Here is a 71,681-nt window from a genome sequence, read left to right as displayed (position 1 = left end):
TCACTGTGGGGACAACGTCATCGATGCACTTATTGATGAAGCCAGTGACTGATGTGGTGTACTCCTCAATGCCATCGGAAGAATCCCGGAACATATACCAGTCTGCGCTAGCAAAACAGTCCTGTAGTTAGCATCTGCTTCATCTGACCACTTTTTTACAGACCGAGTCACAAGTGCTTCTTGCTTGTAAACAGAAATCAGTAGGATAGAATTATGGTCAGATTTGCCAAATGGAGGGCGAGGGAGAGCTTTGTACTCGTCTCTGTGTGTGGAGTAAAGGTGGTCTAGAGTTTTTTTTATCTCTGGTTGCACATTTAACATGCTGATAGAAATTAGGTAAAACTGATTTAAATTTCCCTGTATTAAAGTCCCGGGCTACTAGGAGCGCCACCTCTGGATGAGCATTGAGTAAGGTTTTAGTGCCAGCAATGGTCTGTGGTGGTATGTAACAGAGATAATGTTTGAATGTATGCCATCTGTGATGTTTATGTTGACATTCTACGTATCTCACCTGGGTTAGTTTATGGATTTAATTTCATCTGTTTTTTGGTCCTCCCCTTATCGAGCTGTGTTGTGTTTCACATACTGTAATGTGAACTCAACTTACTGAATGGTTGTTCATTTAGTCCTATGCTTTCTTGATTGGGACCATGCAAGTCTATAATTTGTGAAATTACTGAAAGAAAATAGTCAATTAAATTGTATCAATAGTTTTGCCTCAAAATAAGGGAGGCAAGTGGGCAAATGCTAGATTACAGAGTGTGGCAAAGGGAGATAGGTGGAGGTTAACTCAGGTAGTCACATGTAAAGCCAGACAAGACAAGTGCAGCTGCCATAGAAATAGAATCTCATTCCTGTTCTGTGGGTCCAGCCATGGTAGGTGTTGATGGAATGGTACAGCATAAAGAGATATTCTAGACTCGAGCCTGTAGGCCTACTGTACTGTAGTGATCAAAGTCTCAATCTGTTCTAAAATTAGACCAATAACAATTGCCAGAAACTGTAGACAGCTACGAAAAGTACAGATGAAAACACTCTGGGTAGATAGTGTGGTCTACAGTTTATCATGAAATACTCTACCTCAGGCGAGCAAAACCTCGAGACTTCCTTAGATATCGTTCACCAGCTGTTGTTTACAAATATGCATAGGCCCCTGCCCCGTTTCTTACCAGAGGCTGCTGTTCTGTCCTGCGATGGAGTGTATAACCCACCAGCTGTATGTTATTAATGTCGTCGTTCAGCCACGACTCGGTGAAACATAAGATATTACAGTTTTTAATGTCCCGTTGGTAGGATATTTGTTCCTTCAATTCGTCCCATTTATTTTCTAGCGATTTAACGTTAGCTATCAGTACGGAGGGCAAAGGCAGATTAGCCACTCGTCACCTGATCCTCACAAGGCACCCTGATCTCTTTCCGCTATATTTCAGTTTCCTTCTCCAGCGAATGACGGGGATGAGGGCATGTTCGGGTGTTTGGAGTATATCCTTCACGTCCGACTCATTAAAGAAAAACTCTTCATCCAATTCGAGGTGAGTAATCGCTGTTCTGATGTCCAGATGCTCTTTTCGGTCATTAAAGACAGTAGCAGCAACATTATGTACAAAACAAGTTACGAACAATGCGAAAAAACTATCAAAATAGCACGGTTGGTTAAGAGCCAATAAATACAAATACATCTAACATTGATAAAGTCAATCATGTGAAGAAAAAAAATACATTCTCTAACCAGGTCAACAAAATGGTCCCAGTGTCCAATGAGAATCATTGTAAATAGGGTCTCTGTCCCTTGGATCAAATGGGCAGGTTCTCAGCAGGCTATCAAGGTTGTTAACGTTGGCTGTAAACCAAACCTCCCCTGGGGGTCAAAGGTTGAAATGTTCGGGCTTCAGAGAGACGCCAATGGGTGAAGCATGGCCAGGATTTACAATGAATCCTGACACATAGTTACCGCCAATGACCTCTCCCCAGCCCCAACCTCGGCCATCAGGGAGTTCCATTCTCAGGAAACACACACACTACACACACACAAAGGCAAAAACTCATGCCCACACATAACAAACAGACACACACACGTACGGACACACACGACGTAACAGAAAGCGGAGAAAGCACAGAGATGATAAGGAATAATCTAAAGACTGATGTGGATTGTTGTTGTCAGACTAACTCAAATTTACAGTATGGAATGATAATAACAAAGTCATTTGGTCATGAAATTTAAAACCATGACCACTGAAAGGGCTGGAAGGAATACTAGTGCCCCGACTTCATAATGACACCCAATGATGTCATGCTGTTGGTGAGTTACAGTTGTCAGTTAGGATTCTTAGTTGTTTCATCTAACAGAGATGATGTTTGAATGTATGCCATCTGTGATGTTTATGTTGACATTCTACGTATCTCACCTGGGTTAGTTTATATGGATTTAATTTCATCTGTTTTTTGGTCCTCCCCTTATCGAGCTGTGTTGTGTTTCACATACTGTAATGTGAACTCAACTTACTGAATGGTTGTTCATTTAGTCCTATGCGTTCTTGGTTGGGACCATGCAAGTCTATAATTTGTGAAATTACTGAAAGAAAAGAGTCAATTAAATTGTATCAATAGTTTTGCCTCAAAATAAGGGAGGCAAGTGGGCAAATGCTAGATGACAGAGTGTGGCAAAGGGAGATAGGTGGAGGTTAACTCAGGTAGTCACATGTAAAGCCAGACAAAACAAGTGCAGCTGCCATAGAAATAGAATCTCATTCCTGTTCTGTGGGCCCAGCCATGGTAGGTGTTGATGGAATGGTACAGCATAAAGAGATATTCTAGACTCGAGCCTGTAGGCCTACTGTACTGTAGTGATCAAAGTCTCAATCTGTTCTAAAATTAGACCATTAACAATTGCCAGAAACTGTAGAACAAATAGAAAATAAATGGACATCAACAACATGCCAGTCCAAGTGTATGAATTGGAAACCACAAGATTTTAGTCTGAGACAGCAGTAGGCCATCATTGTAAAATAAGAATGAGTTCTTAACTGACTTGCCTAATTAAATAAAGGTTCAAATTAAAATTTAAAATAAAAAAATGATAGATGGTGAATGATCCCATCCATGTTATCCAAAATAGAAAAGCCAGAATGACTTCAACGGGAATTACGGCCGACAGGGGAATTTCAAATAATGGGAAGCACAATAGCCACTGTGTGTGTGTGTCTGAGATGCAGACTTGATAAGAGAAAATGCTTCATAAGAAAATGTGTTTAAATACCATTATAATAAAGTTCTACAGACTTTTTCAACAGAAAGGCTGCACTGATCAATGCCCAAATGAAGCAATACATTAATCTGACGTTCCCTATAACGTTTTATAAATGAAATTCCATGGACAGACGCATAGATAAGAAACTTAGCAAGCTTTCCCTCTCAACTTCCTTTTTAATCATTTGGCAAGCAGCAGACTCTGGCAAGCACCTCAGTGTGCCTCTCTCTCCAGTGTGGTCTGCAGGATAAGAGAGGGATGATGATGATCTAGCAGCAAAGTAAAAGAACATTAGGCCCAGACCTTGACTGCTAGAGTGACGTGAGAGAGGGGAGAGAGAGCGAGAGAAAGAGGGGAGAGAGAAAGAGAGGAGAAAGCGAGAGAAAGAGGGAGAGAGAGCGAGAAAAAGAGGGAGAGAGAGCGTGAGAGAAAGAGGGGAGAGAGAGTGAGAGAGAGTGAGAGAAAGAGAGCGAGAGAAAGAGGGGATAGAGAGAGGGAGAGGATGAGACAGCATCTTATCAGTGCATGGCAGGGAGCAGAGATTACATGAAACACACACCTGCTGGATCAGGGAGTTCTCATTGAACTGAACGGCTGCCCATCCAGGCACCTTGAATGGCAATAACACTAAGATTGAAAAGAGTGATTACAAATCACTCACCATGTAAATACATAATAAATACACAGAGAAGTTGGATTTAGTTCACATCATACAAGGGATTTGATTCCCCCATCTTCAATGGCGAGTCACCTATCATTCAGGTACACACTTAAAAAAAAAGGTGCTATCTAGAATCTAAAAGGGTTCTTCAGCTGTCCCAATAGGATAACCCTTTGAAGAACCCTTTTTGGTTCCAGGTAGAAACCTTTTGAGTTCCAGAGGGTTCTACATGGAACCCAAAATAGTTCTACCAGGAACCAAAAAGGGTTCTACGTGGAACCCTTATTTCTAAGAGTGTACTTCCGAATGCTCGTGTTATGGGACTCCTCAAAGACATTAACTCAAATGCTCTCACTGTGGTTCTATACTATTTAAACATAATTTACTGCTTGTGTGTATATTCATTGGTTTATTTCCCCCATGTGACAGCTTCATCACAAAATTGGTATGATCTATCATCTGTCTGACTTGTCTAAGTATTTCAGCACATATTGTAGCAAATGGCAAATATCTAGATGTCAAATTAGTCCACTAATTTGACATCTAGTAAGCTGGAACAGTTAACAAGTAAAACAAAAACACAGACTGTTATGTGAGCATAAATAGGGAATAGTCAATCATTTCTGCTTTAAGATTTAGTATCAAATAATGTTTCTGGAGGGAATGATTGCCCTCTCGTCCCAGTGAGCAATGCCAGCGGAGGGAGCCCCTAGATGAGAGCTATTGTAAGAGCTGCTAATACGAACCAGATGTTAAACTTGTGTCCTCAAAATGAATGGGCCTATTGGGAAACCAAAGCTGGGTCTCCGGGGACATTCCAGTGAAGGCTAAGCTGATTGGTTCGTATTGAAACAACATGGCAAAGATAAACGAAAGATTTTCAAGAAAGGGGGTCTCTGGACTCTGAGTCTAAAATAAATTGCTAGTGCTAAAGGAGGATCTTAGCTCATCCTCTAACGAAAAAAGAGAGTTTTGCAAGTGACTGACACACATGATGACTGTGGCGCCAGGGAACCTCGGTCTAGGGCCCAGTTGTGGGCTGCTGCCTGGGCTGCATGGGAAGTGGGGAGCATCGGGGGCCCAGGCCATGCTTCCTTTGTGCCGATGTCACATAGCATAGAGGCTACAAGGCATTACTTTTTCCAAATTGTGATATTTATTTTCCCCGCATGACTTGGACTGACTGTTTTTGGAAGAGAACAGAACTCAGCTCAACTCAAATGGTCTTGTAAAAAGAAAGAGTAGCAGCAGCATAATGCTTTTGCTAATTCAATCTGATAGAAAAGCTTTCTAAATCTGTAATGGAAAGCATAAGTACAACAGCTTCTCTGATGATACGTCTTCTCTTTGTTTATTTTCCAACCAAAATCCAGACAGTATGTGAACAATGGAAACAGTGTCATAGGGTAATAAATATATATAAAACCATAAAACATTCATTTTTAAAATAGTTTAAAACCCATTATTCCCAACATTTCATCATCTATTTGAATACTAATGTTGTGTATTGTCTTTAAAACAATAAGAATAAGAATAGAAAGTAAATACATTTGACAATAGCTATTTATTTTCTATGATTACGGGTAACAAACTTAGATTTTATCAGACCCTGATGACTGCAGAATGATTTTTATTAAGTCTGACTTTCCAAAAATCTATGTGTTTGTGGAGCCTCTCTTTACAGCCCGTTGGCAACAAGAGTTTGGAGGGGCTTTTTCAACACAGGAAACAGCTCTGTGGTCACAGTTTGCCCCCAAACTACCTCTAGCAGACAACAGTCCTCCCCATATTATACACATTGCAGTTGTTGACATAAGCGTAAATTAAATTTTAAACAGCCTATGAATGTGTTATGTATAGGTTATGAATGTGTTATGTATAGGTTATGAATGTGTTATGTATAGGTTATGAATGTGTTATGAAGTCCTATGTACCCTTCAAATGATCACTGATAATACAGCAAAGCTTTCTGTTCCAGTGAATTAGGGCAGTGATTTGACTGTACCATCTACAGCTAAAATGGTAAAAAAAATAAAAAATAAAGTCAAGGTCACAACAGTGACATGTTAATTAGCTTGAGGCAAGCATGTAGCTACAGTAGGTGACGTAGTTACCGCCGGTGCCATGTCTCTTCCGGCTCCCAGAGCTGTGTCGGTGCTTAACAGTACAAAGGCGAGGTTCTAAAAAGAGAAGCACACTTCTACACAATAGCTGGAAAGCAGGAGTGTGGCGGTGCTTTCCTCCGCCAGTGGGCCGCCCGTCTGTTTTGTAAGCACTTCCATCCTGTGAAAGCCCCTGGTAGACCTCCACCTGCTAGCTAGGCCCAGGGAGAGAGGGAAGGAGAGAGGGAGGGAGAGAGGGAAGGAGAGAGGGAGGGAGGCGCCTGCAAAGCCAGCCTCTCCCCCTCATTTCACTGGCGCCAGCGCTCAATGGGCCCTGCACTTTGATTATTTGTGTTAACAGTTAATGTAGCACCACAGACACATGTGCCAAAGCTGGCTTCACTTCCTCATGCATCACCAACAAATGTGACTTTTATGAGTTCCTTTACACAGGGCCACCCCCTCCACTCCTCTCGCCGTTCACTCTCTCTCTACCCCTCCACAGACACCCCTCTACCCCTAACTCCTTCTACCTCTCTCTACCCCTCCACAGACACCCCTCTACCCCTAACTCCTTCCACCTCTCTCTCTACCCCTCCACAGACGCCCCTCTACCCCTAACTCCTTCTACCTCTCTCTCTACCCCTCCACAGACACCCCTCTACCCCTAACTCCTTCCACCTCTCTCTCTACCCCTCCACAGACGCCCCTCTACCCCTAACTCCTTCCACCTCTCTCTCTACCCCTCCACAGACACCCCTCTACCCCTAACTCCTTCTTACCTCTCTCTCTACCCCTCCACAGACACCCCTCTACCCCTAACTCCTTCCACCTCTCTCTCTAACCCCCCGCCTCCACTTGCTTGCTGCTTGGTTCAGTCCCAATCTTTTACACATCTTACATGAGGGTTATTTCTGGCTCCTCTGTTCCCAATGTTTGCATTATTAGGAATACATTTCATGTCAATTTATGGTGGGTTAATACCACATACTTTTTTATTGAGATTTTCTCTCGATCCAGTTGAGAAGAAAAACCTTAAGCCCCCTGCCCCTGAAAAACAAAAGGTCACATTTTCAAACAACTTTTCCCCCATTTGGATCATGCAGGGCTCATGAAAAGAACTGCTGGAAGAATTAAAAGAATAAGTGTTTCATAGCCTACTTATTGTCAATTACAGGCAGTAAAAGTGCAGACAGTTTATTGAAACAGTAGACTCCAAGTTTTATATTATAATAACCATAAGGACTACTGAACCCTTGAGGATCACTGTACTCTGAGAACCAAAGTTTAGAAACCTCATTTTGAATGAATATCGAGATAAAGCTGATACTCTGGCTGCACATGTTCAGTTTCAGTGTAATGGAACAACTACTGTATATAGGCCCTCTCACTAAAAATCCCCACCCTCGGTTCTCAGTGGAACAACCCTCCCAAGGGTGTAGGGGAGAAAAGCATCTTGAATGACAATGTAAATGCCTAGTTGAACTCAGGCACTAGTACTTCAAGAGACTGGGAAGGGAACAGTGCTGAGAGTGCTCAAACTAGCCACAGCACACATGAGCTCATGCCAGAAATATGCTAGCAGAAGGCCACAGGAGCCATGGAAATATTTGGACATATTTTTTCGCTCCCTCTGCTCGTCTGCGATGATACCAACTGCATCATCTTTTATGGTTTAGAGGCGTTTTCATGTGGCTCGAGGGAGACAGAGCGTTCAGAAGTTTGGTCTCGTGTTTTTGTCTTATGATATTGCATTTGAACCACTAAAAATTTGACCCATTGTCCCATAAGGTCGACCCATATGTCTGTTTGATCACTCTCCAATCAACCATGATACCATGTCCTTTCATAACTGTCAATAATGAACATTGATTCAGCATATACCATAATGTTGCACAATGAAACAACAGTAAGTAGCTGCAAACTGTAAACATAGCGTCTGTTTGGCAGCTAGTTGTAAAAGGTCACCGTTTGACCTTGTTTGGTGTTTTCTAGTGTGTAGAGACTCCCGCTAGAAATGGTTATGAAAACATGAGAATTACATTGACATAATCCACTTTGCCCCCTTCTGTGGCAGATGGGGTTTAGTCTGGCCGGGCGCACCACTCCTCTGAGCACATGAGAGGTACCATTAAAATCAGTGCATCCATGTAGGTTTCATTTCCTTAGCAATGTGACTAATCAATGTGACAAACTAATGTGACTAAGGCTGCAGATAAAAATAAACTGGAAAAAGGCCCCGAAAACGGCCATTGCTGCCATGCTTCTAGCTCTTACGAAACTTTGCAGTATTTCTTTTCTGTCTGATTTCTTACATTATTAGCCAAGAAATTGTTTTGTGTTATTACATACAGCCGGGAAGAACTTTTGGATATCAGAGCGGCGGTAACTCACCAGCATTACGACCAGGAATACACCTTTCCCGAATCAGTTCCTTTGTTTGTACCCTCCTGGGCAATTTAACTGATTCCAGAGCATGTTCCAAAACACCGCAGGCAGACAAGAGGTACTCTTTGGCCTTTTAGTCTGACTCAGGAGGCGCGAACACCAACCACCGCTTCCGAGTATATTACTCGCTAATTTTCAGTGTCTGGATAATAAAGTTGACGAGCTCAGGGCAAGTGTAACGGCTGTCGTCGGTGGAAGAAGGTGAGGACCAAGGTGCAGCGTCGTAAGTGTTCATGATTTTTAATATAATCAAAACTGAACACTAAACAAAATAACAACTAGGAAGAACGAACAAACGAAACAGTCCTGTCTAGTGATGACACACAAAACAGAAAATAAACACCCACGAAACACAGGTGGAAAAAGGCTACCTAAGATGATTCTCAATCAGAGACAACTAACGACACCTGCCTCTGATTGAGAACCATACCAGGGCAAACTCAAAAACCAACATAGAAACACAAACATAGACTGCCCACCCCAACTCACGCCCTGACCATACTAAAACAAAGACAAAACAAAGAAACTAAGGTCAGAACGTGACAGAAAGGATTTCCTTCCAGAGAGACATCAGCAATTGTAACATACTCTGTTTCACTGAAACATGGCTCTCTCGGGATATACTGTCCGTACACTCAGTTGGGTTCTCAGTTCATCATGCAGACAGGAATAAATATCTCTCCGGGAAGAAGAAGGTCGGGAGTGTATGTTTCATGATTAACTACTCATGGTGTAATTGTGATAACATACAGGAACTCAAGTCCTTTTGTTCACCCAACCTAGAATACCTTACAATCAAATGCCGACCGTATTACCTCCCAAGAGAATTCTCTATGGTTAGTCACAGCTGTGTATATTCCCCTTCAAGCCGATACCGCGACAGCCCTCAAAGAACTTCACTGGACTTTATGCAAACTGTAAACCACATATCCTGAAGCCACATTTATTGTAGCTGGGGATTTGAACAAAGGAAATATGAGGAAAACGTTACCGAAGTTCTATCAACACATTGACTGTAGTACTCGTGCTGCTAAAACACTCGACCACTGCTACTCCAACTTCCAGGATGCCTACAAAGCACTCCCCCGCCCTCCCTTAGGAAAATCTGATCACGACTCCATTTAGATCCTCCCCTCCTATATGCAGAAACTCATACAGGAAGTACCTGTGCTAAGGACTATCCAACGCTGGTCTGACCAATCGGAATCCACGCTTCAAGATTATTTTGATCATGCGGTCTGGGATGTGTTCCAGGTGTTCCAGGCCTCTGAGAACAACATAGACAAATACACTGATACAGTGACTGAGTTTATCAGGAAGTGTATAGGAGATGTTGTACCCACAGAGACTATTAAAACCTACCCTACCTTAACCAGAAACCGTGGATAGATGGCAGCATTCGCGCAAACCTGAAAGCGTGAACCATCTCATTTAACCATGGCAAGGTGACTGGGAATATGGCCAAATACAATCAGTGTAGTTATTCCCGATGTAAGGCAATCAGACAGGCAAAACATCAGTATAGAGACAATATGAAGTCGCAATTCAATGGCTCAGACACGATACGTATGTGGCAGGGTCTACAGACAATCATGGACTACAAAGGGAAAACCAGCCACGTCGCGGATACCGATGTCTTGTCTCCGGACAAGCTAAACACCTTCTTCGCCCGCATTGAGGATAACACAGTGCCATCGACGCGGCCCGCTACCAAGGTCTGTGGGCTGTCCTTCTCCGTGGCCGACGTGTGTAAGACATTTAAGCGTGTTAACCCTCACAGGGCTGCCGGCTCAGACGGCATCCCTAGCCACATCTTCAGAGCATGCGCAGACCTGACCTCCAGCTGACTGGAGTGTTTACGGACATATTCAATCTCTCCCTATCCCAGTCTGTTGTCCCCACATGCTTCAAGAAGCCCACCATTGTTCCTGTACCCAAGAAAGCAAAGATAACTGAACTAAATGACTATCGCCCTGTAGCACTCACTTCTGTCATCATGAAGTGCTTTGACAGTCTAGTCAAGGATCATACCACCTCTATGTTACCTGACACCCTAGACCCACTTCAATTTGCTTACCGCCCAAATAGATCCACATACGATGCAATCGTCATCGCACTGCACACTGCCCAATCCTATCTGGGCAAGTGGAATACCTATGTAAGAATACTGTTAATTGACTATAGCTCATCATTCAACACCATTGTACCCTCCAAGTTCATCATTAAGCTCAAGGCCCTGGGTCTGAACCCCGCCCTGTGCAACTGGGTCCTGGACTTCCTGATGGGCCACCCCCAGGTGGTGAAGGTAGGAAACAACCTCCACTTTGCTTATCCTCAACACTGAGGCCCCACAAGGATGCATGCTCAGCCCCCTCCTGTACTCCCTGTTCACCCATGATTGCATGGCCACGCATGCCTCCAACTCAATCATCAAGTTTGCAGATGACACAACAGTAGTAGGCCTGATTACCAACAATGACGAGACAGCCTACAGGGAGGAGATGAGGGCCCTGGGAGTGTGTTGCCAGGAAAATAACCTCTCACCCAACGTCAACAAAACTAAGGAGCTGATAGTGGACTTCAGGAAACAGCAGAGTGAGCACCACCGTATCCACACCAACAGGACCACAATGGAGAAGTTAGAAAGTTTAAAGTTCCTCAGAATACACATCACTGACAAACTGAAATTATCCACCCACACAGACAGTTTGGTGAAGAAGGCGCAATAGCGCCTCTTAAACCTCAGGAGGCTGAAGAAATTTGTCTTGGCACCTATAACCCTCATAAACTTTTACAGATGCACAATTGAGAGCATCCTGTTGGGTTGTATCACCACCTGGTACGGCAACAGCTCCGCCCGCAACCGCAGGGCTCTCGAGAGGGTGGTGCGGTCTGCCTAACGCATCACCGGGGGAAAGTTACCTGCCCTACAGGACACCTACAGCACCCGATGTCATAGGAAGGCCAAAAAGAACATCAAGGACAACAACCACCCAAGCCACTGCCAGTTCACTCGACTATCATCCAGAAGGCGAGGTCAGTACCGGTGCATCTAAGCTGGGACCAAGAGACTGAAAAACAGCTTCGATCTCAAGGCCATCAGACTGTTAAATAGCCATCACTAGCACATTAGAGGCTGCTGCCCTATATACATAGACTTGAAATCACTGGCCACTTTAATAATGGAACTAACACTAACACTTTACATATTTGCATTACTCATCTCACTCTTAAAGTGGCTAACTGATAGAGACTTATATCCATCCTGCCCTGCCTTTCTAAAGTCTTCGAAAGCCAAGTGAACAAACAGATCACCTACTATTTCGAATACCACTGTATATTCTCCCCTACGCAATCTGGTTTCAGAGCTGGTCATGGGTGCACCTCAGCCACGCTCAAGATCCTAAAGAAAATCATAATCGCCATCGATAAAAGACAGTACTGTGCAGCCGTCTTCATCGACCTGGCCAGGGCTTTCGACTCACATTAAGCATCTCCAATCCATAATTAAATATAGAATCGGCTTCCGCCTTCGCAACAAAGGCTCCTTCACTCATGCTGCCAAACTTACCCTCGTAAAACTGACTATCCTACCGATCCTTGACTTTGGCGATGTCATTTACAAATTAGCCTCCAATACTCTACTCAGCAAATTGGATGCAGTCTATCACAGTGCCATCCGTTATGTCACCAAAGCCCCATATACTACCCACCACTGCGACCTGTATGCTCTCGTTGGCTGGTCCTCGCTACATATTCGTCGCCAAACCCACTGGTTCCAGGTCATCTATAAGTCTTTGCTAGATATAGCTCCGCCTTATCTCAGCTCACTGGTCACATTTACATTACATTTACATTTAAGTCATTTAGCAGACGCTCTTATCCAGAGCGACTTACAAATTGGTGCATTCACCTTATGACATCCAGTGGAACAGTAGTGCATCTAAATCTTTTAAGGGGGGGTGAGAGGGATTACTTTATCCTATCCTAGGTATTCCTTAAAGAGGTGGGGTTTCAGGTGTCTCCGGAAGGTGGTGATTGACTCCGCTGTCCTGGCGTCGTGAGGGAGTTTGTTCCACCATTGGGGGGCCAGAGCAGCGAACAGTTTTGACTGGGCTGAGCGGGAACTGTACTTCCTCAGTGGTAGGGAGGCGAGCAGGCCAGAGGTGGATGAACGCAGTGCCCTTGTTTGGGTGTAGGGCCTGATCAGAGCCTGGAGGTACTGAGGTGCCGTTCCCCTCGCAGCTCCGTAGGCAAGCACCATGGTCTTGTAGCGGATGCAAGCTTCAACTGGAAGCCAGTGGAGAGAGCGGAGGAGCGGGGTGACGTGAGAGAACTTGGGAAGGTTGAACACCAGACGGGCTGCGGCGTTCTGGATGAGTTGTAGGGGTTTAATGGCACAGGCAGGGAGCCCAGCCAACAGCGAGTTGCAGTAATCCAGACGGGAGATGACAAGTGCCTGGATTAGGACCTGCGCCGCTTCCTGTGTGAGGCAGGGTCGTACTCTGCGGATGTTGTAGAGCATGAACCTACAGGAACGGGCCACCGCCTTGATGTTAGTTGAGAACGACAGGGTGTTGTCCAGGATCACGCCAAGGTTCTTAGCGCTCTGGGAGGAGGACACAATGGAGTTGTCAACCGTGATGGCGAGATCATGGAACGGGCAGTCCTTCCCTGGGAGGAAGAGCAGCTCCGTCTTGCCGAGGTTCAGCTTGAGGTGGTGATCCGTCATCCACACTGATATGTCTGCCAGACATGCAGAGATGCGATTCGCCACCTGGTCATCAGAAGGGGGAAAGGAGAAGATTAATTGTGTGTCGTCTGCATAGCAATGATAGGAGAGACCATGTGAGGTTATGACAGAGCCAAGTGACTTGGTGTATAGCGAGAATAGGAGAGGGCCTAGAACAGAGCCCTGGGGGACACCAGTGGTGAGAGCACGTGGTGTGGAGACGGATTCTCGCCACGCCACCTGGTAGGAGCGACCTGTCAGGTAGGACGCAATCCAAGCGTGGGCCGCGCCGGAGATGCCCAACTCGGAGAGGGTGGAGAGGAGGATCTGATGGTTCACAGTATCGAAGGCAGCCGATAGGTCTAGAAGGATGAGAGCAGAGGAGAGAGAGTTAGCTTTAGCAGTGCGGAGCGCCTCCGTGATACAGAGAAGAGCAGTCTCAGTTGAATGACTAGTCTTGAAACCTGACTGATTTGGATCAAGAAGGTCATTCTGAGAGAGATAGCGGGAGAGCTGGCCAAGGACGGCACGTTCAAGAGTTTTGGAGAGAAAAGAAAGAAGGGATACTGGTCTGTAGTTGTTGACATCGGAGGGATCGAGTGTAGGTTTTTTCAGAAGGGGTGCAACTCTCGCTCTCTTGAAGACGGAAGGGACGTAGCCAGCGGTCAGGGATGAGTTGATGAGCGAGGTGAGGTAAGGGAGAAGGTCTCCGGAAATGGTCTGGAGAAGAGAGGAGGGGATAGGGTCAAGCGGGCAGGTTGTTGGGAGGCCGGCCGTCACAAGACGCGAGATTTCATCTGGAGAGAGAGGGGAGAAAGAGGTCAGAGCACAGGGTAGGGCAGTGTGAGCAGAACCAGCGGTGTCATTTGACTTAGCAAACGAGGATCGGATGTCGTCGACCTTCTTTTCAAAATGGTTGACGAAGTCATCTGCAGAGAGGGAGGAGGGGGAGGAGGATTCAGGAGGGAGGAGAAGGTTGCAAAGAGCTTCCTAGGGTTAGAGGCAGATGCTTGGAATTTAGAGTGGTAGAAAGTGGCTTTAGCAGCAGAGAGAGAAGAGGAAAATGTAGAGAGGAGGGAGTGAAAGGATGTCAGGTCCGCAGGGAGGCGAGTTTTCCTCCATTTCCGCTCGGCTGCCCGGAGCCCTGTTCTGTGAGCTCGCAATGAGTCGTCGAGCCACGGAGCGGGAGGGGAGGACCGAGCCGGCCTGGAGGATAGGGGACATAGAGAGTCAAAGGATGCAGAAAGGGAGGAGAGGAGGGTTGAGGAGGCAGAATCAGGAGATAGGTTGGAGAAGGTTTGAGCAGAGGGAAGAGATGATAGGATGGAAGAGGAGAGAGTAGCGGGGAGAGAGAGCGAAGGTTGGGACGGCGCGATACCATCCGAGTAGGGGCAGTGTGGGAAGTGTTGGATGAGAGCGAGAGGGAAAAGGATACAAGGTAGTGGTCGGAGACTTGGAGGGGAGTTGCAATGAGGTTAGTGGAAGAACAGCATCTAGTAAAGATGAGGTCGAGCGTATTTCCTGCCTTGTGAGTAGGGGGGAAGGTGAGAGGGTGAGGTCAAAAGAGGAGAGGAGTGGAAAGAAGGAGGCAGAGAGGAATGAGTCAAAGGTAGACGTGGGGAGGTTAAAGTCGCCCAGAACTGTGAGAGGTGAGCCGTCCTCAGGAAAGGAGCTTATCAAGGCATCAAGCTCATTGATGAACTCTCCGAGGGAACCTGGAGGGCGATAAATGATAAGGATGTTAAGCTTGAAAGGGCTGGTAACTGTGACAGCATGGAATTCAAAGGAGGCGATAGACAGATGGGTAAGGGGAGAAAGAGAGAATGACCACTTGGGAGAGATGAGGATCCCGGTGCCACCACCCCGCTGACCAGAAGCTCTCGGGTGTGCGAGAACACGTGGGCAGACGAAGAGAGAGCAGTAGGAGTAGCAGTGTTGTCTGTGGTGATCCATGTTTCCGTCAGTGCCAAGAAGTCGAGGGACTGGAGGGAGGCATAGGCTGAGATGAACTCTGCCTTGTTGGCCGCAGATCGGCAGTTCCAGAGGCTACCGGAGACCTGGAACTCCACGTGGGTCGTGCGCGCTGGGACCACCAGATTAGGGTGGCCGCGGCCACGCGGTGTGGAGCGTTTGTATGGTCTGTGCAGAGAGGAGAGAACAGGGATAGACAGACACATAGTTGACAGGCTACACAAGAGGCTACGCTAATGCAAAGGAGATTGGAATGACAAGTGGACTACACGTCTCGAGTGTTCAGAAAGTTAAGCTTACGTAGTAAGAATCTTATTGACTAAAATGATTAAAATGATACAGTACTGCTGAAGTAGGCTAGCTGGCAGAGGCTGCGTTGTTGACTATGTAGGCTAGCTGGCATTGGCTGCGTTGTTGACACTACACTAATCAAGTCGTTCCGTTGAGTGTAATAGTTTCTACTGTGCTGCTATTCGGGGCTAGCTGGCTAGCTAGCAGTGTTGATTACGTTACGTTGCGTTAAAAGAACGACAATAGCTGGCTAGCTAACCTAGGAAATCGCTCTAGACTACACAATTATCTTTGATACAAAGACGGCTATGTAGCTAGCTATGTAGCTAGCTACGATCAAACAAATCAAGCCGTTGTACTGTAATGAAATTAAATGAAAAATGTGATACTACCTGTGGAGCGAAGCGAAATGCGACCGGATTGTTGAGTGCAGAAGTTCTGTTCGGTAGACGTTGGCTAGTTGTTGGCTAGCTAGCAGAGTCTCCTACGTTAAGGACGACAAATAGCTGGCTAGCTAACCTCGGTAAATTAAGATAATCACTCTAAAACTACACACTCTAAACTACACAATTATCTTGGATACGAAGACAGCAAAGACAACTATGTAGCTAGCTAACACTACACTAATCAAGTCGTTCAGTTGAGTGTAATAGTTGGGCTGCTAATCGGTAGACGGTGGACTAGCTAACGGTGGACGTTAGCTAGCTGGCTAGCTGCAGGGCAGTGTAGACTGCGTTAGGACGACGAAATACGATAATTACGCAATTATCTATGATACAAAGACGGCTATGCAGCTAGCTAAGAAGAAATTGCTAAGATTAGACAAATCAAACCGTTGTACCATAGCAACACCCACCCGTAGCACTCGCTCCAGCAGGTATATTTCACTGGTCACCCCCAAAGACAACACCTCTTTGGCCACCTTTCCTTCCAGTTCTCTGCTGCCAATGACTGGAACGAATTGCAAAAATCACTGAAGTTGGAGACTTATAGCTCCCTCACAAACTTTAAGCGTCAGTTGTCAGAGCAGCTTAACGGTTGCTGCAGCTGTACATAGCCCATCAGTAAATAGCCCATCAAACCAACTACCTACCCCATCCCCATATTTGTTTTTCTGCCCTTTTGCACACACATATTTCTACTTGCACATCCTCATCTGTACATGTATCACTCCAGTGTAAGTTGCTAAATTGTAATTACTTTGCCACTATTGGCCTATTTATTGCCTTACCTCCTTACTTCATTTGCACACATTGTATACAGATTTTTCTATTGTGTTATTGACTGTACGTTTGTTTATCCCATGTGTAACTCTTTGTTTTTGTAGCATTGCTTTGCTTTATCTTGGCCAGGTCGCAGTTGTAAATGAGAACTTGTTCTCAACTGGCCTACTTGGTTAAATAAAGGTGAAATAAAAATATATATGTATATACTGTATTCTACTGTATCTTAGTCTGACATTGCCTGTCCAAATATTTAAATATTCTTAATTAAATTCCTTTACTTTAGATTGTGTGTATTGTTAGATATTACTTGTTAGATATTACTGCACTGTTGGAGCTGGAAACACAAGCTATTTGCTACACCCGCAATAACATCTGATAAACAGTTGTATGTGACAAAATAAAATGTTCTTTGATATGAAAGATATGGGCCTGTTACTAAATAACAGGTGAATTTCATTGAAGAGAACAACGACAGCTTAATGTTGTGATGTTGTGTCAGCTCTGTGTCAATGCTTTGGAATAGTCTCTTGAAAAGAATAAAGGAACAACAAATCATGAAACATTAAATCAAAGACATTGGGTGGTACCAGAGACAGAGAAGCCTTTATTATCATTCACAGAGCACGCAATGAGACAGGCAGAATGATGACCAAGCTAACTCGAGCCAAGCCCCGAGGGACAGTGAAGAGTCATTCATGGTGGAAAGCTCTTCTCCTCGTATCCTTTCTTCACTCTTCTCTTCAAGACAAGCCCAGGAGGACAGTGAGTAAGGAGTCATAGGGGGGGAAGGCTCTTCTCATCAAGACAAACAGGACTGATGATGATCACTAGCTTCCATCCAACACAAAGCCCAGGATTCCCTCCTCTTCCTTCCCAGCATTGTCTGACATCCTGCAGGGCCAGGTTCCCTCTGTGGCCCTGTGGACGCTGCATGCCACAATAGCACCAACCAACCAACCAGTAGGCCCTGGGCATGGGGGGGGCGACCACGGGGACAGACAGCAGCAGTCAGCTCAGCTTGATGGGATGTAACCAATGACTGTTGGGGATGTGACACACTTCTTTTCCTCAACAATTAACCACACTACAAAGCAAAATGCCTGACACGACATGAAAGTCTAACGTAACATTATAGTCATGATGGACTCTGGTTGACAGGTCTACAGTACTATGAAGACAAAATGTTTATCACGCAGTATGTACAAGTGGCCACATACTACTACATAATTTGGTGCTGAATATTAACAAAATGTGCTCCCCTTATAAATGTCCTTAAAAAATTTGGCACGGATCAATGCGGATATAGAATAACAAACATTTGAAACACAAGCTACATTATATAAAACACTGAGGGAAATGACATGATGGACTGAACCATCTCAACATGTTGCACATTCCCTGTGGCGGTAGGGCCAAGAGAAAAGGAGGCTGGACAGTCAGTCTGACTCCTCCAGACTTTGGTTACCATTGCACACAGTCCTCCTCTCAATATTAATAATAATATTACTGATGGCACCGCGCTGAGAGAGCAGGATTAGTCTTTATACTGCAGGATGAGAGTGGCCGGCCGCAGCGCTCCCTGCTTTGGCTGCTATACATATGGGATTTGACTTGACTTTCTTAAACACAGCAAAATGGGAAGTCAAACATATTTTTCATTTAAAAGCAATTAAGTGGATACCAGTCAGAATCACTGGCTCCAGCGCGCAGCGGAGCGAGGGAGTTTTTCTTTTTCTGGGTTTTATTACCCATTTCCTTTCCCCTTGCGCCAGCAGAAGGAATGCTCACTTTTCTCTCACTAAGCCACGATTCCAATGCCAGAAACACACATACAGGGAGCACCATGAGCCAGTGTTTCCCTAAACATGTGAGGAGACAATATAAGGGCCCTCTAACACTTGAGAAGTGTTGTGTTCCAACATTTATAGTGAGGTAATTAGAAACATCCAGCTGTAACTGAATAGTTCCCGCAGAGTAGAGACATGAAGTCTAGTGACTTTCCTTCCATCCGTATAAATAGCTTGAAATGCAATAAGAACACAGCTCATTTGCTAATAGGCTATTTTAATTGATGTTTCAGACAGTATGTATGTTTATTATCATAATACAACATTGGCCATGAGATAGAGAACTTCCCTTTGACTAGCTGATATATCGTTCTATGGATTCCAATAGCCGTGAGCGGTAAGCACAATGGGTCAGAGTATACACAAGCTGACTGAAGCCTAGCTATCTGCATGATTATTGCACTCTGTCTGTGAAGTGCATGTCAATTGCCCAGGGAGCCAAGAGTGCAAGCAGACATGTGGTTCTAATCTGTCCCTTTTCTCACAGTGAGAAGAGGCAATTCATGTACTAGCTCACTGTAAATACAGCACTTAAAACACACAACAGACCTTCCTTGTTTTCACAGCACCACACATTTTATATGTGAGCTATTCCCCCATTGGGAGTAAACAATGCCATTTTTTTTTATCATCAACATCATTTTTTCACATCCAAAAAATAGATAAACAATTACCCTAATACTGGGAAATATCATGTTCTCTGTTGTTCCACGTTGCCATTGTTGTAACAAATACAGCCTGTGCATCCATTCTTTGAAAATGGGCCTCAAATTGCTTCAAGCTCAGAACAAGTAAATTATCTTTATTTTTTTTTATGTATCTTTTTGTTTGTTTATTCACTTCAACTAGGTCTATTATATGTTCAGACTCAATTTGCACAAACTCAGCCTCAGACAATCATGGGTAAATCCTGTGAAATGTATACAAAAATGTGCTTCTGATAGACAGACATTCTCCATTTCCATTCATTCCTCCTATCCTGTGGGCTGTAAAAGAGCCAAAGCTTTTTACAGTACTGACAGACGGAAGACGTGACCTTTTGGCCCCGGGGGGCAGAAGGTGAGATCTCTGGGAACCCACTAAGGAGGGCTGGCTCCAGCAGCCAGTCTGTAGACTAGCCTCATGTCCTCCTCACCGCATTCCTTCCCAACTTAGATCACTGAAACACTCTCAGGCTGCATTGAAATCAGTCACTCAAACCCAAACCAAGATTGACTAATTTCACACGCTTTTGAACGGTGAGATACTGGTTGCCTGACTGCATGGCTGGAGAGCTGAGACTGAGAGGACAGACACACTGTGGGTGTAAAAAGTGAAATAATCTCAGTATAAGCCTCCATTTGAGATTCCTGCAGAGAGAAAGAGCCTTGAGAAAATAAGAAAATTGATTAAATTGATGTCTTTGTTCAGCTGTTCAGAGCTAAAATTCAGATTAGAATGGTTAAAGAGTCAAGTGTGGATTTGCGGCTCCTATTATTAAGATGAATCTCTCTTAAGCTAACTACTTTATTATATGGAAAGCTTGTTGTACGACAGGTTAAATGGTAAATACAGTGCTGATTATCTTCAAACTGCTGCCTGTGCCACAGCTCAGCGGGGATGCCATTTTTTACCCCAGAATTTCTGGGGACCCCATTTATACAGTGGGGCAAAAAAGTATTTAGTCAGCCACCAATTGTGCAAGTTCTCCCACTTAAAAAGATGAGAAAGGCCTGTAATTTTCATCATAGGTACACTTCAACTATGACAGACAAAATGAGAAAAAAAAATCCAGAAAATCACATTGTAGAATTTTTTATTAATTTATTTGCAAATTATGGTGGAAAATAAGTATTTGGTCAATAACAAAAGTTTATCTCAATACTTTGTTATATACCCTTTGTTTGGCAATGACAGAGGTCAAACGTTTTCTGTAAGTCTTCACAAGGTTTTCACACACTGTTGCTGGTATTTTGGCCCATTCCTCCATGCAGATCTCCTCTAGAGCAGTGCAATGTTTTGGGGCTGTTGCTGGGCAACACGGACTTTCAACTCCCTCCAAAGATTTTCTATGGGGTTGAGATCTGGAGACTGGCTAGGCCACTCCAGGACCTTGAAATGCTTCTTACGAAGCCACTCCTTCCTTGCCCGGGCGGTGTGTGTTGGGATCATTGTCATGCTGAAAGACCCAGCCACGTTTCATCTTCAATGCCTTTGCTGATGGAAGGAGGGTTTCACTTAAAATCTCACGATACATGGCCCCATTCATTCTTTCCTTTACACGGATCAGTCGTCCTGGTCCCTTTGCAGAAAAACAGCCCCAAAGCATGATGTTTCCACCCCCATGCTTCACAGTAGGTATGGTGTTCTTTGGATGCAACTCAGCATTCTTTGTCCTCCAAACACGGCGAGTTGAGTTTTTACCAAAAAGCTCTATTTTGCTTTGATCTGACCATATGACATTCTCCCAATCTTCTTCTGGATCATCCAAATGCTCTCTAGATAACTTCAGACGGGCCTGGACATGTACTGGCTTAAGCAGGGGGACAAGTCTGGCACTGCAGGATTTGAGTCCCTGGCGACGTAGTGTGTTACTGATGGTAGGCTTTGTTACTTTGGTCCCAGCTCTCTGCAGGTCATTCACTAGGTCCCTCCGTGTGGTTCTGTGATCATTTTGACCACACAGGGTGAGATCTTGCGTGGAGCCCCAGATCGAGGGAGATTATCAGTGGTCTTGTATGTCTTCCATTTCCTAATAATTGCTCCCACAGTTGATTTCTTCAAACCAAGCTGCTTACCTATTTCAGATTCAGTCTTTCCAGCCTGGTGCAGGTCTACCATTTTGTTTGTGGTGTCCTTTGACAGCTCTTTGGTCTTGGCCATAGTGGAGTTTGGAGTGTGACTGTTTGAGGTTGTGGACAGGTGTATTTTATACTGATAACAAGTTCAAACAGGTGCCATTAATACAGGTAACGAGTGGAGGACAGAGCAGCCTCTTAAAGAAGAAGTTACAGGTCTGTGAGAGCCAGAAATCTTGCTTGTTTGTAGGTGACCAAATAATTATTTTCCACCATAATTTGCAAATAAATTCATTAAAAATCCTACAATGTGATTTTCTGGATTTTTTTTTCTTATTTTGTCTGTCATAGTTGAAGTGTACCTATGATGAAAATTACAGGCCTCTCTCATCTTTTGAAGTGGGAGAACTTGCACAATTGGTGGCTGACTAAATACTTTTTTGCCCCACTGTACCCCCAAAGTTCCCCAAATTTAAGGGCACAACCTTGAAATCGGCAAATTTAGATTTTTACATCAACAAATAACTTTCAATTCATTGCATTTTCATCTCTTATCAAAATGAAACCAATAAATACATTTACTCAGTAAAATTATATTTTTCAAATAATCTTTCTCAAAAAGAATTGTATATTGTACCATATAATAATCTATACTCTTCATTTTTTGTTCCAAAAAAAGTATATATTTTTTATTGTATATTGGTGAACTCGACTTTGAATATCACCTCTGTAAATCAACACATTTCACTGCACCTATCCTGTGTATGTGACAATAAAACATACTTTTTTATGGTGAATAGTATGCATAAATATATTCCTGTGTGTGTAACTGGGAATTGGTGGAGAGCGCTTCAGATTTGGGTTGAGTAAATCAGTTACAATAAAGACTTCAGATTAATGACTTATAATAAAAGTATGCTGGTTGTCCCTACCTCCCACTAGTATATTTGAAAAAGAAGCATCTAGTCATCCAGCCTCAGCAGCACACACTGTACTTGTCCAGACAGAAAATTATTTATTGCATGTTCGAATAAAGTATAAATAGCATTGTATTGTAATGGAAAATTACTAGTAAAAATACATGTTGAACATGTGGAACATGTTGACTCTGTTCCAGTGATTGCTAATCCATATACCAACCAACAGCATATGCACTCACCTCCATATGTATTTGGACAGTGAAGCAAACATTTTAAAATGTGGCTCTATAATCTATAGCATTTTGGATTTGAGATCAAATGTTTCATATGAGGCGTGACAGTACAGAATGTCACTTTCTGTTTTACCGTTTAGAAATTAAAGCACTTTATGTATCTAGTGTCCCCCCCATTTGAAGAAGTCATAAGTATTTGGTAAAACTTCACTTATAGTGTATTAGAGTAGTCAAACATTTAATATTTGATCCCATATTTCTTGCATTCAATGACTACATCAAGCAAAAAACTAGTTGGATGGGCATTTGCAGTGTGTTTTGGTTGTGTTTCAAATGACTCATAGTGCTACTGGCCTGGGACTTCCCTCAGAGTACTGTCAACCACTCCACAACCAGCATGTCACATCAGATCAGACATTATACTATCAATACTTTCAGTAGGTTACCATCCCTTTAATACTATTGTACCATACTTCCCTCATTTCCCCATGCAATCATCACACCCTCTATGGACACAAAACCTGGTAAATAGAAATATATCAGCACACGGACCAAAACTACAGTACCACTCAAAGGTTTGGACACACCTACTCATTCAAGGGTTTTTCTAAATGTTTACTATTTTCTACATTGTGATCTAAAAATCTATGGAATGACACATATGGAATCATGTAGTATCCACAAAAGTGTTAAACAAATCAAAATAGATTTGGATTCTTCAAAGTAGCCACCCTTTGCCTTGACAGCTTTGCAGACACTTGGCATTCTGTCAACCAGTTTCAGGAATGCTTTTCCAAAAGTCTTGAAGGAGTTCCCACATATGCTGAGCACTTGTTGGCTGCTTTTCTTTCACTCTGCGGCCCAACACATCCCAAACCATCTCAATTGGGTTGAGGTCGGGTGATTGTGGAGGCCAGGTCATCTGATGCAGCACTACATCACTCTCCTTGGTCAAATAGCCCTTACAAAGCCTGGGGGTATGTTTTAGGTCATTGTCCTGTTGAAAAACAAATGATAGATAGATGGGATGGCGAATCACTGCAGAATGCTGTGGTAGCCATGCTGGTTAAGTGTGCCTTGAATTATAAATAAATCAGACAGTGTCATCAGCAAAGCACCCCTGCACTATCACACCTCTTTCCTCCATGCTTCATGGTGGGAACCATACATGCAGAGATTATCCGTCTCACAAAGACACGGCGGTTGGAACCAAAAATCTCAAATTTGGACTCATCAGACCAAAGGACAGATTTCCATCGGTCTAATGTCAATTAGATGGAATATTTCTTGGCCCAAGCAAGTCTTCTTCTTATTGGTGTCCTTTAGTAATGGTTTCTTTGCAGCAATTCGACCATGAAGACCTGATTCACAAAGTCTCCTCTGAACAGTTGATGTTGAGCTGTGTCTATTACTTGAACTCTGAAGCATTTATTTGGGCTGCAATTTCTGAGGCTGGTAACTCGAATGAACTTATCTGCAGCAGAGGTAACTCTGGGTCTTCCTTTCCTGTGACGGTCCTCATGAGAGCCAGTTTCATCATAGCGCCTGATGGATTATGGGACTGCACTTGAAGAAATTTTCCAGATTGACTGACCTTCATGTCTTAAAATAATGATGGACTGTCTTTTCTCTTTGCTTATTTGAGGTATTCTTGCCATAATATGGACTTGGTATTTTACCAAATAGGGCTATCTTCTGTATACCACCCCTACCTTGTCACAACACAACTGATTTGCTCAAACGCATTAAGGAAAGAAATTCCACAAATGAACTTTTAACAAGGCACACCTGTTATTTTAAATGCATTCCAGGTGACTACCTCATGAAGCTGGTTGAGAGAATGCCAATAATTTATTTGGATTATTTAACAGTTTTTTTTGGATACTACATGATTCCATGTGTTATTTCATTGTTTAATGTCTTCACTATTATTCTACAATGTAGAAAATAGTAAAAATAAAGAAAAACCCTTGAATGAGTAGGTGTGTCCAAACTTTTGACTGGTACTGTACATTCAAAGCCTTCTGACAAAATTATGGAATAATAGTGTTCTCTATCTGGTTGCATTTCAGTCTCCACCGAGGACATCTTTTGAGAGAAATAATCAGTCATACTTTATTTGGATAGTCCTGATTTTGCCATCTTTAGATGCGCCAGATGGCCATACTTTAAACAAGCTATCTGTGGATAAGCAACTACTTGCTAAGGTTACGGTTAGGCTTAGAACAAAGGTCAGGGTAAGGGTTAAGGTTAGGATAAGGGTTAATTTTTTATTTTATTTTATTTCACCTTTATTTAACCAGGTAAGCAAGTTGAGAACAAGTTCTCATTTACAATTGCGACCTGGCCAAGATATAAGGTTAGAGCTAGTAAATAGTTAGTTGAAATGTTACTGACAGTCTGTATAGCATCTACAGATGGACTATCCAAATAAAAAGTGTTACCAAATAATCACTTGCGGGTGTCTAGAATGATGACTTAATCACATCAATTAATAATGTATAGCTTGTGCTTTGGACACCAATTCAAAGACACAATGAGGAGGACACACGGTGACGGCTGGCTATCAGGCTGGCTGCACAACACGAGTAGCTAGCTAGTGCAATCATACTTCCCTTTGGCAATCAGTTCAGTCTAAAGCATGTCTCTTTCTTAAGAGTAATGTAAACATGCAGCAATGGACGCCCTGGAGACAAACCTAAGCAGCATCACACTGCTGCCCCTGCCTTTTAGAACCGTCATGGCCCCTAGAGCAGAAACCACAGCTAGATCACCCAGTAGTATTATCACACAGGTATATAGCTCCCTCTAGGGGATGATGATGTCACAGCTGATTTATTATAGAAGGGCTGAAGCTACAGTATGTAACAAGACGGGGTGAATATTTAATCGGATTTCCTTGATTCGTCAAGAATTTAAATTTTTTCCTTGATTCCCACTTTAGCTCCTTCTCAAATCACACCAGAGGGGAAGATCCAGGATGGAGAGGACGCAAAGAATCAAGGAAAGATCATTGAGATTCAGTCCATCAGGGAGAAGAGATCCTCCACCAGGTCTTCCCAAAGCACCTTTTCAAAGCTGGTTTCTTCCCAGCATCAGCACAAATGAACAGACAAATGATAAGTTGTACAGTAGTGACTCCATGATGTGTAAATCACACCAAAATATGGACTCAAGACATTGCTGACATTTTTCCTGTGTACTCCTCCAGTAGATATTTCCTTTGTATATTTAGGTTGCTTTAATGAGTTAATATGCTGTTAGTGAGATGACCATGCTGGTGTATAGTTCAACACCAGTGTTATTTACAGTAAAGGAAATATTCAGGAATGGGATATTTCTTTGTTTTCTTCCTCATCTTTTGGGATACCATTTACCCTTTTTTTCTGCTGAGAATATATATCCATTGTTTATGTAAACCTATCATCTTGAGTTGGGATCTATAAACAAATACAGCAGAGAGAATGCATGAATACATTTAACAAAGGAAATGTTTGTGGTTATGCTGACATTGAGCTCTCCCATACTGAGGTTATGTGGTGTGTGTGTACACTACGTGTATGTGTGTGTGATGTCCAGTCCACAACGATATGGGCGGTCTACCCTGCAGTGAATGTGATGCTCAGCCACAAGACAGTCAAGCTGCTCTCAGTCAGGCCACTGCAGTGGGGGAGATTTATGTGGTCAGGTCATGTGGAGGACTGGCACGGTGGACTTGCAGTCACTAACCATTACAGTCACCCCCGAGTCTAACGTCACACAATCCTCTGTAACATGAAAGCTGTACTGTACTGATACTGACCCTCTCCTGCAATCCAGAGTTCTGACAGACAGTATAGGAAAAAGGTGTTAAATAACTGTCCAAAATCATGAATTTATCAGTATTGTTAATCAGAATGTATTGCCTTTAACACATACAGCTCATAACTGTATGAAGAAGAAAAAGGGTCTCGTAAAAACTCAAGCTAACGGACAGATTTATAATTATCTGCTAATACAATAACTTGACTATGGCTTGGCAAATGGCTATTATACACTATCCAAATGGCCTGACATCCCCCTTGTAATTGTTTAGGTGCCAATTGCTAGTGGTTAATCCCCGAACCCCATTTAAAGCATGAAAGCAAATGTCTTAAGGCTAACAAGTGCCAAACCATTCTATAAAGCATTCTATACAGCATCACAAATGGAGATAAAAAGCTAGAAAATATATTGCTGATCTATGAGAATTGTCCAAAGCATTATTCAGAATATATTCAATATACAGTGGGGCAATAAAGTATTTAGTCAGCCACCAATTGTGCATGTTCTCCCACTTAAAAAAGACGAGAGAGGCCTGTAATTTTCATCATAGGTACACTTCAACTATGATAGGCAAAATGAGAAACAAAATCCAGAAAATCACATTGTAGGATTTTTAATGAATTTATTTGCAAATTATGGTGGAAAATAAGTATTTGGTCAATAACAAAAGTTTATCTCAATACTTTGTTATATACCCTTTGTTGGCAATGACAGAGGTCAAATGTTTTCTGTAAGTCTTCACACACTGTTGCTGGTATTTTGGCCCATTCCTCCATGCAGATCTCCTCTAGAGCAGTGATGTTTTGGGGCTGTTGCTGGGCAACACGGACTTTCAACTCCCTCCAAAGATTTTCTATGAGGTTGAGATTGGGAGACTGGCTAGGCCACTCCAGGATCTTGAAATTCTTCTTACGAAGCCACTCCTTCGTTGCCCGGGCGGTGTGTGTTGGGATCATTGTCATGCTGAAAGACTTGCCATGTTTCATCTTCAATGCCCTTGCTGATGGAAGGAGGTTTTCACTCAAAATCTCATGATACATGGCCCCATTCATTCTTTCCTTTACACGGATCAGTCGTCCTGGTCCCTTTGCAGAAAAACAGCCCCAAAGCATGATGTTTCCACCCCCATGCTTCACAATAGGTAAGAAGCATTTCAAGGTCCTGGAGTGGCCTAGCCAGTCTCCAGATCTCAACCACATAGAAAATCTTTGGAGGGAGTAGAAAGTCTGTGTTGCCCAGCAACAGCCCCAAAACATCACTGCTCTCGAGGAGATATGCATGGTGGAATGGGCCAAAATACCAGCAACAGTGTGTGAAAACCTTGTGAAGACTTACAGAAAACGTTTGACCTCTGTCATTGCCAACAAAGGGTATATAACAAAGTATTGAGATAAACTTTTGTTATTGACCAAATACTTATTTTCCACCATAATTTGCAAATTAATTAATTAAAAATCCTACAATGTGGATTTTCTGGATTTTTTTTCTCATTTTGTCTGTTATAGTTGAAGTGTACCTATGATGAAAATTACAGGCCTCTCATCTTTTTAAGTGGGAGAACTTGCACAATTGGTGGCTGACTAAATACTTTTTTGCCCCACTGTAACTGCTGCTATATAATCTTCATCTTCCACAAATATTTCATTATAGATTGAGTAAAAAGGAATCCAGTTTGCAACATACAGTATTTCTCAAGACAGTGATTTTAATGTCAGAGAAATCGCAATGTCATAAACTTGTAATTTTCTCTAGAAGTTAAATACATGGGGTATTTTTTTCAGAACAGAACAGGCTTGAACATACATTAGAATTCAAAGAGCTGCAGAACAGAAACATTATTGGAATCGTGTCAAATACAGATATACTTTTTTAAATCCTTCAAAACTTGTGACACTACTTCTGGCCTAAAGCCATATTTTAATCTTCATCTGCATGATATGTCAACATACCTCCTACATTTTACTAAATTACAACTTAAATGTAGCTTTTGGTCAACTATTTATTTGTTAAAGCATGCCATCATACACACATTTAAATTATTTATTTTAGTCACCTGCCATTCCAAACATAAATTGTTTGACTTGGGTATACACTTGGTGCCATTCTTCTCTTGTAAAGCCAACTTGATACATCTCACGATCATAAAGTGAATGGTCACACTAACCTCAATAGAAGAGAAATAACTGTGTACACTTGTGGTCTTAAAAACGTAATTTCACTCGCAGTGGGGACGTTCTAGAATGACCATAGGCTAACTAAAAGGAATGTCCAATCTTGCTCAGTCTAAATTCTTAAAATAGTGGAGTGAGAATCATCACGATTGTGATGGCCTACACAATCATTTCAAGGAGAATACTGTTTAAGACAATAGGGGTCAAAAGTAAACAATCCATGAACAGTTAATTACTGTAGGTTTGTCCTTCTGGTGGTTGTGGAAGCTTCATATTCTCTTTGGACATCATTAGACGCCTTAACTCTTGAAGAACAACTTTAATGCTATAAGAGGTTTGCCATTTAGATAGAATTGGTATGCTACGTGTATCCACCTGAGAGAGAGAGAGGAGAGGCAAATTAGTGATCATCCTTTGATGAGCACTAGGCACTGAGTTTACCAAAAACACATGTACATGAATAATTATATATACATATTTAGACCGGTTTCATTTGTAAGGGCAAAAAATGTAAATGTGATGTTACTTACCATCCCATTGGAATTATTTATGCCATTCATGCTAACTTTTGTTACAAATCTAACAATTGGAGGTGATTCAGGATATTTAGGACCACATTCCACTTTCAGACTGTATATCCTGTTCTCATAATTAGTCTGGAAAACAAAACACAGAAACAAACATTGCTTGGTCCGGGTAATGGTGATGAGCTATGCTCATTACTGTGCCTGTCTTGACTTGCTGTTTTTTTTCTTCTTAAAGCATTTTCAACAACATTTTGCCAAAGCGTGGTCTTAGAACACACAACTATTACTTTTCCACTTCCTGGTGGAAATGGCACAGTGATGTGCTTATGTTACAGAGGTAGTTTGGTAATCAAACCTCGAGTGCGGTGTAACCTTGCCTGAGACTTTTGTTACTTTAGCTCAGCTGGCTAACACAGTCATGTGACGCGCAGATGTCTCTTACTTACTCCTGCTGCGGTCACACTTACTCGTGCCGGGCCGATGATCATGCCTGTCCACCGTGTTAGCGTCATATCTTCATCGTCTTCAAGGCCCCAGCTGACTGTCCCATCTCCAACACCTTTCTGACCCTCTTCAAGCTCTTCCAACAAGCGAAAATTACGTGGAACTTTAACTCCTGAAATAAAAACAAGACAAGATTTTAAAAACTAGAAGAGGCAATCCTGGGGAGGATTTGTCCATGCTGTTCATGCCACACAATACCATATCAAACTGCTCACGCAAGTTAAACGCAACAAATTCTTAGAACTTGCTATTTGCTTGTGGCTGAAAACAGGCAACCAACTGTCACTATCCCTTGTGCTTTATGTCACTGGAATGAATACTTACTTCTAATGGGTGATGTCAATGCAGGGTACCATTTCAACTGTACACTGATCGTAAAACATCAGTCTGACCTGGCATGATCTTCCCTATCTGACCCTATGAAAGTTCATAATTAAGAGATCATCCTAACAGTCATGAACCTTATCTATATGTAGCCTATTGAACACTGGATAATTATTGATGATGGCCTGGACTAACCTCATCCTACATGAATCCAGGGGGAATGATGAGATACAAAGATGCATATGTGGAGTTTTTGAGTGGGTGTTGTGTTCTGGATCATTCTGTATGCCAGGGTGGAACCAGAGATATGGAACCCTCGTGCTTGGCTATGAAACTTATGGGATGCAGCCGTCATGATTCCTCAAAATCCACCAGCGCAATATCAGACCTGATATGGGCCAACTTCCTTTATTCTTACAGGCGCAATACAAACAGCGAACTGAGAAAGGTAATGTATTAATAAAAATGGTTGCATAGTAAATGTGTGATATGACGTTTCCTTCAATTAATAGGAAACTTTGGTCTGGCATGCATAATAAACTGCAGCAACTTCACGCCCCACGGCTAGTATATACAAATCCAGGTAGCTACCTAGTACAACAGTTGCACGAGCGCTAAACCAGCTTCCTCTCCTTGCTGCATGTGAGTAGCTAGCGAACTATTATGAAAACCAGTGGTTTCTTCTAAAATGATGCAAGTTCTGTTTGCTACTAACTAGCGAGCTTATTGTAAAAATCTGCAACTTTATAACCAAAGTTAGCTACCTAACGTTACCGAACTACTGTACTAGCTAAACGTAAATATATGCTAGGCTAACTAAATTATCCTAATCCCAGCAAATATTTATGCCAGTTTGTGACCAATTTTGTATAGATAATGAAAATATACATATAACATTCTGGTTTGGCTAAGTTACAGAGTAGTGAATACACCACTGAATTTTGCTAACTAGTCTAGCTAGCTAACGTTAGCCGCCACTCGATTGCTGGCTATCATGCTGCAAGCATTTCAGACCCCAGGTTTATCTTCTAAACATTGTTTTCGCGTAAACAGCACATAGTATTGTTATATTCTATGACTCCAATTATATAATATTTAAATCTCTACATATTTCCCAAAGTGAAGCAGACAAACCTGAGGAGGCCGCCATCTTCTTCAGCCAAATCCAGAAGCACACAAAAAGTGCCATAAACGAGGGGTGTGTCAGGTTAGGTGTCTGCAGAAAACGCTCCCACCGGTTCGGTTCCTTCCTCGTATTCGACTATACACTACTAGATTCTGGACAATATTTTAAGATGCATGTGGCTGACAAGGTGGTCAATAGCAGGAGGTGCGCATTACAGCTACAAAATAAGCTTAAGAATAATGCTGAGTATATACACAGGACCTCAGCTGATACAGCCAGAAGAGGATGGACCACTCAAGACTAAATTTAGGGAGTTTTTGCTTGCTCTTTTTGGTCTATGCCGGGTAACTAACACCCGACTGCTGAGAAAGGTCTTTATAAAATAATATACAGTATTCCAAAGTGCAAACTACCGGTCACCATGGCACACCTTGTCAGAGTTGTGCATTGTAGCACTGGCATGTTTGTCATCAGCATTTGTCCTTGATTAGCGTGAGTGAAACTGAGTCACCCTTCTGTTGGTCCAATGTTCATTGAAATATTATAGACAAATCAATAAAAATAATAAAAGCAACCCTCAAAACATACAAAAGCATTTATTTATTGCGCACCATAATAACATCCGAGACACCAAGCACTACCAGGAATCAAAGCATACAAAGCTAGCCATCATCATGGTCAAACATTCTTTACACACCAGTATTCAGTAGAGAGAAAGCTGTTGCTACAGGGAAATACATGTGAATTCAATGACTGTACAAGGAAAGAAGGGAGATGCATGTATTTCTTTACAGCAGGCGAACAGTCTTTCCAGTGACAGTCAGATAGTCTTCATCTGCCAGGGCGCGCAGAGCCTCTTCAAACATGTCCTTCGTTATTGCCTGAAAAAAAATATTAATAATTGGTTCAGATATACACCATATTCAGAAGATATGCCTGCCATCCAATTAAAATACATATCTAAATATAGTTTAAAGGTTTTCCCGTATAGTTAGTTCTCATCAATAGGAAAAGCAGAGCTGGTAGGTACTACTTACGGCTTCAGACTGTCCTCTGAGGTCATCAAACAGCTGCTGGTACTTCATGGCAGGGGTCTTTCCTCTGGACTGGATCATTTTCTTCAGAGCCTGGGCCACTTCCTCCTTACGCTTACGGGCCGTGGCACTCATTCCTGGGTTGAGTAAAAACAAGACAGGTTAATACTTGCTCCACAATACACATTTTTAAAGATACTGACTAAGGTTGGGTTTGCATAGTCAACCAATTCTAAACATTAAACATGGCATGACAGGAATTTGAAGAGCTGTCATAGCACTACAGACATTTTAGTCATTTAGCAGAGCGGCTTACAATTAGTGCTTTCATCTGAAGATAGCTAGGTGAGACAACATCACAAATCGTATCAAGTCAATGTTCCCTTACAGTATTTATCAGCAGCCAGTGCTAGTGGAAAAAGTGTTGTTTTAGACAAAGGCTTCCATACCAGTTGTGAGAATGGAGATGTCTACGAAGCCAGTCCTGGGGTCTGTAGCAGACTGCTTGAGGGCCTCACGGTGTAGTCTCTTGGCCTCCTCCACGTCGACCGTCTCCACCTTGTCAGAGAAGCGCACCTTGGCATGGGCCTCGGCCAGTCGGATCAGAGACTCCAGCTGCCTGGGGTAGGCAGACACCATCCCCCGCCCGCTGCCGATCTTCCTCATGTCCACATAGGCCTGGGAGAGAAAGATACCCATAGTCAATCCAATTTATTTATAAAGCCCTTTTACACTTTTGAATGCTCTCGCATATTTTAGTGCAATGTTTTGACCAGAAGGTCTTTGTCTGGCATAAACCTGGAACCAGCACTTCCACACAACTCGGGGCCAGAATGAAATATTTTCCTCCAGCAGCCAGTGGATGGATGACATTTGTTTACTAGCCAGTCACTGAATACTTTTTTTACCCGTATTTATCTGGTGGCATGGTGCTAATGTCAGGCCCTGAAGTTACATCTACATCACAACCACTTTTCATTTGGAGCATTTTATTTAAATATCGTACTTCAATGAGTGCCTGGCTGGCTTCTTCGTTAAGTCTGGGGTTGATGTAAGTGCGAGCGTATGCAATGTAGTCCTTCAGCACTGTCATGTCCAGGAACTCTTCCTCGATCTGCTCCTCACTCTGGTAGTAGAGCGCCACCAGGTGGTGAGCCAGGCGACGGTCGTACGCCTCGTCTTGAGGATCCAGCATCAGGAAGATCAGATCAAATCTGGAGGGAAGAAAATGGCATTTTGATTTGTTTGTGTGTATATACATATTTGAATGATATTTAATAGCTAACATACTTCAACCTTATTTACAACAGTTCATAAGAGTGTTGAGCCAGTAACCGAAAGGTCGCCAGTTTGAATCCCTGAGCAGACTAAGTGAAAAGTATGTTGTTGGGCCCTTGAGCAAAGCACTTAACCCTAATTGCTCCTGTAAGTCGCTGTGGATAAGAGCATCTGCTAAATTACTAAAATGTAAATGATATGCATGTTGTGAGTGCAACATTTATCTATGCCAACAAGGCTCAGTTGTTTGGGGTTCAGTGGCCGCCAGTGAAGCGACCCAAATAGGATATTATTAACAATCAGCACCATATATCAACAGTGTTCAGGGCTGTTAGGCTATCAGGTAATATTTACCTTGACAGCAGTGTGTGAGGGAGCTGGATGTTCTCGATGGTTGTCTTCTTGGGGTTCCACTGAGACTCCACGGGATTGGCTGCTGCCAGGACAGAGGTGCGAGCATTGAGCTGGCAAATAATTCCAGCCTGCACAAAGAGAAGAGCTTAGTGAGAAACTACCCTGTCGTTCACCGTTACTGACAATCTATCAAAACAGAAACAAATCAGAATGCTTCTACAGTAGTAAAACTATTTAATCATTCTGTTAGCAACACCACATTAAAAACACACATTTAACAGAGGCCTATACATTTCTCAGAAGTGCACTGGTCATTAGGACTAGTCCTGAGCATTGCGCTGAAACTTCAGTCTCAACTTGTTTTGTCCTTCTCTAAACCCACCTTGGCAATGGAGAGAGTCTGCTGCTCCATGACCTCATGCAGCACAGAGCGTGTGCTGTCGCTCATCTTGTCAAACTCATCAATACAGCATATCCCATTATCACTGAGCACCAGGGCTCCGGTCTGCAGTACAAGCTGCTTGGTCTCTGGGTCCTTCATCACGTAGGCTGTGAGGCCCACAGCACTGGAGCCCTTCCCAGACGTGTACTGACCGCGGGGCACCAGGTTGAACACATACTGCAGCAGCTGGGACTTGGAGGTACCGGGGTCTCCACAGAGCAGGATGTTTACCTCGGCACGGAAGTTACCGCGGCCTGTCTGGCTGAAGTCTTTACGGGTGCCCCCGAACAGCTGGAGAAGAATACCCTGTGGAAGAGAAAGTTTGTCCTGGTCATGACTTTGATTCAAATCTGAACGCAGGCAAAAATCCAACAATTGCTGCAGTAAAATGCCCTGGGAAAAGAATGACAAACTTTATAGTACTGTTCATAGATGTTGCATAAAAGCTAAATCCACTAATATGAAAGACTGCAGTTACACATCCCTGGCAGCAGAGGACGCCACACTGCTATGGTCATCTGAAGGGATCGATGAGACAGTTGTCCTGTGGCGAGTTTCCCAAAAGCATTGTCGCACAAACATCTTATAACCACAGCAAGCAATGTAGAAAATATGATCTTAGAGCTGCAATGTTGCTTCTGGGAAACTCATCCTTGACTGATAGTTGATAACCATCTCCACTGACCTTCTTGATATCCTCTTGTTCGTAGATGCTGGGGGCCAGGGCGGAGGAAAGACGCTCATACACGTCTGGTTTGGCGGCCAGCTCCTTCAGTGTCTGGACGCGCTCCTCAGTGAAAAGCTTCTGGTCTGAATCCTCATCCAGCCTGTGAAGGCGCTTCTCGTCCGTCTTACGGAAGTGGATGACGTCGATGTGGGTCTTGTACACTGACTTCACGGTGCTCTGGCGAGGGTTCTCACGCATAGGAACCGCTCTGTAGATACCTGTTGTGGAGATGAGTTTAGTAATGACGATAGTCTTTTTTTGTTCACCATCCAATGTCACGTTAGTGATGTACTCACATCCTGACATCAAAAAGCTCTGCAGAAGGATAGCTAACAGTTTTGGGAGTCTCATAAATCTTGACAAACTGAGTGAGTGATCACCATAAAAATAAACACACAAGGCTGATGGTTATAGCCATGTTCAACAAGTATATTATTCTTCTGGTTTTATCAAGCTCTATTTGGGATATATTACCCTGCCTCGCTGGCTTGCTAGGTAATCAATCCTCTGATGACATCTGCAATATTGTAGATGATACCCATTTGATTACGTGTTTGTTTAACTTGCACAAGCTGCATTTTATGTTGCATGTGATCATATCCACTGCTGTGTAAACAAAGAGGTTTCTGATGAACTGCGCGCGCAACTTTTCATGACAAGGACAGAAAATGGGTCTATAGGACCAAACTGCAGTAAGTCACAGCAGCAGTATGCATGACTAGGGCCAATAGCTTTACCTGACACGTGACTGGACCAGGAAAACTAGGCCCATGGTTATAGGCTTTAAAGGGGCAATCTGCAGTTGAATTAATAAAGTAGGCACCCCGCCTCTTTTAAAAAAATATATATATTTTTTTTTTATAAAGCTGAGGGATGGCCTTAGAGAAATGTAACCATCCAAGATATCAAAATTATAGCTTTAAGCATATTTTGAGGTTTTACAGTGTATACAAAGATTGAAGTAAAACACGCTTATATTTTGGTTTCTGGCAGTTCAACTAAGCTCATGAGGCACTTAAGTTATATTCCTCAAAAATCAATAGGTATATATATTCATTTACAATCAGAAAAATTGGTGTAGCAACTGCGGATTGCCCCTTTAACTAGAGCAGAGTCTTTCTTGGTCAGATCACATGGAAAGTTAAAACTCTTAGCCCTTCATAGCCTGTGTGACCATATCACCAACAGCAAAGCTATACAGCCATCGGTTCACAGCTATTTCTTTTGGGGGTCAAACAGCTCACCAGTGATGTTGATGCGGTCTCCTGGCTGTACTTTGTCGACCAGGTCGTTGTGAGCGTACACTATGGTGGTGTGAGGGGTCTGCCCAGCAGGCATGTCATCAGGAGACTCCTGAACTTTGATCTGATAAAGAGGAGAAAATGGATCAGTGAGAAATAAAGGCGCTCTGCTTTAGTTGTGGCTGGGAATACACTAGTATTGTACTTGTGAACAAACCCAGGAAGATGAGCTCTAATGGGTAACAACCATTATCTCAACAGTTCTGTTCAGCAGCATCAAAGAAAAGTATATCTTCCATCGAAAGTAAGCAGACTGTCGTACAGTATAAAGTCATCCCCTCTCCTTGGTAGAGGGAGGTTTTCAAGGATCCACCTGAATACCGGAGATCCGAGCGGGTCCGGATCCAGAATTCTAAATAATGTCAACAGCCTGGGTTGGATCGGATTGTCACAGGTATGTGTAACTTTAACGTAGCTGCAGGAGAGAGAGAAATTGTATACATTTATGCTGCTGCTCTTTTCATAAGTGGTGTGTGTACCTTGTTGTTGGACAATCATAAGTCAAAGCGGCAATATGCTACAAATCATGTCACGTGTCAAATACAACAGGTGTAGACCTTACTGTGAAATGCTTACTTACAAGCTCTTAACCAACAATGCAGTTCAAGAAATAGTCAAGAAAATATTTATTAAATAAATGAAAGTAAAAAAAATGAAATAACAAGACTATATACAGGGGGTGCTGGTACTGAGTCAATGTGCGGGGGTACATTTTACCTCCGTGTGTGGAAAAAGTTATGAGATATCTATTAAATGGAAGATGGAATTAAAATGACAGAATTCAAAGTGAAAAGGAATTACAGGCTAACAGGCAGGCTGCTACTTAATATTTTGAATGGGGTGGTTTGTTATTGTGTAGGACGAGAAAACGCATGCCTTGATTGGCCTAGCTAGCTTAACTAGTTTCTCCTGGTTTGATGCAGTCAAGACAGGTACTACGTAATCATATTGGATGATAAATAACCTGGCTATGGGCAGATATTAGTCTACTGTAGCACGAGTCGGCTTGGTTGGTTGTCGTCTCTTCCACGTGTCACTTGCTCACACTCACAGTAGCCTACACACACAGCACGGCCCCTGGATCGACCTGGTCTATACGGAACGGCTCTAGTTGCAGATGGTGCAGTAGTTCATGTATTGTGCATGTATTATAAAAAACAACTACTAGTGCCTTCCTCTCCCCATAGCTCACCATCTGTTTGTCGGAGAAGGCAGAGCGGTTATGGATGAGGGCCAGGCTGTGGGTGGTGTTGCAGTTGCGGCACACTGCAGGTTCTGCGATGCGGCCACGGTCCACCTCCACACGGGTAGAGAAGGCACACACCTGGCACTGGAAGAAGGCCTCCTGCATCTCTGGGATCAGCTGGGAGGTCCTGATCACCATGCCACTGATGGTGATCATCTGATCAATGTCTGGGAGGAGAGCGACAGCGAGGCAAGATTGTATTAAAAACGAATCATTAAGCACCAGACCTGGGTTCAAATAGATATTTAGTCCCAAGTGTGCAAACCATTTAGCACTCTAGGACGCATGATCAAGTGCTTGAAATTGAAAGAAAACAAATACATGATTCACTCTTAATATGATTGTGTAACAGATCTGCATGAGTTGTTCAGGGAAGCTAGACATCCATAATATGACATGGCCTAGGCCAGGGGTCTCCAAACAGCTAGATCTTTTCCCCACATTGTTACGTTACAGCCTTAATCTAAAATTAAATTTAAAAAAAATTATCTCTCATCAATCTACACACAATACCCCATAATGACAAAGCAAAACCAGGTATTTATACATTTTGGCAAATTTATAAAAATATAAAACATTTACATAAGTATTTCAGACCTTTAACTCAGTACTTTGTTGAAGCACCTTTGGCAGAGATTACAGCCTCGGGTCTTCTTGGGTATGACGCAACAAGCTTTGCACACCTGTATTTGGGGAGTTTCTCCCATTCCTCTGCAGATCATCTCAAGCTCTGTCAGGTTGGATGGGGAGCATCATTGCACAGCTATTTTCAGGTATCTCCAGAGATGTTTGATCAGGTTCAAGTTCAGGCTCTGACTGGGTCACTCAAGAACATTCAGAGACTTGTTCCGAAGCCACTCCTGCGTTGTCTTGGTTGTGTGCTAAGGGTCGTTGTCCTGTTGGAAGGTGAACCTTTGCCCCAGTCTGAGGTCCTGAGTGCTCTGGCGCAGATTTTCATCAAGAATCTCTCGGTACTTTGCACCGTTCATCTTTCCCTCGATCCTGACTAGTCTCCCAGTCCCTGCCACTGAAAAAGATCCCCACAGCATGTCATGTGCCTTTTACTTAGGAGTGGCTTCCATCTGGCCACTCTACCATAAAGGGCTGATAGGTGGAGTGCTGCAGAGAAGGTTGTCCTTCTGAAAGGTTCTCACATCTCCACAGAGGAACTCTGTCAGAGTGACCATTGAGTTCTTGGTCACCTCCCTGACAAAGGCCCTTCTTCCCCGAATTCTCAGTTTGGCCGTGCGGCCAGCTCTAAAAACTGTCTTGGTGGTTCTAAACTTCTTCCATTTAACAATGATGGAGGCCACTGTGTTCTTGGGGACCTTCAATGTTGCAGACATTTTTTGGTACCCTCCCCCAGATCTGTGCCTCGACACAATCCTGTCTCGGAGCTCTACAGACAATTCCTTCGACCTCATGGCTTGGTTTTGCTTTGACATGCACTGTCAACTGTGGGACCTTATATAGATGTGTGCCTTTCCAAATCATGTCCAATCAATTGAATTTACTACAGGTGGACTCCAATCAAGTTGTAGAAACATCAAGGATGATCAATGGAAACTTGATGCACCTGAGCTCAATATCGAGTCTCATCGCAAAGGGCCTGAATACTTATGTACAGTGTTTATGCTTAGACCATCCATTTTCATTGTTTGTCTATGAATATTCCTAATATTAAGAGTAAACAAAAACCTGAAGAAAACATCCCAAACCAGGGAAAATAATATATATATATATCATTTGATAGGGCCCCTTAAAGTTGTTTAATTACCATTATTTTACCAGCTATATTGACAGACACAGCTATTGTACACCAGAGAAGAATGTGCCTATTTGAAAGCTATTTTTAAAAAGACGCAGTAGCTCGACATTTTTTTTGTAGCTCTCACACTAAAAAAGGTTGGAGACCCCTGGTCTAGACTATTACCTTCAGGGTTTAGGCTCCTCATGTTCCTGGTCTTCAGGGCGTTGTATGGCCGCACCTGGATCTGGTGTTCCAAGATGGAGTCTGGGAAACGCTCGAAGAACAGCTCGTTGACGGCCATGTCAAATGTAGGTATGACTTCCTGTGATATAGATTTAGGAGAAACATTATGAATCACCATTAATATTGGTATGCCCACATCATTAAACATATTGTGTCTCTGGGCAGGCCCATGGTAATAAATGGCAGATGAATAATGAAAACCGCCTGTGCATGCTGTCACAATTGGATTTAATACGGCCATACAGGCATTTGTTTTAAACTTTGCATTCATAGCTCACTATCCTCCATTAATATTAATGTGCAAGACCATCTGGCACATGTATGCATGTTTATTTACCTGGGGGTAGGAGATGAGCTGCCTGTACAGGTCTGCATCAAAGGACTGCACATGGCTGCAGTTGACATTCAGCACAGGCTCACCAATCACACTGATCTAGAGGGACAACAGAAAAAGAAAATGAACATCACTGCAAAATGACAAGCAAAATGTTGCATTACTTTTCTCTGCATTACTTTTCCCAAATACAAGATGAACTACAGGTAAATGGTTGATCACGGTTTTGGTGTCACACAGATGGGAGACCCTACCTCCTCCAGCTTCTGCATGTAGAGAGGCTCATTCAGGTCCAAACCAGCATTCTCATCCTCATTAGAAGTGGGGTCAATGAACCTCTGCAGGAATCTCTGTAGGAAAATTAACAATAGAAGCATTCAGATAACGAGCTTCTATCAATCTAAATAGATTTAACTAAACTTTTCTTTATCAATTACATTTTCATGATTTATTTTTCTACACCAATGAAGGCACACAACTTCCATACCTGAAACTTCTCCTTGCAAGTTCCCACATTGACATCAGTGCCCCAGATAACCAGCTTCTGTCCCGCTGCCTGCTCACTGGCTACTGCACCATCTGCACTTGGCTGGTGGAGTAGAAAATGTCCTAAAGTGTTAGAGATTTGCTAATGGTATCATTCTATATCTATGTAGCATTAGCCGTTCTAGAATTCCTGACTATAATTCTCCATATAGGAGTTTCCCTACTCACCAGCTCTGTGTGGAGGTCCACCTGGGGGGCCTTCCTGGCAGAGCCCAGGTCAGGGCGCTGTCTGACTGGGGTGCCACGCACACCACTGTGGGGGGTACCCTCCACCCTGGAGCTAGGAGTCCCGTACATCAGAGGGGAGCTCATGTCCACCTCACTGGGGAGAACTGGGGAGAAGAGGATAGGACATTGACATGACATTCAGAGTGATATCATAGGGTCAGCATCTCAGTTCTTTCAAGTACAGTTCCAGTTAATTTTTTTCAGTTGTTGCACAAATGATCTGGGCCCGTATCCACAAAGCATATCAGAGTAGGAATGCTGATCTAGGATCTTTCCATATAAAACTGATCCTAGATCCGCATTCCTATTCTGAGACGCTTTGCGGATAAGGGTCCAGATGTCAAAGCCTAGAGAAGTGATTCCGTACCAGAAATGGCAATACAGAAGAAATAACTTTTTTTTTAACTGCAAAAAGGGCTCTCAAATAGCATCCTGCAGAATTCTGTGTGTCAATGACGGTAAAGCAGTTACCTGAACGGCGTGGGCTGGAGAACAAAGAGGTGTCATGGACTGCAGGGCTGGCAATATCTGTAGCTGGAGATGTGGGCATGGCTGGCAGATCCCCGTTGGATGAGTCCTGACCTCGTCGCCGCTGGGAAGGAGGAGAGGCCAGGCCATCACTGCTGGCTACAGACAGAAAAATACATATCCAAGTCAACAATCAACATAACTCTGTAAATATGACTCAGATAACCTGTTTCTGTATAACTTACGAGTGACTGGGATGTCATCCCTACTGCGCTTGCTTCCAACGGGAGTTGATGTTGGTGAAGACATCCTGAATGATCACAGGTCCTAGATATAAAATCTGGTTGAGTAGCTAAAACAGTCAAAAACAAAAGTGAAATACATGCATGCGTAATTTACTTTTACAAAAACATTATGCAACCAGCATGTAACATAGCTGAGTTGAGCTACAGTTAGATAATAATGCCAGACTAGTTGTTGGAACTTGCATCCTTTTGACATGTGCAATGAAAGTGAAACAATGCATACTAGCCAGCTAGCTAACAACATTAGCTAGCTAGCTGAACAGTTGACTAGAAACTCCCGAAAAACTTGTAAACTAGAAAGAAATAATTTATTCTAAATCCTAAACTAGCTACTTCCTCTAAATTAAGCATCATCATCCTAATCATGTTGAATGAAATAACATAATGGCTGGCATGTTCAAGACAACTGTAAACAGTAGCTAGCTAACGTTATAGCGTGCAAGACACTCATTTAGCCGAGGAAACTCAGTAGATTAGAGTGACTTTACTTTAACTCCCAAACACATATAGGTCATCTGAATTCTCTTTAATAGCATACAATATTCAATACGAAATTACCCATATCGTTAATTTATCTTCTGATACCATAGAAATATCTTACAATCTTACCTTCTGTAGGATGTAGCTATGTCGTGCCGCTGCAATGAATTTGGCGCGAAATTGTTTTTGCCACGTAATATTCCCGGGAAACTTTGCACCAATAGCAAAGCAAAACTACTTGAGCGCTAACCATTAGCACTTGCACATCGAGGGGGTTCAGGTGTCAATGTCTTAGATCGGTAAATACGGATGTTAACATTTTTCATGAAGTACATTAATAATTGTTTTTGTTGTAGATTTGTATTCTTATTTTTAGTACTAGACCCATTCTGTTCACTGCAATAACTGTGTGTGTACCTAAAATTGCTAGGTAATCACCCCTTCTGATTTCGTTTAGCCCTACATATATTCCACTCAGGGGCCATAGTGTCAATGTTTGCCAGAAGGTTGCATATGTGTCACTAGAAATGTCTATGTGTTTTGAATATCATCCCTGGAAAAATACTGAATGCATATCAGTGGGAACACATCAAACATGCAGAATTGCTCTTATTAGTAATGACTGCATTCCCTGCTATATAAAATAAATTAATAATAATAATTTCCAGGGTCATCATGGACATTGAATTTCATTCACGTAGATAACTGCGTATTTTGAACAGCAAATGTTTAACACCAAATGTGTGATTACAAATATACTGAACAAAAATATAAACGTAACATGCAACAATTCCAATGATTTTGATGAGTTACAGTTCATATAAGGAAATCAATCAATTGAAATAAAATTATTAGGCCATAATCTATGGATTTCACATGACTGGGCAGGGGTGCAGCCACGGGTGGGTTTGGGAGAGCAATAGGTCCACCCACTTGGAAACAAGGCCGACCCATTTTTTCCCCATTAAAGGGCTTTATTACAGACAGAAATACTCCTCAGCATGACCTGTTGATGCCCGTAGACCCTTTTCAGTACGCTACACACTGACGTCACGCGCAACTCTTGGCTGCAGTAAGAAAGCCATCTCCAAATGTTTTTTTTGTAAAATAATTATTTTGGATGCAGCAGTTGTTATCTAGAATGCTTTTATGCTCATTGGCATAAACTGTAGCAAAAGTTAGCCAAAGCGCCATTTTACTGGTTGAAGTTGATGTGTTTTTTAAGCATAATGCAGTTGATTTGCGATTATGACACACACATTATATTAAGCAGGACATTCATACGAGCCTTAACATCCAATTATAATCCAAAAGTAGTATGAAATGCACTCATAAACAACATGTAAATAGAGGCTTTTTTTGCTGGCGTTCTATAAGAACGCCCCCGTGTTCTGCCACCAATTTGCCCGCATCGCCCTCTTGCGGCAATGTTTGCAAATACAAAGGGGTCTATATACTCTGGCTTGGTATACGCAGCATGAAATGATGCACTTGTAAATCAATCCACTCGTAGTAAAGAGGGTGGCGTAGTAAAGAGGCGACCACGTGATTCAAACTCATCTCTACTGGCTTGTCAAAGGGGGAGTTAAACCTTTGACGTAAGCAGGGGAAAGTACAAAATACACTCCGCGAAATACAGACGCCTCAGAGAAGTTAGAAACAGGTCATAACCTACAGTGACTATGCAGCCACTATTTTAGGATAAACCTAAACACGACTTGAAAGAAGCAACGGTGTGGAAAATAAAAAGAAGCTCCATTAATACAGAGTGAGCGTGATACATTGTTGCATTGTATCAAGCTTGTTCCAACTACTTGACTACTAACGAAATATATTGACGTCCGATCCCACGAGGGCAGAAAGCAGAGTTCATGTGCGACATATACAGCCTGGATTCTCAGTGCGTGTCTTCACAATGCAACATGAGTTGGGCGGTGGAGCCTATCAACTTCTACGACAATAAACTGAGCAGCGGTCTCCAGGGGGTCTGTAAACCCGGTAGAGGTGATCATGGCACGGCCGAGGAAAGCACCATGGCCGAGTTAAGTACAGCCCCTGCAATGTACGACGACGAGAGTGCCATCGACTTCAGCTCCTACATCGAGTCGATGACAGCAGTGCCACACCTGGAACTCTGCAACGATGAACTTTTCCTTGACTTATTCAACACTGTGAAGCAAGAAAAGACCGACTTATGCATGTCAGCCTCGACTACATCGTCCAGCAACATGCAACATATGTCAAGTTGTTCAACCAACGCATACGCATTTGGAAGCCAAAAAGAGTTCGAGAGGAAGCTCAAGGGGGGATTTGACAAGGGGGCCTTCAGCGCACCGATCAAGCAGGAATCGGACTGGAGCGACAGTGACATGTCCTCGTCGTTACCTTCACAGATAGAAACCTGCGAAAAGACCTCCGTGAGCCGTCTCATGGGACAACCAACTCCGCCAACAACCCCAGAGCCCATCTCAAGCCACTCCAGTGTCAGCTCAACCCAGTCCTCTCCTCGGAAGGTCGGCAAGGACAGAGGGAAAAAGAATGTTGACAGGTACAGTCATGAGTACCGCCAGAGACGCGAGAGGAATAACGTTGCGGTGAGGAAAAGCAGGGACAAGGCAAAGCAACGCAACGTGGAAATGCAGCAAAATATGCTTGAACTGGGTTCAGAGAATGACAGATTACACAAAACCATCGATCAGCTAAACCGTGAGCTCACTGGGCTGAGGGATTTCTTCAAGCAGCTTCCCAATCACAATTCCTCGTTTGTGGGGACCACGGGTGGGGACATCCGGTGACAAATTGTCACTTTCTAATGAACTGAACTGAGCTTTTGAAATACATACCTCAACAGACTTTTATTACCATCTGTGTAACAGATGCATTACAAACAAGCGTACATTTATGGCACTGGAAATGTACTGGAAACCGGAGGCCCACTCCCATATTGCTGCCATAATCGTTTTTGGGAAAAATGTTTTTGTATATTAAATTATTTTACCACTTCATTTACATATTGTTATACCAGATATGATACATGTTTTTATAATTCCAAACTTTGTATAAGAGCCAGAGCATGCTCACATTTTTATATTAGTTTGTATAAAAAAACTTGAAATATTTGTCTATATGGAATCTCTAATAAAAGTGCTGAAAAGTCATACAAATCATGGTCTATGTGTGTGTTTGGGATGCATAGATTATTAGTATACATCAGTGATTATAAATTACTTGGAATGGTTAAAGTGGGTTTTATTTGGATCTGGTGGTGCCAAGAATCTACCTCAGTTGGAGTTGGGCCACCTCTGTAGAATGACATTTTCACGGCTATTTAAATAAAGACCAGAAAAAGGTCAAATCATTTAAAAAAATGAAAAAATAACTACATACACTAGCATAATACAATGTTTATTGACAGAGTATAAGTACCATTCATCTTCAGAAATATATTAGGAGGTAGATATTCAAGGAAACACAGAGAAACGTGTGGCTATTTACAGCAAACAGGCATATTTTACAGTCACCAGTTGGACCGACGTGGGCCAAGTTCGACATATGTTGTTCCTCTCTGGTCTGTCAGTTCTAGCCTTGGGCTGTCAGCTCCTGGGTCCTAACCCATCAGTAACACACAAACAGATCTATTTCTTCACCAATTATTCACATTCTGTACAGAGAGAGCTTGTGGGGCTGGGCTGAGGAGGCCTCAGTCTTACAGATTTATTTCATGGGGTCCCACTCCCCACTTTGACAGCCTCAGAGGCAGATGTCTTCCAGACCGATGCACAGGGCTGGTTTCCTGGTGACCACATGGATGTAAGCGTTGATGGGGCCCACCTCCCTCCCCCCAACACATTCTCCATCTTGCAACCTGGAAACTCCAGCACATGGGCAATCAAAACCTAACCATGGATCAATAGTCTTAGGATATGGTCTTACATACAAGTTAGACATGCTCAATGAGAACAAAAGTTGGAGCTAAGCTAACCATCGAATGTCAATGTTACTCGTATAATATAGTTTCTGACGACAAAACACAGTATTGTTATTATTAGATTGGTGGGGGGAAAACACCCAATGCAAAAATTCAATAGACAATATATGTATTGGATACGGTATGTGGTGCTGATCCACTTCAGTTAACCTGGGTTGCCCGGATTCTCAATAATGGATGTAAGCCAAGAATATACCAAGAATGCTTGATGGTATATGATGGTCAGAGCCATACATTTAGATATATGGCTCTGATGGTGGTATGTGGTGAAACTAGTGGTTATATATTAGAAGGCAATATAGATCCAACTTCAGCGACACTATTATCATGTGGCTTCTCTTACACTATTGATCTGTGTGAGTGAGTGAGGCCATTGTTCTAAACAGATTGTCACGGATCCCTCCGGAACTTTCATTGCGCACACCTGGCCCCTATTCCCACTGATTGTATGTGTATATATGTGCCCTTTGTTCATCATGGTGCTGTCCATTATTGTTACAATGTACATTGGTGCGTGTGAGTACCTGTACTGTGTGTTTTGGGCTTTTGTGCACTTGTGGATTGCGCAGATGATTACGGGTCTAGTCCCGTGTGTTAATCATTGTGCGTGTGTGTATTTATTTGAGGTACTCCTCGCTCTTTTGTTTGGGTTTCAACCCTGTGTTTGTTTGGTGTTTGTCCCCGTGCCTTTACACGCCGTAATATGGGGTATAATTTAAAAAACTTTTACGCATTCCTGCGCCTGTCTTTCAAATCATTGTTACCAATGTGACACAGATCTCTTATCACAGTCTAACTACAGGACATTTGACAGATGACAATGATGTCACTGTGTCAGCAAATATACTGAGTTTGTTCTGACACATGGGAGGATCCAGATGCTGTACTGGTGCACTTAACCATACTTAACTGAGAGATAAGCACTGTCTACATAAATAAAAGGAAGGTAATGTACCGTATATTACATAACAGGTGAGCGAGAGAGAACTCCCCTCATGGCCAGAGGCTGCAGAGTAACACACAGGCAAGATGGTGCTCTGCTGGAGCTAGAAAACAGCAGAGAGAGAGAATAGTCACCATACTAGGTGTTTGAATGGCCTGTACTGGTCCATCAAACTACAGTTCTTCATATATTACAGCACATGCATTATAAGAATGTTATAAGATATTATAAGCATGGACTTTATTTCAGAGCATTTTTTGACCGTTTCACTTTCTCATAATGATACAGTCAAAGACTTTATTTGACAGCGACACTGTAAGAAAATACAGAAGTATGAGGATACCCGTAAAGTGATACGATGTTTTGAGCTCACACCTTGATTAAGATTAGATTTGATCATACTTCAATTTCTGCTACTATATGTGTATACACTGCTATCACACATTGAAAATACAGACATTTGCCAATACACATTCACATAACTAGAACTCAAAATCACAGACTCTCACCAGGGAATCACAAGCCACACAATCGAATGCTTGACTAGAGACAGCACAGACATAAGGTGTTATAATACAGATGATGACTTCACATTTCCCAGCCATCCTGAGTTCCCGAGACCCCTCTGGGAAAAATTCAGTTGTTATATTCTATTGTATTGGTAAACCAATAATTCAAACAGTTTATTAGGCTTATCCACTATAGCTTATCAGCAAGTGCATTGAAGACTTACAGCTTTTGGGGTGCCATCTCCAAGCAGTCACTCCCACATAAGCTGCAGACTGGCCAGGAGTAGGCTATGTCCTCATCCACACCAACTATCACACCCTGCAAACACCAACACAACCATCAGTACCAGCCAGAGAAACAAACCACTACAGGACACCACACTGACCAACCTGGTTCACATAGGCAAGCAACAAGGGCAGAAACTGGGACTCTTATCAATATTCCACTATGGTTTGGCTTAAAAACCAAAGATATAACTAGCTCTGTGAGAAAATAAAAATGCAATTCTTATCTGTGAGATGATAAGGATAGCAAGCGTTTACTCCCTTAACCAAACTGACACATTCTCAGTTAATGGCCCGAGATGCGGCCGGGACCACACATGCACACTAACTTATGTAAGATACAGTGCCTTCAGAAAGTATTCACACCCCTTGACCCCACCCCCCCCCAAAAAAAAAAATTCTTAGAGCCTCAATAAAAATTTTATTAAATGTAGATTTTGTATCACTGGCCTACACACAATACCCCATAATGTCAGTGGACTTATGTTTTTAGAAAATTGTACAAATTATTTAAAAAGTAAAAGCTGAAATGTCTTGAGTCAATAAGTGTTCAACCACTTTGTTATGGCTAGCCTAAATATGTTCAGGAGTAAAAGTGTGCTTTACAAGTCACATAATAAGTTGCATGGACTCACTCTGTGTGCAATAATAGTGTTTAACATAAATTTTTTGAATGACTACCTCACACATACAATTATCTGTAAGGTCCCCAGTCAAGCAGTGAATTTCAAACAGACTCATCCACAAAAACCAGGGAGGTTTTCCAATGCTTCGCAGAGAAGGGTACCTATTGGTAGAAGGGTAAAATAAAAAAAGCAGACATTGAATATCCCTTAGAGTACGGTGAAGTTATTAATTATACTTTGGATGGTGTATCAATGCACCCAGTCACTACAAAGATACAGGCGTCCTTCCTAACTCAGTTGCCGGAGAAGAAGGAAACAGTTCAGGGATTTCACCATGAGGCCAATGGTGTCTTTCAAACAGTTACAGAGTTTAACGGCTGTGATAGAAGAAAACTGCGGATGAATCAACAACATTGTATTTACTCCACAATACTAATTAAAATGACAGAGTGCAAAGAAGGAAGCCTGTACAGGATAAAAAATAATGTACACTGGTGTTGGTAACCAAGTTACAGTTTTGACTTAAATCTGCTTGAAAATCTATGGCAAGACTTGGCTGTCCAGCAATGATCAACAAGCAACTTGGCAGATCTTGAAGAATTATAAAAATAATAATGTGCAACGCTTTAAAAAAAGAAGCTTTATTTAACTAGGCAATTCAGTTAAGAACAAATTCTTATTTACAATGACAGCCTACCAGGGAAAAGTGGGTTAACTGCCTTGTTCATGGGCAGACCAACATATCTTTTCCCTTGTCAGCCCGGGGATTTGATCCAGCAACCTTTCAGGTTACTGGCCCAATGCTTTAACCACTAGGTTACCTGCCGCCCAAGTATATGAGTGCAGATAAAGACATATTAAACCCTTTTCTATACTACAGAGCTGTACTGTGCTGGCCTGGTTACCATAGTTGCTGGAACCGTGCTGGAAAGGACAAGACCAGCTTACCCAGAAAGACTCAGAGCTGTCAAAGCTGCCAAAGGTGATTCTAACATGTATTGACTCGTGGGTGTAAATATTTATGTAAATGAGATATTTCTGCTTTTCATTTTCAATAAATGTGCTAACATTTCTAAATACATGTTTTCATTTTGTCATTATGGGTATTGTGTGTAGATGGGTGAAAAACAAATACATTTAATACATTTTGAATTCAGAATTCAACACAACAAAATGTGGAATAAGTCAAGGGATATGAATACTTTCTGAAGGCACCATAGATAATTTCCAACTTGATTAAAAAAACTCTGAGCCTTCACACAGAGCCAAGGCAAGCTGCCAAAAGTTAGAAGGTACTTACGAGTGTAGATGAAGATATATTAAACCCTTTTCTATACTACAGAGCCAAGCAGAGCTGTACAGTGCTGGCCTGGTTACCATAGTTGCTGGAACCGTGCTGGAAAGGACCATTTGAAGAAGAACAACTATCTGAGCCAGGACAGCATGGTTCAGGTTCGTGTAAGTAGTGTGATTCAGGCATTGGTGTTTGTTGTATTATTCTGCCAGCTGATCAAACATGAAAGACCAGTGAGAGAGTCCTGAACGAATCCAGAGGGTTCACAGTTTGATCCAACATGGAAGACCAGTGAGAGAGTCCTGAACTAATCCAGAGGGTTCACAGTTTGATCCAACATGGAAGACCAGTGAGAGAGTCCTGAACTAATCCAGAGGGTTCACAGTTTGATCCAACATGGAAGACCAGTGAGAGAGTCCTGAACTAATCCAGAGGGTTCACAGTTTGATCCAACATGGAAGACCAGTGAGAGAGTCCTGAACTAATCCAGAGGGTTCACAGTTTGATCCAACATGGAAGACCAGTGAGAGAGTCCTGAACTAATCCAGAGGGTTCACAGTTTGATCCAACATGGAAGACAAGGGAAGGAGACCTGAACTAATCCAGAGGGTTCACAGTTTGATCCAACATGGAAGACCAGTGAGAGAGTCCTGAACTAATCCAGAGGGTTCACAGTTTGATCCAACATGGAAGACCAGTGAGATAGTCCTGAACTAATCCAGAGGGTTCACAGTTTGATCCAACATGGAAGACCAGTGAGAGAGTCCTGAACTAATCCAGAGGGTTCACAGTTTGATCCAACATGGAAGACCAGTGAGAGAGTCCTGAACTAATCCAGAGGGTTCACAGTTTGATCCAACATGGAAGACAAGGGAAGGAGACCTGAACTAATCCAGAGGGTTCACAGTTTGATCCAACATGGAAGACCAGTGAGAGAGTCCTGAACTAATCCAGAGGGTTCACAGTTTGATCCAACATGGAAGACCAGTGAGAGAGTCCTGAACTAATCCAGAGGGTTCACAGTTTGATCCAACATGGAAGACCAGTGAGAGAGTCCTGAACTAATCCAGATGGTTCACAGTTTGATCCAACATGGAAGACCAGTGAGAGAGTCCTGAACTAATCCAGAGGGTTCACAGTTTGATCCACCATGGAAGACCAGTGAGAGAGTCCTGAACTAATCCAGAGGGTTCACAGTTTGATCCAACATGGAAGACCAGTGAGAGAGTCCTGAACTAATCCAGAGGGTTCACAGTTTGATCCAACATGGAAGACCAGTGAGAGAGTCCTGAACTAATCCAGAGGGTTCACAGTTTGATCCAACATGGAAGACCAGTGAGAGAGTCCTGAACTAATCCAGAGGGTTCACAGTTTGATCCAACATGGAAAACAGGGGAAGGAGACCTGAACTAATCCAGAGAGTTCACAGTTTGATCCAACATGGAAAACAGGGGAAGGAGACCTGAACTAATCCAGAGGGTTCACAGTTTGATCCAACATGGAAAACAGGGGAAGGAGACCTGAACTAATCCAGAGAGTTCACAGTTTGATCCAACATGGAAGACAGGGGAAGGAGACCTGAACTAATCCAGAGGGTTCACAGTTTGATCCAACATGGAAAACAGGGGAAGGAGTCCTGAACTAATCCAGAGGGTTCACAGTTTGATCCAACATGGAAGACAGGGGAAGGAGTCCTGAACTAATCCAGAGGGTTCACAGTTTGATCCAACATGGAAGACAGGGGAAGGAGTCCTGAACTAATCCAGAGGGTTCACAGTTTGATCCAACATGGAAAACAGGGGAAGGAGTCCTGAACTAATCCAGAGGGTTCACAGTTTGATCCAACATGGAAAACAGGGGAAGGAGTCCTGAACTAATCCAGAGGGTTCACAGTTTGATCCAACATGGAAAACAGGGGAAGGAGACCTGAACTAATCCAGAGGGTTCACAGTTTGATCCAACATGGAAGACAGGGGAAGGAGACCTGAACTAATCCAGAGGGTTCACAGTTTGATCCAACATGGAAGACAGGGGAAGGAGACCTGAACTAACCCAGAGGGTTCACAGTTTGATCCAACATGGAAGACAGGGGAAGGAGACCTGAACTAATCCAGAGGGTTCACAGTTTGATCCAACATGGAAAACAGGGGAAGGAGACCTGAACTAATCCAGAGGGTTCACAGTTTGATCCAACATGGAAGACAGGGGAAGGAGACCTGAACTAATCCAGAGGGTTCATAGTTTGATCCAACATGGAAGACAGGGGAAGGAGACCTGAACTAATCCAGAGGGTTCACAGTTTGATCCAACATGGAAGACAGGGGAAGGAGACCTGAACTAATCCAGAGGGTTCACAGTTTGATCCAACATGGAAGACAGGGGAAGGAGACCTGAACTAATCCAGAGGGTTCACAGTTTGATCCAACATGGAAGACAAGGGAAGGAGACCTGAACTAATCCAGAGGGTTCACAGTTTGATCCAACATGGAAGACAGGGGAAGGAGACCTGAACTAATCCAGAGGGTTCACAGTTTGATCCAACATGGAAGACAAGGGAAGGAGACCTGAACTAATCCAGAGGGTTCATAGTTTCACCTTTGATCTCTGCTGTGACACAGGATGTTAACAGATGCAGCTTGTCGTGATTTACTCAACTTTCCCTACATTTGCACATAAAATAGGCTGTAGTGCAGACAGACAGTGAATGGATTTGTTTCCAGTACCTTAAGGGCTTACATTAGTAGTACATTGTTGATATGTTGATTGCATGTCAGCAATCAAGTTTTCAAGATATGTAACTTTCAAAAATCATAAACATGGAAGACATGTTGGCCAGACATATGCATGATGGCCAGATTTCTGTGTTTTGAAAGTTACATATCTTGGAAGCTTGTCTATTATCTCTTAATTACCATTAGTAAATAGAGAAATAGCAGCTTGTCCTGATTGATAAGTCATTCAATAAACACATACCAAAACATATTGGATTAATCCAATAAAAAGAACACAAACCAGGTAAATTTTACTCACAAATGACTTTGCATTTATACCAACAAGGTGTGAGTGTTATAAAGTACATTCCTTGAATGATTTGTTCTTCAGTCCACAGCTAGCTATATTGGAGGGCCTTAAAATGTTGTCAGAATCAGTGGCTCAACTGCTTGAGGGAAACTGTGAATAACAGCGGAAGAACACAATGCATTCGACTAACCACAAGAACGCCTCTCTGTTTCTCACAAAGCAAGACATACAGATAGGCTACAGCCACAAAACACTCAAAATAACAACTGTTTTGTCTTTCTGTAACAAAACAACATCTGGACCAACCCTGAAAATAATTGATTAAGGAAGACAGCGTGACTTTCAAGCTACAAAGGTGAATGACGTGTACATATGGATATACTGACCAGAGAACATGCAAAGAGAGTTAGGTGGTGTTTCTGGGCTCAGAGGATCCAGCCTCACAGGCTATGGTAAAGCCTGGGGCTGGGCTTGAGGTAGAGGCTGAGGTAAGTACTGGGTCTGAGACAATGCTAGTGACCATGGGCCCATTGTGCTCTCAGTATCTGGGCATCACACAGATACCAAAGGCTGCACAAATGACTGCTCCACGCACAAACCTGAACATGGAGAGAAATAATGGCATAGCATCATAAAAAAAGTAGTTTGAACCTGACATTGGAGGTGATAAATGACAACAACCTGGCACTTGTCTTTTCCTACTAGCACTGACTTTGCTGATATTTTCTTTATTGAGATAGTGTACTGACTACGACTGTGATATGTGGTTGTCTCACCTAGCTGTCTTAAGATGAATGCAAACCCCCGGGCTGCTGTTGCAGACTGACCCACATCACTACATTGAGACTGGAGGGGAGAGGGATGGGTGGAGATTGAGAGATATAGTGGGGGATGGGTGGAGAGTGAGATATATAGTGGGGGATGGGAATAGGAGGTATCATTCATATATTAGCCAATATCATAATAAAGAGAACAAGAGATAAGGGAGAGGGGATCATTCATTACTGCAGATTAATAGAGAGCGAGAGAGAGAGAGAGAGAGAGAGAGAGAGAGAGACAAGAGAGAGACAGAGAGAGAGAGTGTGAGAGAGAGAGAGAGAGAGAGACAGAGAGACACAGAGAGACACAGAGAGAGAGAGACAGAGAGAGACAGGGAGGGAGAGAAAGAAATGGGTGTGAGAGACTACGAGCTTACTTGGAAAGTACAATCCTAAGTGTGCAGCACTCCCTTATGTGCTGCCTCAATAGACACACACACACACACATACTGCTGACTCCAGTCCCTTAGTCAGTGTAAGACACTTATCAAGTGTCTTAGTGAATAAACACATTTCTGTCTAACTGTCAAATAAAAAGCACAAGGCTCTGCTGGTTCAGTGTGGTTGCTCTGATTCATTTATTTGATGACTGGCATGAAAAAGAGTGGTATAGACAGAAAGCACTGGACTTTGCAACTCACTTTGTTCTGGGCTATTACTGTTTCTCCCTCCCAGAGGTCAAAGTGTAAAGGTTTCACAGATCAATGGAAAAGAATGCCTGGTAGATATTTTAGTATGCACACAGATAGTGAAGGCTGCCCTCTACGTCAGTTGTTGCCTCTTGTCTTATCAACAGTCAGTTCAAATCACCAGCGTCTGTCCACCACAACAGGACGTGATCATGTTCCTGTCAACTCTTCAGTTGATTTACATCTACACGTCTCTAATAAGATACATATCACAGATGACAGTTTCTCAGTGATGTCTATACATTCTTATTGAATTCCAAGATGCATTTGAAAGTACCTGCATTTTATTTGTGGATGACAGCTAAAGCGATGGCTGCTCAGCTCACACTGAAACATATAACAACTTACAACAATGCATATTTGATTTCTACAGGTTCAACAAAGAGTCAGAGTAAAGGAAAATGGTGTAATCTGGAGTTAACAACTCAATACACGTTTGGAGGAATAGTTGGGGAGGTAAAAACAAGGAGGAGAGACGAAAGCATCTCAAACTGTTGAGTTGGGTTAGACTTCAGTTCTGTGTGTATGTGTGTGTGTGTCACTAGTTACCTGCAGTATGTCTCAGGGTTTGTTGTGTAGGAGGCAGGTATAGAGGGGATAAAAGCTGTCGCCTTCCAAGGTCTTTGCTGTTTGAACACAAAACAGATTGACTTCCGACACTGTTCAGAGGTGCTAAGTACTGTCGGCAGGCAAAAGTTTGACTATCCTACCGGTGTGTCTGAGCTTGAATTCAGTCAGTACAGAGAGTTTGCATAGGCAGTTTCTTATGCTCACATAAATGAACCACAATACCATGGGTTCTCAATATAAATTTGAGTAGTATCACAGGTGGCCAGACTGTCTGTCAGGTAAGAGTCTGTTATACCTGCGAGAGAGAAGATGAAGAAGACAGTAAGGTACAAGCTATACAGGGAGGGAGGTGCAACAATATCACAGTTCATTTAACTTCTATGGAATCACAGATCTGTTAAGGCAGGGCACTTTATAGTTACACAGAATCAACAGAAAGCATGCTGAGACTGGTGCGATACACACACACCTCCCTTTATCACTATCAATCTCACACACACTGAAAAGTGGAACTTAGAGCAAACACCCTATGTAAATCACACACAAAAACAAGTATGGCTTCTATTGGTTTCAATTGACAGTTTTGATGGCTGAGGGTCTGGATGTCGCAAAACCTGAAAAAAAGCGAAAGCATCCCCACCCCAAAACCAAACTGAATTAAACTTGTCCTTTTTGAGTTCAGGACCACCAGTTAGTCAGTGTGTGAAAGGTGGAGTTGACGTTGCTATTCCTCTACATGCTGTCACTCAGTCTGTTGTTAGGAACCAGTTCCCCAGGTCCTAATCACAGGGTATCTGTGTACATAACTGGCTCTGCAGCCCAGGCTGGTCCAACAGGTCAGGGTAAAGACTGAGCTCACCTCACACATTATTTCGTTACTGAGATCTGAATGTAGCGTTATTGTAGCTTTCTACATGTGGGAGCATGTGAGTGCTGAAAAGGGGAGTCAAGGACAACACTAACATTTATCTTAAACTGACTGTACATCATTACATCAGCGTTATGTAATTGTTGATTTAATGATGGTTCAAATATGGAGGTTTTTAAGTGCCAACAAATGATTAATAACACTTGTTTAAGCCTTGATAGAGAGGCTTTTTAAAAGATTGAACACCAGCTATTGTATATGACATGGATGTTTTCTTTTGCACAGAGTATAAGATGGTGGCTACATCTGTTTGGTGCAATCCCAAATTGACCCCTAAACCCCATGCACTTCTGGAGATCTGAGAGGATTTAACAGGTGTACGTAATATGGTTATCACACCACCTTGACCTCTGATAGGCTAGGTGGAAGTTTCACCGTATTGCTTTCACCTGTCCAATCCTCTCAGATCTCCACATGGGCACAGGGGCTTAGGGGTCGATTTGGGATTGGGCCTTTGTTTTTGCTCCTGAAGGTGATATATCCATCATGGCTGACTGTAGACAACACCCTGCGAAATTATGGGATGCACTCTAACCCCTCCTCTAAATGTCCCCACACCAGTTCCTAAACTGTTACTAAACTGAGCTCCTGACTGTGGAAAGTAACTCATAGGTTCAGTGTGTGCACCGATGATGTATCACTTTACATGTAAACATGGGACAGTGACATGGCAGGATGATCAGTGGGCGGCCATCTTGAACTCAGGATGGAAAGTTCTTATGAGAGGTACATAGGTTAAATGAGTGCAGTGGAAACTGTCCATGGCTTTCATATTGGCGACACATTTGGCAGCTATTGATCATTCACAGTTCACACCTGTTTTTGTAGCTTTAGCTTCAGGCTTGGATATCAGATATCACAGGCCTTAGTCCAGAGCTGTGTTGGCCCTGCTAGGGAGACTCGCAAATAAATCACTAAAATCTTAATAAATACATGTGTACAGGAAAATAGAAACCTTGGACTAACAATAGTCTGTAGCCCTAAATTGAAGTTCAGGTGAAACGGCCTACAATAGATGGTGTGTATGTGTGTGTCTGTGTGTGTGTGTGTGTGCGACTCTCTCTGACCTCCTGGTGTAGAGGTGAAGGAGGTCCTGACAGGGTGTGGAGCTGGACCACACTGAACATCCCCTAGCAGTCCTGGACCAGCTCACACAGCCTGGGATCAATCCACATAGGAACAGGGAGAATGGAGGGAAATAAATTGAGGGTTGCAAGAAAAGGTTGTCGTTTGCCAGTCCATTGACTACCATTTATAATCTGTATTCATATAATAATTTATGTTGGTGATGGCATAAGAATATAATATTAATTGAACCAACATTCTGAACCAAACCCACTGCTTTGAACCAAACCCAAACCCTCTGCTTTGTGAATAGGGTTTATGTTGAATTGTGTGAGGTTGGTGGCTGGTTTGACAGGCTGGCTGCTGAGAGAGAGGACCTTTGGCCTAGTAAACAAGATGTGCTGCTCTGCTACTGCATACTGCTGCTCCCAGCGACCTAGGAGTAGAAGGACATAGCAGGAGGAGTTACTAGGACTCACAGAGAAATATCAGAGGGAGTTAGCAGGAGGAGTTACTAGGACTCACAGAGAGATATCAGAGGGAGTTAGCAGGAGTAGTTACTAGGACTAACAGAGAGATATCAGAGGGAGTTCGCAGGAGGAGTTACTAGGACTAACAGAGAGATATCAGAGGGAGTTCGCAGGAGGAGTTACTAGGACTAACAGAGGGATATCAGAGGGAGTTAGCAGGAGTAGTTACTAGGACTAACAGAGAGATATCAGAGGGAGTTAGCAGGAGTAGTTACTAGGACTAACAGAGAGATATCAGAGGGAGTTAGCAGGAGGAGTTACTAGGACTAACAGAGGGATATCAGAGGGAGTTAGCAGGAGGAGTTACTAGGACTAACAGAGGGATATCAGAGGGAGTTAGCAGGAGGAGTTACTAGGACTAACAGAGGGATATCAGAGGGAGTTAGCAGGAGTAGTTACTAGGACTAACAGAGAGATATCAGAGAGAGTTAGCAGGAGGAGTTACTAGGACTAACAGAGGGATATCAGAGGGAGTTAGCAGGAGTAGTTACTAGGACTAACAGAGAGATATCAGAGGGAGTTAGCAGGAGTAGTTACTAGGACTAACAGAGCGATATCAGAGGGAGTTAGCAGGAGTAGTTACTAGGACTAACAGAGAGATATCAGAGGGAGTTAGCAGGAGTAGTTACTAGGACTAACAGAGAGATATCAGAGGGAGTTAGCAGGAGTAGTTACTAGGACTAACAGAGAGATATCAGAGAGAGTTAGCAGGAGGAGTTACTAGGACTAACAGAGAGATATCAGAGGGAGTTAGCAGGAGGAGTTACTAGGACTAACAGAGAGTTAGCAGGAGTAGTTACTAGGACTAACAGAGGGATATCAGAGGGAGTTAGCAGGAGGAGTTACTAGGACTAACAGAGAGATATCAGAGAGAGTTAGCAGGAGTAGTTACTAGGACTAACAGAGAGATATCAGAGGGAGTTAGCAGGAGGAGTTACTAGGACTAACAGAGAGATATCAGAGGGAGTTAGCAGGAGTAGTTACTAGGACTAACAGAGGGATATCAGAGGGAGTTAGCAGGAGTAGTTACTAGGACTAACAGAGATATATCAGAGGGAGTTAGCAGGAGGAGTTACTAGGACTAACAGAGAGATATCAGAGGGAGTTAGCAGGTGAAGTTACTAGGACTAACAGAGAGATATCAGAGGGAGTTAGCAGGAGTTAGCAGGAGTAGTTACTAGGACTAACAGAGGGATATCAGAGGGAGTTAGCAGGAGGAGTTACTAGGACTAACAGAGGGATATCAGAAGGAGTTAGCAGGAGAAGTCCACAGGAGGAATTAGTAGGAGTTAATATGAGGAGTTAGCAGTAAGTTTTGGCAGAAGGAGATAGGAGTCAGCCCTTCAAGTCCAGACACAGCCCCTGTACTTACCAGTCCTAAGAGGGAGGTGAAAGACAGGTTAAATACAACAGGGAGGGGACTGCTTCTCTTAGTGCTCTATGCCCTCCGTTAGGAGAGAGGGAGGAAAAATAGGGGGAGGAGGAGGAGGAGAAGGGATAGGCTCGTAACAGACAAATGTTAAATTTTTATTTTCCAGACATTAGGAACGTTTTGAGTCTGTTGGTTTCCATTCTAGTCACATGATTGGATATATAAATGGTGTTGGTAAACATTGGTCTGTCTGTGTTCATTTCAAGGGACCTGAAAATATTTAACGGTATAGTGTTAAATTAAGGTGTTGTTTTAACTGGTTTGGTAATTGACAATTACCCATCTAAATCCTACTCAAGTATAGGAGACAATGGATGAGTCCAATAAACAAAGAAGAAATATCAGTCTACTACACTCTTTGGCAAAGTTTCAATTACTCAATAAGGCAAATAAGGTAATCATCATCCATGCTTATACTGTCATTATTTATAATAGTATATACTTATCAGAAAATAGTTGTGACAATTTTCTTTTAATAATAAATAGTAAAAATTCCCTGTCTTAGGTCAGTTAGGATCACCACTTTATTTTAAGAATGTGAAATATCAGAATAATAGTAGAGAGAATGATTTATTTCAGCTTTTATTTATTTCATCATATTCCCAGTGGGTCAGAAGTTTACATACACTCAATTAGTATTTGGTAGCATTGCCTTTAAATTGTTGAACTTGGGTCAAACGTTTCGGGGAGCCTTCCACAAGCATCCCACAATAAGTTGAGTGAATTTTGGCCCATTCCTCCTGACAGAGCTGGTGTAACTGAGTCAAGTTTGTAGGCCTCCTTGCTCGCACACGCCTTTTCAGTTCTGCCCACAAATGTTCTATAGGATTGAGGTCAGGGCTTTGTGATGGCCACTCCAGTACCTTGACTTTGTTGTCCTTAAGCCATTTTGCCACAACTTTGGAAGTATGCTTGGGGTCATTGTCCATTTGGAAGACCCATTTGCGACAAAGCTTTGACTTCCTGACTGATGTCTTGAGATGTTGCTTCAATATATCCACATAATTTTCCTACCTCATGATGCCATCTATTTTGTGAAGTGGACCAGGCCCTCCTGCAGCAAAGCACCCCCACAACATGATGCTGCCTCCCCCGTGCTTCACGGTTGGGATGGTGTTCTTCGGCATTATGGCCAAACAGTTCTATTTTTGGTTCATCAGACCAGAGGACATTTCTCCAAAAAGTACAATCTTTGTCCCCATGTGCAGTTGCAAACCGTAGTCTGGCTTTTTTATGACGGGTTTGGACCAGTGGTTTCTTCCTTGCTGAGCGGCCTTTCAGCTAATGTCTATATAGCACACTTGTTACTGTGGATATAGATACTTTTGTACCTGTTTCCTCCAGCATCTTCACAAGGTCCTTTGCTGTTGTCCTGGGATTGATTTGCACTTCATCTCTAGGAGACAGAACGCATCTCCCTCCTGAGCGGTATGACAGCTGCGTAGTGTTTATGCACTTATACTTGCGTACTATTGTTTGTACAGATGAACGTGGTACCTTCAGTCGTTTGGAAATTGCTCCCAAGGATGAACAAGACTTGTGGAGGTCTACAATTTGTTTTCTGATGTCTTGGCTGATTTCTTTTGATTTTCCCATGATGTCAAGCAAAGAGGCACTGAGTTTGAAGGTAGGCCTTGAAATACATCCACAGGTACACCTCCAATTGACTCAAATTATGTAAATTAGCCTATCAGAAGCTTCTAAAGCCATGATATCCTTTTCTGGAATTTTCCAAGCTGTTTAAAGACACAGTCAACTTAGTGTATGTAAACTTCTGACCCACTGGAATTGTGAATTATAAGTGAAATAATCTGTCTGTAAACAATTGTTGGAAAAATGAATTGTGCCTTGCACAAGGTAGATGTCCTAACTGACTTACCAAAACTATGGTTTGTTAACAAGAAATATGTGGAGTGGTTGAAAAACAAGTTTTAATGACTCCAACCTAAGTGTATGTAAACTTCCGACTTCAACTGTATATCAATATTTCAATAATAAATCATTAGATATTTCCATTGTGTTAATGATGGCGGAGGAATTTATTTCCAAGTTTTTAGTCCATGTTTTTTCAAGATGAGTGATGAGACGAGAATCGTCCAGCCCATTAGCTATCTCACTACTCCCCCATGTACCATGCCTTGAAATGAAGCAGACAGACGGATTAAAAGTAAGTTTACATTGTAATACTTCTGACAGCCAACTTTTTAGCCCCGCCCACAACTTCTGGACTTTTGTGATTTAAAAACAAACAAACAATGAAGGCAGGGACAGAGAAGCAGTCTAATATTAAATTGTTTACAGTGACACTAAATATAGTGTTGACATGTCGCCTGTTACAGCTAGTATGTCTCTGTGCTGTGGTCAAGACATTTGTGCATTTGTGTATCTTAGTGCATACAGTGCCTTGCGAAAGTATTCGGCCCCCTTGAACTTTGCGACCAATTTTGCACGCCCAATTTTTCAGTTTTTGATTTGTTAAAAAAGTTTGAAATATCCAATAAATGTCGTTCCACTTCATGATTGTGTCCCACTTGTTGTTGATTCTTCACAAAAAAATACAGTTTTATATCTTTATGTTTGAAACCTGAAATGTGGCAAAAGGTCGCAAAGTTCAAGGGGGCCGAATACTTTCGCAAGGCACTGTATTAGTTACCAAACACATATTTATAGCTACATTAATTTGGAAGATTGATAATTTTGGGTGGAACTAAATAAAAAGACCCCTTACTCTCTGATTTAAACTGACAATCACTTCTCATTTTTTAATGTTAACAAAATTGACCTGAAATCAGAGTCTGATCCAGAATAGCTCACTTTGTCCACAATGGCCAGTCTAAACAGTCACAGTTTTAGAGTTAACTGTGGCACAAAACTTAAGCCAAAACAAGTTTAGAATTTTGTCGACAGCAGAGCAGGTTCAAACCTGAAGACCTAAAGTGAGTATATAGAGATAGAGTTGGGGAGAGGGGTGAGAGAGAGAGAGAGAGAGAGAGAGAGAGAGAGAGAGAGGAGTCTCGTGGTATTACCATCTTGACATAAACAACCACCCACTCAGCCTCTAAACTAAAACTATCCCCCATTCAGGCCCTCTTTTTAGCCTTCTCCAGAACCACTTCCTCAAACAGTCACAGGCTGATTTTGGGAATTTGTGAGCAATCACAGGAATTCTCAGCAACTCTGGGGTTCTTCCAGGAATTAAGATCCATTGAGCACACATACCTCCTCACACATTGACTCACCCACACACCACTTGGCAGGCCTCACAGTAAGTAAGCGACCCACACACTAAGAACACAGCCGAGAGGCCTCATTGGCAGGAGGTGTGGAGGCGGGATTCCTTCCTCTGTGCAGTCCACCAATCATGTCACAGAGTGTGATAAACATGCATGTAACTGGATCCCTGCAGCACATTGTGTTCCCTGCTCTACTGCGAAAATACCCACCCTCCTCCTCCTCTCCTCCCCCTCTTCTCTCTCTCTCCCTCCCTCCTTCTCCTCACTCCCCTCCTCTCCCCCTTCATCCTCTTCTCCCACCCATCTTGTCCTGCTCTCTCCCTCCTCTCCTCTCCTCCCCCTCTTCTCTCTCTTCCTCCCTCCATCTCCTCACTCCCCTCCTCTCCCCCGTCATCCTCTTCTCCCACCCATCTTGTCCTGCTCTCTCCCTCCTCTCCTCCCCTCTTCTCTCTCTCTCTCTCCCTCCCTCCTTCTCCTCACTCCCCTCCTCTCCCCCTTCATCCTCTTCTCCCACCCATCTTGTCCTGCTCTCTCCCTCCTCTCCTCTCTACTCCTCACTCCCTCTCTGCAAACAGTTCATCTTCTTGTTTATTCAATTCCGAATTTACTGGAACTAAACATCTTCTTCTTCTTCGAGCATAAATATGATCCTGGATTCCTCTGTCCCGTGTGTATGTGAAAGGAACAGTCTATAAATCCAACCACAACAGGACCAGAGAAAATGAGCTGAACAGAAGAGTGAGTCATATATATTGGGGACTGAGTACAAGGTCTTCAGGTCACCCATCCTACTTCCTTTAGCCAGACCAGGGACAGGCAACTTCGATGGGGGTGGGGGCAACAAAAAAATCTGAACTCATCATGAGGGTCCACAGTGGCTCGCGGGTTTGCAAACCCACATCCATACCCACACATGCAGTCAGGCCGCCCTAGCCTTTTGGAGGGTCCTTGTTGGGCCCACCTTGTGAGAAAAACACTTAGCGGCCCCCCTCTTGCCAGCGGAGAGAAAAAAATAAATGTTAAAGTTAATTTCCTGCAATTCTACACAGTTTGCTATAGAATGGAAAGAAACAAGTTTTTTTATATAATATCTTAGTAAAAGTGACTAACAAAATCAATGGGGGCCCCCCGGTCAGTAACCCGACCATGTTTACTACAATTTTAGATAGCTTGCCACTAGACTAACTTACTAGTATAAAAAATGTTAGCAGACAAAAAAAGTTTATGTACAACCGAATGTTGAAATTGAAGCTTGTGTATTCTACTATTCTAACTCTCAACAGTAAGTTGAGACCACGACTGAGTTCCAAAAAAATAACAAATATATTTTTTTTGGGGGGGGGGCTTTATTCGTGGGCCTACAAAAGGGGGGCTGCGACGGCCGCCAGTTGCCCATCCCTGAGAGCTAGATGACTTAAGGGGGCCATTGGGCCAGACTAGGCCTACATTGGGTTATAGACTAGGCCTACATTACACTAACATACAGTACCAGTCAAAAGTTTGGACACACTTACTCATTAACTGGCTTTTCTTTATTTTTTATATTTTCTACATTGTAGAAAGCTCCGCTCCCAATCCATCAATAATACTCCACTCCCAATCCATTAATAATACTCCACTCCCAATCCATCAATAATACTCCACTCCCAATCCATCAATAATACTCCACTCCCAATCCATCAATAATACTCGGCTCCCAATCCATCAATAATACTCCGCTCCCAATCCATCAATAATACTCCACTCCCAATCCATCAATAATACTCCGCTCCCAATCCATCAATAATACTCCACTCCCAATCCATCAATAATACTCCACTCCCAATCCATCAATAATACTCCACTCCCAATCCATCAATAATACTCCACTCCCAATCCATCAATAATACTCCACTCCCAATCCATCAATAGTACTCCACTCCCAATCCATCAATAATACTCCACTCCCAATCCATCAATAATACTCCACTCCCAATCCATCAATAATACTCCACTCCCAATCCATCAATAATACTCCACTCCCAATCCATCAATAGTACTCCGCTCCCAATCCATCAATAATACTCCGCTCCCAATCCATCAATAATACTCCGCTCCCAATCCATCAATAATACTCCACTCCCAATCCATCAATAATACTCCACTCCCAATCCATCAATAATACTCCACTCCCAATCCATCAATAATACTCCACTCCCAATCCATCAATAGTACTCCACTCCCAATCCATCAATAATACTCCACTCCCAATCCATCAATAATACTCCACTCCCAATCCATCAATAATACTCCACTCCCAATCCATCAATAATACTCCACTCCCAATCCATCAATAATACTCCACTCCCAATCCATCAATAATACTCCACTCCCAATCCATCAATAATACTCCACTCCCAATCCATCAATAATACTCCGCTCCCAATCCATCAATAATACTCCACTCCCAATCCATCAATAATACTCCGCTCCCAATCCATCAATAATACTCCACTCCCAATCCATCAATAATACTCCACTCCCAATCCATCAATAATACTCCACTCCCAATCCATCAATAATACTCCACTCCCAATCCATCAATAATACTCCACTCCCAATCCATCAATAATACTCCGCTCCCAATCCATCAATAATACTCCACTCCCAATCCATCAATAATACTCCGCTCCCAATCCATCAATAATACTCCGCTCCCAATCCATCAATAATACTCCACTCCCAATCCATCAATAATACTCCACTCCCAATCCATCAATAATACTCCACTCCCAATCCATCAATAATACTCCACTCCCAATCCATCAATAATACTCCACTCCCAATCCATCAATAATACTCCACTCCCAATCCATCAATAATACTCCACTCCCAATCCATCAATAATACTCCACTCCCAATCCATCAATAATACTCCACTCCCAATCCATCAATAATACTCCACTCCCAATCCATCAATAATAATTTCTTAAAACAAACACTAAATAAAAAAAACAAACCAAGATTCCTTCAAATATTGCATTACTACACCCAAAAAACACATGACAACATTATCACTTCAGTTGACTAAATGGAAACAATATTTTAAAATTGGGCAAATTCATATTACTCAACACTGGACACTGAATAACAGACTCAAGCAGAGAGGCAGGCAGGCAGGGGCATAATCTGAAATCCCAGACCTCAATGCCATATCCTTGAGCCCCCCACCTGAGCCAGCTCAATCTGGTTGTGGACTAGTGAGGCTGAAGCCTGTGCATTGTGTTCCAATGTGTGCGTGCATGTGCCTGTGTTTCCTGTGTTTATCAGCGGTAGCAGCATGGCAGGAGCAGAGGTGTCAAATTACTACCGCCGGTCAGGTGACAGCTTAGTCAGCTGACCGGGACTCTCCCCTTCCTTATACCCTAACATACCCCTCCAGTCCTCACGTGTGCCTCACTGTGTTCCCAACGCACAGACACACAGACACCCCGCCCCAAAAACCACAGCCGTACTTTTCAGCAGCAGGATAGAACAAAAACAACAGGCCAAGGAAGGGAACAAAAGGTCATATACTACATGCATGCGTAAGGCAGGCAGGCCAGGATTGGGCTGTAGTGTGCTAGTGTGTTCATTAACCAACACGACAAGACTTTAAAGTCACCGGAGTACTAAAAGTAAGAAAGCATCGTAGCGATTCAACAATATGACTCCTAAACAAACATAATACTGCAAATGGCCATGCTCTCACATCCCAGCACTTTATTCCTTCCAGTGCAATTTGTAAATATATATATATATATATATAACGACCATCCCTTCCATTTTGAGCTCCAATCCAGGGTCCATATTCAGGCAACTGTCAAGCCTGCCTAAAATAAAAAATAAAATAAAAAGCTAGCCATTACTCTCTGAACAACAGAATTAAATGGTCATATGGGGGTGTAATGAGATAGCCGATGTGTTAGGCGATTCTCTTCTCATCACTCATCTTGAAAAAAAGCGTAATAAAATGTGGAAATCAAATAATTCATTAACACAATGGAAAAATCAAATGATTTATTATTTAAATATGGAAAGTGCTTGGACAACGAAGAGAAACAAAATGGTGCGGTTTCAGACCATGTGGCAAACAATAATGCAGGCACTAGGGATGTGGGTGTGAGCCTGCGGGTCTGGGCAGATGAGTAGTAGTCATGTGTGTGCGTCTGTAAGTTGTTGTTTGTTTGTATTTGGTGTGAAAAAATATATATAAAACATTAACAATAAAACATTATAAAAATCAATAAATGGAAATTGGTTTCATGTAGGCTGCTATTTAATCAAAGGTTAGAGTGGGCAATACTGGGCATCCCCTCCCTCATCTCTGGGATGCTGCAGCCCAGCCAGGCCCCAACGGGACCCTCCCTAGAGCTCCACAACACAGCATGCTGTCTTTAGTTCCAGAGAATTGGCCTGGTGGAGCACGACTCACAGCACAGCAGGGCTGGATTAAATTAGAAATGTTTGTGTCCTTTGTCAAGCAATGCCATATGGCTGGAGAGTGCAGACAGAGAGAGCCCTCTGTGGAGGGGGTCTGTTCAGTTAACAAAAGATAGAAACTTAACTGGGGCACATGTTGCCACCAAGGAGAGCCAAGGCAAATGTCAGAGAAGAGGCAGAGAAACTTGCTGCAGAAAATAATCATTGAGGGTATGGTTGCACATTTTGAGGAATATTCAGAGGTGGAAACTTTCCGTAGGAATTAACGGGAATATATGGGAATTAACGGGAATATTTGCAAATTAATATTAATACCATTTAAATGTAGATGTTTTTTTGCATTGGATATATTTACCATATCATATGGAGACAGAAACATAAACCTTTTACCTTATCATAAATGATTAAATCCTTCCAATATAATTTTTAAAAAACTATTTAGTTACAAATTTAAATTTAATTAAATGAGTTGACTCTTCACATGGGAGGATTTCACTGAACAACAAAAGAAAGGGAATATTAAATGATCCAATGATCCATAGCATTAAACATACAGTACATCTGTAAAATGATAGTCTATAAACTAAAGCTTTGGTTGTCTTACTCTCAGGCTTCCATGTCTTCTCCCTGGACCTCCTCAATGTCCACCTCTTGAATATCAGACTCTGAGGCCTCATCTTCACTGCCACTTTCCAACCTTATTGAGAATTTTTCAACCCTTGAATTGGTCGTCCTGTTGCGTGCTTTGGTCTATGTGTTCCCAAACAAGGCCCAGTTGCGCTCTGAAACAGCTGATGTTTGTGGGATTTGGAAGATGATGGAAGCAACAGGGGAAAAACAGGGGAAAGCCTCAGATCTACAAATTCCCTTCCACCAGGTGGCTGATGAGATATGTTGGCACGACTACCATATTGCATCTCCATCCCAAAGCCCTTGCTTGGAAGTGTACTTCGCCAGACTGCCAAGAACATTGCCCTCATCCAGGCCAAGGTGGCAAGACATGGTAATGATGACACCATAGGCCTTGTTGAACCAGACAGGGTGCTCTTGCCAGCATACTTGGGGTCCAACATGTACGCTGCCGCGTGTGTGGGCTTCAGACAGAAGTCTTCACGCTTTTTGATGTACTTCAGAACTGCAGTTTCCTCTGCTTGGAGCAACAGTGAAGATGGCAGGGCAGTACGGATTTCTTCTCTTACATCTGCAAGCAGAGTCTGAACATCAGACAGGATGGCATTGTCTCCCTCAATCCGTGCAAGGGCTACTGCTATACTGCCCTACCAAGCAAAAAGGCAGTAACTGCTCATTTGGTCGAAAATTAGTTAATGTTTAGTAGGGCAGTATAGGTTTCAGGTGTTTCAGGCTGCTTTACCACTCTCTCCCAAAATACATAATCCTGGAGGATCCTCTTGATGGGGCTGTCCATATCGGCAGACTGTGATATTGACATTTCTTGGAGAGACTCTTTCCCCTCCAGGAGACTGTCAAACATGATGACAACACCACCCCAACAGTTGTTGCTGGGCAGCTTCAATGTGGTGCTCTTATTCTTCTCACTTTGCTTGGTGAGGTAGATTGCTGCTATAACTTGATGACCCTTTACATACCTAACCATTTCCTTGACTCTCTTGTAGAGTTTAGAGTGTATCCATTGTTATCAGTGCCATGATGTCCTCGAGGAGCAGATTCAACGCATGAGCAGCACAGCCAATGGGAGTGATGTGAGGGTAGGACTCCTCCACTTTAGACCAAGCAGCCTTCATGTTCACAGCATTGTCTGTCACCAGTGCAAATATCTTCTGTGGTCCAAGGTCATTGATAACTGCCTTCAGCTCATCTGCAATGTAGAGACCGGTGTGTATGTTGTCCCTTGTGTCCGTGCTATTGTAGAATACTAGTTGAGGGGTGGAGATGATGTACTTAATTATTCCTTGCCCATGAACATTTGACCACCCATCAGAGATGATTGCAATACAGTCTGCTTTCTCTATTTTGCTTGAATTCTGATGCATTTCTCTGAATACGTTCCTCCATTGAGTCAAAAAAATGTCTGATTCCAGTAGAACTATGAGCTGTTGCTATCGATAAGGTGTCTGATTCATCATTTTTACCTCGAATAGAAGTAGAGGGACATTTGTCAGAGGTTCCTTGTTGTGAGCGCTGAGGGAACTTTATGCACTTGGCCAGATGATTCTGCATCTTTGTTGCATTCTTCACATATGATTTGGCACAGTATTTGCAAATGTACACAGCTTTTCCTTCTACATTAGCTGCAGTGAAATGTCTCCACACATCAGATAGTGCCCGTGGCATTTTCCTGTAAAGATTAGAAAAAAATGAGTAAAAATACAATTCCATGTAAAGATAAATAGTTAAGCAGTTAGATTGAACAACTCCGTTGTAAGATAAATGTTTTAAAATTAAACGTGTCACATCTGCTCCCTCTTCAGCCTCTAGGTCACCAGGTTGCTCGTTATGGCGCACACCTGTCACCATCGTTACGCGCATCTGTGCATAATGACACTCACCTGGACTCCATCACCTCCTTGATTACCTGCCCTTTATATGTCACTCCCTTTGGTTCCTTCCCCAGGCGTCACTGTTTCTGTTTCATGTCTGTGCGTTGTTTGTGTTTCTTTCTTTGTATTATGTTTCATTTATTGATTAAATTATTCACTCCTGAACTTGTTTCCCGACTTCCAGCGCACACTTTACAAAATGTATGGAAACAATTAACACTCCTCAGTTAGCAGGTTCAAGCAAGCTAAAACCCACATGATAGCAAAAACAAACTAGCAGAAATTGTTAACAAGTTAGACATTATTTAAACACACTTTGCTGTAATCTACTATTTACTAGTTAACAAAAAATCATGTCATATAAAATATATTCACCCCACCCAGTTTTGTAATCAAAACTTACCAGAAAGCATGTAGTCCTTGGCTCAGACAGTGTAGTAGTGTGGGCTCACTAGTATCTCATTAGTGTGCAAGATATTGAGAAGCAGCTGTACATGTGATGGAACAATGTGCTGTGCATGCAGATGGTTAGATTTCCATTGAATTGGGGATAGTTTAACCAAAATATGCCACAAGACCTAGAATTACCTGATGTGTATCCCACAAAAAAAGGTTCACTGTTGTCAGCTAAATGTTGATGAATTTAAGCAAAATTCCCAGGATTAACTTCCCTTGGAAAATTTCTGGAAGGTTTCCGACCCTTTGCCACCCTAATTGAGGGCATAAACTTTCCATGTGGTCGAAAACCAAAATGATATTGTACAGTTAAATTCAATCAAATTCAGAGGAGGAAGTACATGGCTTACATGAGTAACACACAGTTTGAGCTTCAGTAACAAGGGCACCAGATCTAAAAAAAGAAGAAAAGAGCGGATGGGAGATCATTGGTTCAAATCTGTCGAAAGACCATTAAAAAAAGAGCTGGATGGGTTTTGTACAACACGATAAGATGTGACGTCTATACTCTACCTGCGTTTGCCTTTATGGAGCGGGATCTGCCAGGGGTAACGTAAACCCTCTGGACTACCATCTGCACCAACCTAGCCTGGCCCCTCCCAGGAGGGAGTCACACGCTTTGTAAAGTGCAGGGCAGACCATCAAAATGATATGATAAATCAAACCTAGGTTCTCAGCAATAGAATAGAAAATAATAGAACTAAATAGAACTTTATTGTCCATCCAAGGTCAGATATGTGCCAGTAAATGTAATTGTAACGGCATTCCTCCTCTTCATCTGAAGAGGAGTAGCAAGGATCGGACCAATACGCAGCGTGGTAAGTGTCCACAAACTGAACACGACAGAATACAAAATAACAAAGTGAATAGAAACTAAACAGTCCCGTGTGGCACAAACACTGACACAGGGCACAAACACCCACAAACCAAAAGTGCAACCCAGGCTACCTAAGTATGATTCTCAATCAGGGACAACAATTGACAGCTGCCTCTAATTGAGAACCATACTAGGCCGAACTCAAAACCCCAACATAGAAAAACACACATAGACTGCCCACCCCAACTCACGCCCTGACCATACTAAATAAAGACAAAACAAAGGAAATAAAGGTCAGAAAGTGACAGTAATGAAACCCAACCTACCTGGTTGACAGTGCTGTCTCCCTCTGGTGAGTTCTTGTTGATCTCCAGCTTGCCAAACGACCTGGTCAGACAGTATGGGATGCATCTCTCTCTACTGGGACCAGTGCCCTGGTGAGGGACATGCTGGCTTGTTTGGTGTCAGAGTAGACCTTCTGGCTGAAGTGTGTTTTGAGAATAATGATATTGGGTTCACCCTCGATCATGAGACTTTGACTGCAAAGAGTGGAGGGGGGGATCTGTTTGAAATACAGTTCATAATTCCAAACTGACATAAAACTACAGAAGGATTTTAAGGTAGATTATCTGTAACATAAGCCATATTGAGGTTTTAAGGGGTGTGGAAAGGGTTGAGTAAACATATAGAGGGGACTAGGGGAGTTCTGTTCTTGCATAAGACTGCAGGCAGAGGCAGGAAGTCTGAAGAAGATGTATGATATCAAATGTAGATAGATTGATAAAAAGGCAGCCACCTCCACCTCCATTGATCTCCTCACTCTCTAAACACCCTCCCCCATGCACGTAGCAGGTTCAGGTGGGTTAAACGCCCTCATGCTCCATGGAAAAATACAACTGAACTGATAAGTTCGGAATCTTTCACTGTATATAAAGGTGCCTTTTTATTTTCCAGAACAGTGAATTCAAACACGGGCTGCTCAGAATAGTGTGAGAAGCAAAAGCCCGACCAAACGTATTTCACAGTACGATCCAAAACTCAGAGAAAGTCGAGCCCTGGTTCTTTGCTTCTTTGCTGTTCTTTTGATGACATGCTCAAATTAAATTCTGAGTAATAAACTACAGTGCATTCAGAAAGTACCCTGACCCCTTGACTTTTTCCACTTTTTGTTACGTTAGAGCCTTATCCTAAAATAGATTTTTTTTTTTTAATTTCCCCTTATGAATCTACACACAATACCCTATTTTTTTTAAATGTCTTATTTATTTCACCTTTATTTAACCAGGTAGGCTAGTTGAGAACAAGTTCTCATTTACAACTGCGACCTGGGCATGATAAAGCAAAGCAGTGTGACAAAAACAACAACACAGAGTTACACATGGGATGAATGTAGTAAGATTAGGGAGGTAAGGCAATAAATAGGTCATAGTGGCGAAATAATTACAATTTACCATTAACACTGGAGTGATAGATGTGCAGATGATGATGTGCAAGTAGAGATAGTGGGTGCAAAAGAGCAAAACAATTAAAATAACAATATGGGGATGAGGTAGTTGGGTGTGCTATTTACAGATGGGCTGTGTACAGGTACAGTGATCGGTAAACTGCTCTGACAGCTGATGCTTAAAGTTAGTGAGGGTGATATAAGTCTCCAGCTTCAGTGATTTTTGCAATTTGTTCCAGTCATTGGCAGCAGAGAACTGGAAGGAAAGGCGGACAAAGGGGGTGTTGGCTTTGGGGATGACCAGTGAAATATACCTGCTGGAGCACATGCTACGGGTGGGTGTTGCTATGGTGACCAGTGAGCTGAGATAAGGTGGAGCTTTACCTAGCAAAGAGTTATAGAT

At 42.7% G+C, this 71,681-nt stretch overlaps 3 protein-coding genes and 2 long non-coding RNA genes across 9 annotated transcripts; 1 reads left to right on the top strand and 4 right to left on the bottom strand.

Moving 5' to 3' along the window:
* Window positions 1-27,947: 27,947 nt before the first annotated feature.
* On the bottom strand, window positions 27,948-31,095 carry LOC115114552 (ubiquitin-conjugating enzyme E2 variant 2). Of its 2 annotated transcripts, none has more exons than XM_029642891.2 (4): window positions 30,923-31,095; window positions 29,407-29,576; window positions 28,964-29,089; window positions 27,948-28,808 (listed from the first exon to the last, which is right to left on the bottom strand). In XM_029642891.2, exons 1-4 carry the CDS (start codon window positions 30,975-30,977, stop codon window positions 28,662-28,664), a joined length of 498 nt encoding a protein of 165 aa, XP_029498751.1. In that variant the 5' UTR covers window positions 30,978-31,095; the 3' UTR covers window positions 27,948-28,661. The 2 variants fall into 2 exon arrangements, with proteins under 2 accessions (XP_029498751.1, XP_029498752.1); XM_029642892.2 differs by having other exon boundaries at window positions 29,428-29,576; window positions 30,923-31,092.
* Window positions 31,096-31,494: 399 nt separating this feature from the next.
* On the bottom strand, window positions 31,495-41,881 carry LOC115114551 (DNA replication licensing factor mcm4). Of its 3 annotated transcripts, none has more exons than XM_029642887.2 (17): window positions 41,780-41,881; window positions 41,111-41,217; window positions 40,869-41,024; window positions 40,338-40,501; window positions 40,111-40,212; window positions 39,878-39,973; window positions 39,627-39,722; window positions 39,230-39,368; window positions 37,243-37,463; window positions 35,994-36,114; window positions 34,708-34,967; window positions 33,963-34,328; window positions 33,581-33,708; window positions 32,955-33,162; window positions 32,398-32,626; window positions 31,952-32,085; window positions 31,495-31,795 (listed from the first exon to the last, which is right to left on the bottom strand). In XM_029642887.2, the coding sequence occupies exons 2-17, from the start codon at window positions 41,172-41,174 to the stop codon at window positions 31,703-31,705; spliced, it is 2,577 nt and encodes an 858-aa protein (XP_029498747.1). In that variant the 5' UTR covers window positions 41,175-41,217; window positions 41,780-41,881; the 3' UTR covers window positions 31,495-31,702. The 3 variants fall into 3 exon arrangements, with proteins under 3 accessions (XP_029498747.1, XP_029498750.1, XP_029498749.1); XM_029642890.2 differs by having other exon boundaries at window positions 41,111-41,192; window positions 41,780-41,866; XM_029642889.2 differs by having other exon boundaries at window positions 41,111-41,205; window positions 41,780-41,862.
* A 1,407-nt stretch (window positions 41,882-43,288) lies between these two features.
* LOC115114550 (CCAAT/enhancer-binding protein delta-like) lies at window positions 43,289-44,815 on the top strand. The gene has a single exon (XM_029642886.2). The coding sequence runs from the start codon at window positions 43,522-43,524 to the stop codon at window positions 44,443-44,445; it is 924 nt and encodes a 307-aa protein (XP_029498746.1). The 5' UTR covers window positions 43,289-43,521; the 3' UTR covers window positions 44,446-44,815.
* A 223-nt stretch (window positions 44,816-45,038) lies between these two features.
* On the bottom strand, window positions 45,039-55,633 carry LOC115113973 (uncharacterized). Of its 2 annotated transcripts, none has more exons than XR_010461793.1 (4): window positions 54,373-55,633; window positions 47,315-47,409; window positions 46,594-46,684; window positions 45,039-45,515 (listed from the first exon to the last, which is right to left on the bottom strand). It is a non-coding gene; the product is annotated as an uncharacterized LOC115113973 (long non-coding RNA). The 2 variants fall into 2 exon arrangements; XR_010461792.1 differs by lacking the exon at window positions 54,373-55,633 and adding an exon at window positions 52,703-53,476.
* A 9,971-nt stretch (window positions 55,634-65,604) lies between these two features.
* Window positions 65,605-70,635, bottom strand: LOC135565693 (uncharacterized). The gene is made up of 2 exons (XR_010461794.1): window positions 69,531-70,635; window positions 65,605-69,411 (listed from the first exon to the last, which is right to left on the bottom strand). It is a non-coding gene; the product is annotated as an uncharacterized LOC135565693 (long non-coding RNA).
* Between the last annotated feature and the right edge of the window lie 1,046 nt (window positions 70,636-71,681).

This window comes from Oncorhynchus nerka, linkage group LG9b (genome assembly GCF_034236695.1).
Source record: "Oncorhynchus nerka isolate Pitt River linkage group LG9b, Oner_Uvic_2.0, whole genome shotgun sequence".
Taxonomy (NCBI): Eukaryota; Metazoa; Chordata; class Actinopteri; order Salmoniformes; family Salmonidae; genus Oncorhynchus; species Oncorhynchus nerka.
This window is presented reverse-complemented; position numbering and strand designations above follow the sequence as displayed.

Bases quoted from the DNA above. Each gene is read 5' to 3' on its own strand.
- LOC115114552 (XM_029642891.2), bottom strand. From the start codon at position 30,977: ATGGCACTTTTTGTGTGCTTCTGGATTTGGCTGAAGAAGATGGCGGCC. The intron at 29,577-30,922 runs GTTTGTCTGCTT...TTTTTATTTCAG, and splicing joins GAAGATGGCGGCCTCCTCAG to GAGTTAAAGTTCCACGTAAT. The intron at 29,090-29,406 runs GTAAGTAAGAGA...TTTGTTTTCCAG, and splicing joins TAAGTGTGACCGCAGCAGGA to ACTAATTATGAGAACAGGAT.
- LOC115114551 (XM_029642887.2), bottom strand. From the start codon at position 41,174: ATGTCTTCACCAACATCAACTCCCGTTGGAAGCAAGCGCAGTAGGGAT. The intron at 39,974-40,110 runs GTATGGAAGTTG...ATTTTCCTACAG, and splicing joins CTTGCAAGGAGAAGTTTCAG to AGATTCCTGCAGAGGTTCAT. The intron at 34,968-35,993 runs GTGAGCTGTTTG...TCTCCACAACAG, and splicing joins AGACCGCATCAACATCACTG to GTATCTACAGAGCGGTTCCT.
- LOC115114550 (XM_029642886.2), top strand. From the start codon at position 43,522: ATGTGCGACATATACAGCCTGGATTCTCAGTGCGTGTCTTCACAATGC.